Source organism: Zingiber officinale, unplaced genomic scaffold (genome assembly GCF_018446385.1).
Source record: "Zingiber officinale cultivar Zhangliang unplaced genomic scaffold, Zo_v1.1 ctg59, whole genome shotgun sequence".
Classification (NCBI taxonomy): Eukaryota; Viridiplantae; Streptophyta; class Magnoliopsida; order Zingiberales; family Zingiberaceae; genus Zingiber; species Zingiber officinale.
Genome location: NW_024589958.1, coordinates 761 through 69,873, shown reverse-complemented (window position 1 = coordinate 69,873; position 69,113 = coordinate 761). Strand labels below are relative to the sequence as shown.

The 69,113-nt window shown below is 38.2% G+C and overlaps 10 protein-coding genes across 11 annotated transcripts in view; 4 read left to right on the top strand and 6 right to left on the bottom strand.

The window, feature by feature from the left end:
* The first annotated feature begins 5,580 nt into the window (after positions 1 to 5,580).
* LOC122037510 (vacuole membrane protein KMS1-like) lies at positions 5,581 to 11,713 on the top strand. Its single transcript, XM_042597018.1, has 8 exons — positions 5,581 to 5,854; positions 7,208 to 7,419; positions 7,695 to 7,773; positions 8,164 to 8,469; positions 9,784 to 9,938; positions 10,147 to 10,263; positions 11,159 to 11,344; positions 11,450 to 11,713. The coding sequence occupies exons 1-8, from the start codon at positions 5,794 to 5,796 to the stop codon at positions 11,621 to 11,623; spliced, it is 1,290 nt and encodes a 429-aa protein (XP_042452952.1). The 5' UTR covers positions 5,581 to 5,793; the 3' UTR covers positions 11,624 to 11,713.
* Positions 11,714 to 11,909: 196 nt separating this feature from the next.
* On the bottom strand, positions 11,910 to 13,770 carry LOC122037509 (alpha-amylase isozyme 3C-like). The gene is made up of 4 exons (XM_042597017.1): positions 13,469 to 13,770; positions 13,271 to 13,403; positions 12,397 to 13,202; positions 11,910 to 12,317 (listed from the first exon to the last, which is right to left on the bottom strand). Exons 1-4 carry the CDS (start codon positions 13,559 to 13,561, stop codon positions 12,054 to 12,056), a joined length of 1,296 nt encoding a protein of 431 aa, XP_042452951.1. The 5' UTR covers positions 13,562 to 13,770; the 3' UTR covers positions 11,910 to 12,053.
* Positions 13,771 to 14,824: 1,054 nt separating this feature from the next.
* Positions 14,825 to 16,214, top strand: LOC122037515 (EPIDERMAL PATTERNING FACTOR-like protein 4). Its single transcript, XM_042597024.1, has 3 exons — positions 14,825 to 15,223; positions 15,440 to 15,474; positions 15,588 to 16,214. Exons 1-3 carry the CDS (start codon positions 14,872 to 14,874, stop codon positions 15,777 to 15,779), a joined length of 579 nt encoding a protein of 192 aa, XP_042452958.1. The 5' UTR covers positions 14,825 to 14,871; the 3' UTR covers positions 15,780 to 16,214.
* An 11,976-nt stretch (positions 16,215 to 28,190) lies between these two features.
* On the bottom strand, positions 28,191 to 37,896 carry LOC122037511. Its single transcript, XM_042597019.1, has 5 exons — positions 37,870 to 37,896; positions 29,655 to 29,963; positions 28,929 to 29,007; positions 28,606 to 28,610; positions 28,191 to 28,495 (listed from the first exon to the last, which is right to left on the bottom strand). Exons 1-5 carry the CDS (start codon positions 37,894 to 37,896, stop codon positions 28,424 to 28,426), a joined length of 492 nt encoding a protein of 163 aa, XP_042452953.1. The 3' UTR covers positions 28,191 to 28,423.
* LOC122037514 (CBL-interacting protein kinase 18-like) lies at positions 36,844 to 39,893 on the top strand. Of its 2 annotated transcripts, XM_042597023.1 has the most exons (3): positions 36,844 to 36,998; positions 38,143 to 38,302; positions 38,387 to 39,893. In XM_042597023.1, the coding sequence occupies exon 3, from the start codon at positions 38,398 to 38,400 to the stop codon at positions 39,679 to 39,681; it is 1,284 nt and encodes a 427-aa protein (XP_042452957.1). In that variant the 5' UTR covers positions 36,844 to 36,998; positions 38,143 to 38,302; positions 38,387 to 38,397; the 3' UTR covers positions 39,682 to 39,893. The 2 variants fall into 2 exon arrangements, with proteins under 2 accessions (XP_042452957.1, XP_042452956.1); XM_042597022.1 differs by having other exon boundaries at positions 38,143 to 39,893.
* Positions 39,894 to 41,920: 2,027 nt separating this feature from the next.
* LOC122037508 lies at positions 41,921 to 47,340 on the bottom strand. Its single transcript, XM_042597015.1, has 3 exons — positions 45,485 to 47,340; positions 44,349 to 45,400; positions 41,921 to 42,179 (listed from the first exon to the last, which is right to left on the bottom strand). The coding sequence occupies exons 1-3, from the start codon at positions 46,850 to 46,852 to the stop codon at positions 41,921 to 41,923; spliced, it is 2,679 nt and encodes an 892-aa protein (XP_042452949.1). The 5' UTR covers positions 46,853 to 47,340.
* Positions 47,341 to 47,463: 123 nt separating this feature from the next.
* LOC122037513 (PAN domain-containing protein At5g03700-like) lies at positions 47,464 to 49,323 on the bottom strand. The gene is made up of 2 exons (XM_042597021.1): positions 48,675 to 49,323; positions 47,464 to 48,588 (listed from the first exon to the last, which is right to left on the bottom strand). Exons 1-2 carry the CDS (start codon positions 49,068 to 49,070, stop codon positions 47,581 to 47,583), a joined length of 1,404 nt encoding a protein of 467 aa, XP_042452955.1. The 5' UTR covers positions 49,071 to 49,323; the 3' UTR covers positions 47,464 to 47,580.
* A 239-nt stretch (positions 49,324 to 49,562) lies between these two features.
* LOC122037512 (laccase-3-like) lies at positions 49,563 to 51,817 on the bottom strand. Its single transcript, XM_042597020.1, has 5 exons — positions 51,638 to 51,817; positions 51,404 to 51,555; positions 51,073 to 51,317; positions 50,859 to 50,987; positions 49,563 to 50,761 (listed from the first exon to the last, which is right to left on the bottom strand). The coding sequence occupies exons 1-5, from the start codon at positions 51,740 to 51,742 to the stop codon at positions 49,683 to 49,685; spliced, it is 1,710 nt and encodes a 569-aa protein (XP_042452954.1). The 5' UTR covers positions 51,743 to 51,817; the 3' UTR covers positions 49,563 to 49,682.
* Positions 51,818 to 53,164: 1,347 nt separating this feature from the next.
* LOC122037517 (protein trichome birefringence-like 34) lies at positions 53,165 to 55,248 on the bottom strand. Its single transcript, XM_042597025.1, has 5 exons — positions 54,714 to 55,248; positions 54,190 to 54,361; positions 53,907 to 54,109; positions 53,660 to 53,815; positions 53,165 to 53,574 (listed from the first exon to the last, which is right to left on the bottom strand). The coding sequence occupies exons 1-5, from the start codon at positions 55,088 to 55,090 to the stop codon at positions 53,229 to 53,231; spliced, it is 1,254 nt and encodes a 417-aa protein (XP_042452959.1). The 5' UTR covers positions 55,091 to 55,248; the 3' UTR covers positions 53,165 to 53,228.
* Positions 55,249 to 67,806: 12,558 nt separating this feature from the next.
* Positions 67,807 to 69,113, top strand: part of LOC122037518 (protein DOUBLE-STRAND BREAK FORMATION-like) — a 1,960-nt gene continuing 653 nt past the window's right edge. The window contains exons 1-3 of the mRNA XM_042597026.1: positions 67,807 to 67,964; positions 68,046 to 68,253; positions 69,037 to 69,113. The exon at positions 69,037 to 69,113 is cut by the window's right edge and continues 653 nt beyond it. Coding sequence (XP_042452960.1) covers positions 67,906 to 67,964; positions 68,046 to 68,253; positions 69,037 to 69,113 — 344 coding nt within the window. The 5' untranslated portion in view covers positions 67,807 to 67,905. The remainder of the gene's footprint in view (positions 67,965 to 68,045; positions 68,254 to 69,036) is intronic.

The window sequence follows — 69,113 nt, the reverse complement described above, 5'->3', positions numbered from 1 at the left end:
CAGAGCTTCAGCAGCGATGAGAGCTCAGCAAAGCTCAAGAGCACACCAGCAGCTCAGTAGCAGAAGAGAAGAGGAAGGAGAGCGAGCACCGAAGATGCCCTCGATCCTTTATACCTGTGAAGAAGAAACAGCGAAGAAACTAGCCGTTGCGTCGCAACGGCTAGAACCCTGATCGGTCTGTGGACCGATCAGGGAAGAAGCCTTTGCTTCTGTTCCGTCCCTGATCGGTCCATGGACCGATCAGGGAACCTCCTGATCGGTCGTGGGGACCGATCAGGCCCTGTGCTGATCGGTCCCCAGACCGATCCGAGCTACACGAGCGATCAGATCGTCTCCTGATCGGTCGTGGAGACCGATCAGGCATACACCTGATCGGTCCCTGGACCGATCAGGAGCTTCTTTCTTCGCTTCTAATCGTTGCCTGATCGGTCTGTGGACCGATCAGGAACTCCACAGTATGCTACTGAGTGGAATATGATCGGTCACCAGACCGATCAGGAAACACCGAGTATCACTGGATCGGTCTGCAGACCGATCCAACTCCTAGGTTTAGATTGCCCTCTCTAACCTAGTTCGGAGAACGAGCTACCAAGCCCTCTCCGACTCCATATGCCAAGCTTTACTTACTTGGACTTCTCAACACCAGATGTCCGATCACCCTTGATCCATCTGGATTTTCCCTTGCCCGGCTTCACTCACCAGGACTTTCCACCTGGCTTCACTCACCAGGATTTCCACACTGCCTAACATCCCAGTTAGGACTTTCTCACTGCCTGGCTTCACTTACCAGGACTTTTCAACTGCCTAACATCCCAGTTAGGACTTTCCCACTGCCTGGCTTCACTCACCAGGACTTTCCAACTGCCTAACATCCCAGTTAGGACTTTCCCACTGCCTGACTTCACTCACCAGGACTTTCCAACTGCCAACATCCCAGTTAGGACTTTCCCTCGTGCCAAGCTCCCTGCTTGGACTTCTCCGTGCCAAGTCTCCATACTTGGACTTTTCCAGTGCCAAGTCTCCATACTTGGACTTTTCCAGTGCCAAGTTCCCTGCTTAGACTTTTCCGTTGCCAAGTCTCCATACTTGGACTTTTCGCGTGCCAAGCTCCCTGCTTGGACTTTTCCCGAATCAGGTCAACCAGGTCAACCTTGACCTAAGGTTGCACCTACAATCTCCCAAACACCTATTCTTGTCAAACATCAAGAATACAACTCTCTCACGAGTGTCAAACATCAACATGCAACTCAACTAGGTCAACCTTTACCTAAGGTTGCACCGACAATCTTCCCAAGTCAAACATCAAAATACAACTCGAGTCAAGTCATCTCGAGTCGGGTCAACCAGGTCAACCTTGACCTAAGGTTGCACCAACAGTTAGTCCGTAGAAGAGCGACCTCGCTCTGATACCAATTGTTGGGACCGATATGTCCGCTAGAGGGGGTGAATAGCGTCTCGTCACGTGCGTCTTGTGTCGTTTGCTTCGTCTTGATGATTTGCAACGGAATACAACTCGAAGACAAACTGTACAATGCTAACAACCAGATTTACTTGGTATCCACCTCAAGATGAGGTGACTAATCCAAGGATCCACACGACACGCCTATCTCCACTATGAAAAATCTCCTTCTTGGTCGCAGCCAGAGGCGGAGAAGCCTCGTACAAACTCACACACAACACAAACACAAATACAAGAAGAGAATACAAGAATACAAGCAAATACACCTTTCTTCTTGCTATTTGGTGTTGCCTCTTGAACCTTGGAGATGCTCTCCAAGTGCCTTCAAGAACTGGCGTGAGTGCTGGAGAAATCGCTGTGAAGATCGCACAAGCTTGCAGGAAAGAAATCACAAAGATCTACGGAGAAAACGCTCCGCCAAGGCTTTAAACAGTGCACCCAATCGATCCAATCGATTGTCACATCAGCACCGCTTCTTCCCAGCCGTCAATCGCTCGTTTCCTGCCCAACGGTCACTTCCCAATCGATCGACCGATCGATTGGGACCATCTGAATCGATCGACCGATCGATTCAGAACCATTCTGTGCTCTCGCGTAAACACGAGAGCTTCTCCTCCCCGATCGATCGATTAATAGCTCCTAATCGATCGGTCGATCGATTGGGATGACTTCTGTGCTCGCGAGTAATACTCCCAATTGATCGGTCGATCGATTGGAGTCAGCCCACACTCGCAGCACACTCCAATCGATCGACCGATCGATTGGAGCCCGGTTCAATCGATTGCTCGATCGATTGAACTGCCTGGACTTGACTCAAACTCAAGTCCAAAGCCGCCAACCCAACTCCAGGTCAACCGTGATCTGTTGGGTCTCCATGTCTAGCATTTTGCCACATCCGACCAACCTCGAACTAGCCTTCTAGCCTCCTCCATCAACCTTGCGTCCTTCGGATATCTCTTATCCTTCATGCCTTGCCTTCAAGAGTTTCCTTCGGCCTCATCCTAGTTGTTGGATTATACACCACACTCGATCAACCTCGAACTAGCCTTCTAGTCTCCTCCATCAGCCTTGCGTCCCTCGGATATCTACTCATCCTTCACGCCTTGCCTTTAGGAGCTTCCTTCAGCCTCATCCTAGTTATTGAGTTCTCCTTGCGAAGTCACACTAGGACTTACCTTGCCAAGACTACATGCTTGGACTTTCCAATTGCCTGGCTCCTTACCAGAACTTTCCTTTTGCCAAGATCACACTTGGACTTTCCAGTTGCCTGACTCCTTACCAGGACTTTCCTTTTGCCAAGATCACACTTGGACTTTCCAGTTGCCTGACTCCTTACCAGGACTTTCCTTTTGCCAAGATCACACTTGGACTTTCCAGTTGCCTGACTCCTCACCAGGACTTTCCCTTTGCCTGGCTACACTAGGACTTTCCAATTGTCTGATCTCACTTATCAGGACTTTCACCACCAAGTCTGGTCAACACTGACCTACTTGAATTTTCACTCTTGCCAACCTTCCTGTTGGACTTTCCCAGATGCCTAAACTCCAGTTAGGACTTTCCCATTGCCTAAACTCCAGTTAGGACTTACCCGGTCAAGTCTCCGGTCAATATTGACCCACTTGACTTGTCTTTTCATCAACCTGGTCAATCTCTTAACCATTCCCACAATCAGACGATTGCTCCAATAATTTCCATACATTGTCAAACATCAAAACTCAATTCCCGACTTAAGCTTGACTCAACTCAAACTTAGTCAAACTGGTCAAACTTGATCTGAAAAAATTACCCCAACACCAAAGACTTCACATTAATTATTTATAATATAATAACACAATTAAATTATATATTTACATATTTACTTATTGACTTATTGTTACGGACCGATTTTACTCCACTTGTATTAAAGATTTTCCCTTTTTTTTTAAGGTTCGGTTTAAAAATCTTTGATACAAGTGGAGTGGGCCTTGTCTCTAAACAAATTGATTTAATTCATTATATAAATAAATATTTGCAGTTACATAAAAATTAATTTAATTCATTATATAAATCATATATAATCGATGCTACAAATTGAACCATATTACAACAAAAATCAGATCAAATTGTAATAAAATGATTTAGTTTTAATCAAAGATTTTTAAAATCGAAACTGAAAAAATTGAATCCTAGTAGAGTAAAATCGGACCAAATCGGTCGATACCCACCCTTACATAATACTAATCTTTCTATCTTCCATCATTTAGCAATAATACATTTTTGTAAATTGTATTTTGTACACAACCAATCGACGCTCTATTTTTATTTGTTACCCGAAATTTTGTAGTTTGTTCCAAAACTCCTCTTGAAAGTGCAACATACATCATGTCTAAACACACATTGCGAAGAAATATGCCAACATTTGGTATTGTTTGACCTTATGATTTATTTATTGTTAGAGCGAAACTCAACCTTATGAGAAATTATTTACGTGCCAATTCAAATGGTAGCTCCGAATTTTCTTCACTTGTCAAAGGTATCGGTGAAGAAAATAGCAAGTATACTAGTAAGGACATGTAATGATCTTTGCATTTATGGAGTTTCTACCAAGACTATGATATATTAACCATGTGCCATTACACAAAACAAGTTCATGTGCAACATTTCTCAATAGCATAATAGCATAATAGGACAACCTAATTTCAAAGTAATTATACGTGGTGGCAAACCGCTTTAGTAAGAGAATTTAATAATTATTCTTGGAAAAAGTTGTTGTCATCTTCAATACTATCTCAAGATATATACATTTCTTCTCTTCCCGGGTAAAATTTGAGATAAGGATATCATTAATTATGTCAACATCAATATTTTTGGGGTGATAATTGCTCTTCCAACCATATAGTTTGCATCATTCACATTTTTCATCATATTTGAGAAAACAAAGTTAGTCAACTGTTTCATTGATTGCTCTTCTTCCCACAATATAATAATCATTTTTGGTAATCTTATAAAAGTAGGTAATCTTATAAAATCACTTTTTACAATATCTTGTAAACCACCCCCACACACAACAAAAATTGTGAAAACTCAATGTCTCTAAAGATGTATTATATTTACACGATTTTAGAATGTCAACCTTGAAATACTTACGACAATTTGTTCTCTTACAAATCCTCTTTTTACAACCAATAGTGTTTGACGAAAATCTCACCAAAAAACAGCCTTCTCGCCAAATGCCAAGATGTTTCTCATAATATCTTGAAATGTTTTGTTAACAGATTCAAATGAATGCCGATTTGCCATTGGAGCCTCATCCCATACTATAGTTGAGGCATGACTAATTAACTCTGTAAGGTCACTTTGTTTTTCAATTTTACAAAGAACATCTGCTATTGGCCTAAGTGGTATTTTAAGTCGTGAATCGTTGTCCGTTCACTGGGTAATATTGTTGCAGCTATCCCTGAAGTTGCTACCGCAATTATAATTTTATCTTGCTTTCTTAAATGAGCTGTAATTGAACGATATGAAAAGATTTTCCCAGTTCCTCTTGGATCGTCAATGAAAATAAGTTTTGATTCATTAAGCACCACAGTGATAATGCCAAATGCCATCTTCAGTTGAGGATTCAATAATTGAATGGATCTCAATCTTCATCTAAAATTTGAATGAAAAGCTCATCCTTAATTATCCTAGGAATGGCAAATCAAAATCATTGAGCTTAATTTTTTTTATACCGATGTAATAATCTCCATAGCTTAAGCAATAATCTAATTATGATGAAATTTTTTTTTTAACAAAGATAATATTTTAACACCTCTTGATAAGTAGAAATAAGTAATGGAGAATATGGTTGGACTCCTTGTGATCTTAGAAATTAACATGATCTAGATGAGTCCAATCGAATATGTATAGGTCTATTAATAAATTTTAATTAAAATTTGTTATTAATATAGAAATCTTAGATGGTAATCATTTTAAATCATATGAATTTTTGAGGGGGAAAAGAAATCTATGTCCTTCATTGTATTTCATGTTTTTGAATAGGTTAAAATGTTATTGAAATTGTCTATTTCATGTTTTGGAATTTTCTTATAGCGTAACGTGTTATTATTTTATTTTTTTAACCTCCGTAAAACGGAAGCAACTTCTTTTTCGTTGCTTCTTCCTTGCCCTCGAGTCAATTGCTGCTGGTGCGCGATTAATGCGCCAGGCATTTGCTCCTTGCTTTGCCTTTGAGATCTCTCTCTCTCTGATCCATGCGGCTCTAGATTCCCGTCCACGGGCAAGGCTTGGTCTCCCCCGCATCGTCTTTCTTTTCGTCCTCGCGATCCAGATTTGTTCCTTAGGGTTTGGGAGAGATGGACTCCGGGGAGGTTGTGGCCCCTGGCTTCACCGAGGCTTTGCACCCGTCGATCAAAGGTGAGATTTTTTTTCTTGTTCTTTTGTTAGTTTTGTCGTGAGGCTGATAAATTTGTTCGCTTTGGCTTCGCTTTGTTCGGGGAACGTTGGTTAGTTTGTTTTTAGTTTTCATTTGACTTTGCTTCGTTCGATGAGCGTTCGGTAAATTTTGGGATTCCAGTTTCGTTTGTTTGGCTTGATTTATCAAAATTAGGCGTGTAGGGATTTCATACTGATGGACGCGGAAGCATCATTCTGTTAGATCTTACATGGTAAACATTATGCATTGAACCCGGCATTATGAAGTCCAGGGAGCTGACGTGAGAGTCGAAAAGACGGATAGGGATGATGCATTATTCTAGTATCCGTTTTCACAAATCTTTCACCGAACTTTACTTCTTTTTTTTTTCTGGTCAAGTATCACTTTTTTTTTTCTTGTGTGACTGTTTTGATATCCAAATCATATTTACTATAAGCTAACTTGGATATTTCATAAGAAAATACATCAGATGCTTTGCAAATTAAAAGAAGACAATCATTTTTGAAAACTCTCATGAAAAATTAAGGAAGAACAAGTTATTTTCATGCATTTGTGGCATTGATTGATTTTGAAATTATGGAAGAAGATTTTTTGTATTCGTGAGATTGATCAATTTTGGGACTAAGGAAGATGATTCTTAGATTTTAGCATTTTGACAAATTTGAATTGACTTCTATGATATAGCACTGGCTATAAACGCATCTAGCTTGAGTACTGCTATAACGCTACATTCTTACTTCTTCATTTTTTGTATTAAGTCCAAGTGCTGGGACCAGTTTTTGCTCGGTTTAGAATGATTCTATGACCGTGCCTAGACACATATGGACATATTGTGGATATACATATTTATTTTTAAGGTTGAGACAAATAGCTTAACTTAAAACCACCATAATGGATTTGCGGCTCCATCTTTACCTTTGGAGTTTGGTATTGAAGGTATGCACATTGCACACTAGAACACAAAGTTTAGTTTGTTGTTGCCTATTTTCACCTGTTTTTATTTTCATTATCTTTTTAATAAAATGATTTGTACTTTATGAAATTAAATCTCAAATTATTTCAGCAGCTAACATGTACAACTTTTTGTGGTGTGTATGTGGATGTTATGCTTTGAGATTCTACAGTAAGCAACTACCAAATCAAATGACTGAAATATTACCTTTTTCCTGTTTTAATGTCTGCTTTGAGATTCTACAGTAATCAACCACCAAATCAAATGACTGAAATATTACCTTTTTCCTGTTTTAATGACTAATTATTTGTTCCCAAAAGTATATTAGTGTTTTATTAGATTTTGGTTTCCTATCTGTTTCAAACATAATTTCCTTTTGCAGAACTCAAGAAGAAACATCAGAGGGATTTGCAGAACTTGACTTTGGCCGCTCAACCTTTCAAGACTTTTTATTTGTTTGTGTTTGCTACTCTACAATATCTTAGGCAATCACTTATATATATTTTAAGAAAGGGCGGTTGGATCATGGCTTTAACTGTTCTTTTTGCTGCTCTGGGTTTCTTTCTTGTGAATGATTATGGCTCCAATGAGAAGGTATCTTGCTATCATATTGATTTTTCACTCACTCGTAAGTCACAATGAAAGGTGAAAAGCAATTGCAAATTTCCTGTAATGTGGGAAACAAGCAAACTAAGTGTCTAAGTTCATCGTAGTTGAAGTAGATAGTAACTCTTGCGTGTTATAATCATTAAACCACTTGTCGTGTTGTTTCTTCTATTTTAACTAGCTAGTATTTCTAATTTGTTTTTTTTAGAATTAGATCTTTTACTATGTTTGTTGCTTAACTCAGTTCACGTCCTTGATTGCAGCATATTGTGGAATTGCTTCATTATTCGAACTATGTTCTGTGGTGGGTGGCACTAGGTGTGGCATCATCGATCGGGCTTGGTAGGTAGATATTGAGTTTGAGGCTCCTCTAAACTCAGTTTCAAGCCTGTTCAGTAACTTGGTCTGAAAAAAATCTGCAAAGAACTTTCTTATAAGAAACATAATAATCATATCAGTTCACTATAGTTTCTTTTGACTTTCTTTCCATATAGATTATGTTGAGGAAAGCTTTATTTGTGTAATTTGCCGCTGCTAGGCTCCTTAGGATTTAGGAATTCCAATACGCCAAATTTACTTCAACCTCCACCTCATGCAAATACTTTTTAGTTCTTTTTGTTTTGTTAGTGTAGATCTTATTTGAACTAATTTAAATTTCTTATTTGATTCATTAGTTCTTGTTTGAATGATGCATCCATTTCATAGATTTTGAACAACATTGTGTTTTGCTAGGATCTGGTTTGCACACATTTGTGCTGTATTTGGGTCCCCATATTGCTTTTTTCACTATCAAGGCCATGAAGTGCGGCCGAGTGGATCTCAAAACTGCCTCATATGATACCATACAGTTAAAAAGAAGACCTTCATGGCTTGAAAAAAGGTGTTCTGAGTTTGGGCCACCAGTGTATCATGCCTTACCTGGCAGTTTAGTTAGGATTCCTATCTGCAGTATTCTTCCTCAAGTTCAGCTGGAGGCGATTCTTTGGGGTTTGGGTACTGCCCTTGGTGAGCTTCCACCTTATTTCATCTCAAGAGCAGGTAAGTTTTTCCGATTCTTTGCCATAAATCACAATCCAGGTTCCTGTGACAGTTTGACTTAACTCTTCCTTGGTCTCTATTGAAATTTTTATCCATTTTGTCTACTTTCACCCACACACATGTTTTTCTTTGTATTGTCCTTGAAGGTCTTTTATCTAACTATTAGGCTATTTTTTGGATTATGCTCTAATGAATCTGGTAGTATTAATGGAGGAATCTTCATTAGTTTATTCATGAATGCCTTATTCTAAATAATTTTCTTTTTTCACCAACAATATTTCCCTATAATTGATGTCATTCTACCTCTTGAAACACATTGGTCTTGTTTCCATTGTTATTGCAATTGTGATATGCTTTATGCTTGCTGCGAATGCAATTTCCAGCATGTTAGCTTTGGTCATTTTTTGGGAAAAAAGGATCTAGTTTGGAAGTTGTCACTTCTCAGCATAGTTATCAGAATCATATGATTTACAATTCAAATCATGCAATTCAATTTGTACTCAAAATGGTTCGAACTGTATGGGTGAATAATTTGTGTCTGATTTGACATGATTCAAGCCAATTCAGTACTAATCAATTGATTCCTGAATATGAACTTAGCCATTAATTAGTTCTAATCAAACAAACCAAAAAGTATGCATGATCTTCAATTTGCATGCACATTTTATACAAATTATCAAATACACACCTAACCTAAATTATATTTTCAAACTATCAAAACATCATGGCTAGACCTAGCTTCAATGGAGGAATCAGTGTCCTGACTCTTTTAATGGATTATATATATATATATATATATATATATATATATATATAGTAGTTTATAAGATAAATAGAATTTTTAAAATGTTTTGGAAGGATAATCTAATGATATATAATCATACTAGATGTCAAATATAATATTCTTACAAACTTTATTAAGGGATTTTTCTTCTTGTTTATTTTCTTAACATGAGCCATATGATTCATTATTCACAAATCCGCCAAAAGAATTTCACAATTGAACATCAAGGAGTCAGTAATCTTAATTATGCCTACTATGTGATACTGTGATACGATAATTTCTTGGGATAATTTTCAAGGAACTAATCTGTGCCTGCTTTTTTGCCTAATCACAGCATTACTTTTCTGAGTTTTCTCTTTCAAATTAATCATTCAAAAACATTTGTCATCACAATTTATCCTTTTCCTGTATTCCAGGAGCTGGTATTGCAGTCGTGCATTGAATTTGTTTCATTAATTGCACACCAATTATCTTCCTTTTCAATCATAGATTAATTAGTTTGATTTTCTTTGACAAAATATGCAATGCAGCAAGCTTGTCTGGAAACAAAATGGAGTTGGAGGAATTGGATGCAGTGTCAACAAAAGAAGACAGCTTGATATCTGCTTTTTTAAAGAAAATTAAACGTTGGTTCTTTACTCACTCCCAGCATCTTAACTTCCTAACAATTTTGATACTTGCTTCAGTAAGTTGTCTATATATTTTTTTTTTCAGACTTTGACTGCATTAGTTTCTAATTGCTGCTTGTTCATGTCTTAGTCTTTGCCATGGAAAGGTCATTTTGGTGGAAGCACTTTTTTATTCTAGCATTCTTATGTCATGTTTTTATGTTTACATAAAAGATTATTATTTGAAATTTGACCTATTAGTTTGTCGTTAATGGTGCAATTTAGGTTCCAAACCCACTTTTTGATCTTGCTGGTATTATGTGTGGGCAATTTGGGATCCCATTTTGGAAATTCTTCCTAGCAACCTTGATCGGAAAGGCATTGATAAAGACTCATATTCAGGTAACTAATTTAACTTCCCTCCATCTTTTAAGATTCTTTAATCTTCTATGTGGTAATATTGAATCTTCAAATTAATTAAATAGGGATGTTGGTTGATGCTGCATTCTTTATTTTCCATATATTAATCTGCACAATGGCTATGAAAAGATAGAGAATTATATTCTTATACAACAATTTGCACAATTTATTTTTAGAAGATTGAAGGAGGATTTCTTTAGCTTTGTAGGAATGGAAGACGCCTAATGGAAACTATCCTACTTACTTTTAATGCAATCCACATTTGTTAAGAATTCTAAAGTTCTTTGTAATGGTTGCATCTGTGGCATTTGAGGAATAGTGATGTCTACTGCATTGGTCCTTGCAATATATGGGAAGAGGGAAGGAACTTTGGATGGGTAAGGGCCCACTGTGGAATGGAGACAAAAATAGGGGTGATAAAGTGAATGATAGAGCAAGGTGAGAGCAGTGAATGTGGAAGAACAATGAATGAATAGTTGTGTTTTAGGATCCACATCATTGTATGTGATTCTCAAAATATGGGGAATATAACCTTTGGTAAGCGTTAAAATGTTAATTTTCAATGAAACAGGGATGATGTACATTAGTACTGAATTTTTGCAATGGAAAAAAAAAGAAAAGAAAAATCAACAGGCAGTCTGTTGTGTGGAAAGATAGATTATCCAATTGGTCATTAACTGCAGAAAGCATACAAACTATGAATGTCTGTGTTTACAAGGGGCATAAGATGAAAAACAATATCTTCTTCTCGTCTAGTTATACATTAGTTATTCTCTTTAAGTAGTCACAGTTTATTGCTAGTTTTATTGGTGGAGTTTGGATTTCATTTATTGTTTTCCTTGATCCTTGTTTACTAAACTTTGATATTCTTTTACAGACAGTTTTCATTATTTCTCTGTGTAATAATCAACTCTTGGAATGGTTGGAGAAGGAGTTAATATGGGCGCTTGGTCTTATCCCTGGTCTATCTTCTGTGCTGCCAAACATTATTGCTAAATTACGAACGGTACAGAGCAAGTATTTATCCTCCCCGGTTCCAGAATCGCCCCAACCAGACGGAATGGTAGGTCAAAAAAAAGGAAGAGAGAATTTATGCTTCTCGTGGTTAAGGCAAGCATGGAACTTCTTTCAGTGCAGCATTTTGATCCCAATGTTTTTGGTTCTTCAGGCGCAGCAGCAGTGGAACCTATCGTTCACGATGATATGGAATACGGTGATATTGCTCGTGCTCGCTAACTTCTTTGTGAAAATAGTGACCGCTACGGCAAAACGATACCTAAAGGAGCAGCAAGAATTGGAATTGGCTAATCAAGAAAAGATGTTAAATTCACTTGAGCAGTAGATTCAACTAATATCTGCTACCGGAAGCTACATTCGATTCATTCAGCAGGCACCCTCGGCTACAATCCGTTAAAGCACAACTCTCCCATGGCAAAATCAATGGCAGGTTCTATTTGTTCACCTGCTCCGAAGGGAATCAACTTATGCATTTAATTTCAAACATGAGAAAATCTAGCAGTTAAAGTAAATCCTCATGTTTAACAATCATTTGTCGTTCAAGCAATAGATTGAACAAAGGATGTTTTCTGGAAGTCAAAGGTTACTGACTCCACTTGTAAACCGTCTCTTTCTGGTTTAAAAATGCTTCAAAGGTACCTTAATTGTAGTTTCTCTACATTTTAAACATTCAGTTTTATTTTATTAATGATATTTTATTGACTAAGATATATATTTTAATAATAATAATAATAAATTTTTAAAAATATTTGGGTTTATGAGATCATTTTATTCTTGGCCCACACACAGTAGCCCTTCCCAGACGCAACCAATTGAAAGTTAGGAGGAATCAGATTCCCAAGATCAAATCGCGGACCAAGCTTTGTGATCACCTTTCCGTCGATCATGGCGACGTAGCGATCTGCATCCGCCGCCAGAATGGTAAGTGTGCTTGCAGGGTGAATCCCGTTTTGCATCCTTATCGCAGCCAGATCAGTTATCTGCTCCTTCAGTCCCCAGTCGAACAGATGATCGTAGAACTACAGAATAGCAATTTTGTAATTGATACAAAGATGATCGGAGAAATTTTGTATCTGCAAATATGAATGGATCGCTTACGATGGAAGGGATGCCTGGGTGGGTGAGGATGTAGGCGTAGCCCTGCATGACCTTGTCGGAAGGGAACGGCCACAGCTTCTGGGTGGAACCCGTATCGTGGTTGTCGATGAAGGTCACCGACTTCTCCGGCCACCATCCCATCATCCCCGGCGGCTTCCCCTGCGGATCCTTCATCCTCCACAGCTCACCCTGCACCGCCGCTTGCAGCACCCCTTTGGTGGTGAAGTCGAACGCCGTGGCGCTGCCGCCCACCTGCTTCACCCAGTTCGCCACTTCCTGCCGACTGCCATCTTGATCGTAATCCGGCTTCCCGTCGCTGCCGTATGCCAACGAGCTCCAGAACTCTGCCACCGCGAGGTCCGGCTGCGTCCTCTGCAGGTATCCTCTAGCCACGCTGGACGAGTAGCCCTTGGCGAAGTCGAGCCGCCACCCGTCGAATCCGAGGTCGGTCTTCAGCCAGTTCAACCAGTCCGTTAGCTCCTGCTGGACTTGGGCGTTGAGGTGGTCGATATCGGGTGCGGCGCCGAAGTCGGCGCCGGTGTCGGCGTTCCCGGTGCCGTCGGAGTACTGGGTGTCGTCGCGGCAGATCATGTGGGGACCCCAGTCGAGCCGGGCGTCGTCGGTGCCGCCTTCGAAGATGCACCACACTCCTCGGCCGTCCTGCTTCTCCGCGCACCGGTGGTTGATCACGATGTCCGCCAAACACTTGACGCCTCTAGCGTGGAATGCGCTGATCAGCGACTTGAGTTCGTTCTGGTTACCGTATTTGGAAGAATTAAGGTCGTATAGCCTCCCCGGCATGTAACCTGCTCAAGCACAACATGGAAGGAATGACTGAATGAACGAACGAGTTCTTTCGTGATGGAAAGACCACCTTGCGGACCGACGGAGTGCGAAGGGGGAGGAAGCCACACATGAGTAACTCCGGCACCGGCGATGTCGGTGATTCTGTCCTTCAAGAAGTTGTACCAACCGCCTTGCTGCTTCCACGACTCCCAGTTGAACCCCTGCAACAAGTTCTTTAGCATACCGGAAACAACACGACTGATTAAAACAGATCCTCCAATATCACCTGGAAGAGGATCTGAGCTCGAGCTGAGTGAGGCCCGAGAGCAAGCTGCGATAAGAGTAGGAATGCAAAGACAACAAGATCATGGATCCTCATCTCTCCCCCTTGCAAAATGGACACAATCAGAGAGGTGAGCAAAGAGGAGCAAGGGACCGATGGACAGGAGCTGCAATGAGATAAAAACTGAGCGTCGCAGTTGGTTTATATAGATCGAGTCGGTCGGACACGAGTGCACGCGTATGGGGGTTGTTTGTTTGAAGGAGATGGGGCATGCAATCCAAGCTCGATTCGTTTGTAACTGAAACATGGGCCATGCTCTCTCATTTACCTTTCCCTGTTTTTGGTCAAAATTGATCAGCTTTTTGTATAAATGCGACTAACAAAGCTAACCATCGATTCAGCAAGCCACAAATATATTGCAAAAAGAAGAACAAATCACAATTATATGTTGTCACACATAATACAGAGGTATAGGAGTAACATAGAAAAGCAGTGCAAAATATCACTTCTCAGGGAGATTTACATATAAGTATTTGAAAGAAGGAAAAAACTTGTTGAAGTTCATAGACGTAGACAGCTAAGAAGAGAAATTAAGAACTACTAGTTGCTGTTGTTTTTCTTATTTTTATTTCCTTGTTTACATTTTCTCTAATATTGACATTTAGTAAAGGGTGATTAGAGTGACAGGATCCAAGTAGGAAACCTACATCAGCCTCCATTCTCTAGTCTTTCGATCAATATCTTAGTATAGTTGTCCGTGGGGTACATTTTCAACAGTAATGCCAATGGAAGGTTAGCATGTAAATTTTTTGCAAAGATAAATTAATGTAATAATAATGTCAAGAACAACTTGACTTCATTAACCATATAAGAAATTATCAAAATCAATTTGACTTCATGTGACTCTTCATCAACTAAGTAAAATTAAATTATCCCACTAAATTTAATGAAATTCTTTATGACAAGAGTCATTAGTATATAAAAGAATAAAAATCTAATTGTCTTATATTTAATTAAATGATGTAATGTAATTATAGAAGAACGTAAAAATATGAATCTAAGGACCTTGTATGATAAATAGGGGCCTTGTATGACAATAAAAGTATGTAGTAAATCCTCATATGTTATTAATAAGTTTCTCCTATTCTTCTTTCCTCGTCCTAGTTTCACCAAAATTCCAACATGATGGACATATCGAAGGGATCCAATGATGATGCATCTAAGCTCAAGGAGCTTTGATCTATTCACTCATTCTCTTCTTTAATAGTCTTTCGGCCATGTTTAGCATCCAAATTGAGATGGATAAATTTTAACACACTTTTAAAATGTATATCAAGTTTGAAATAAGTTTAGTTAGATATGAAAATGTTAGATTTACTCATTAACAATGGTAAGTTCCTGCCCCTATGCATTTGCACGCGTCAGATTCGGCATTAAATTACTCTGCTGATCGCTGGGCTTGTGCCAGTGCCAGTGATCTGCTACTGCTGCCGCTACTGCTACAGTGTCGGCGAGGGCTGCTGCTGCTGCTGCTACTAAAGAGGAGAAAACCTTTGGAGATTCCAAATCTCCTTGATCACCAGCTTTCGATTTGCGTACCCAATTCAGGGAGTCGGCACGCTCCGTCCATGGATTCCAGGAAAGGCAAAGGGAGACGGAAACAGAGATCACCAATAACGACGACGACGACGACACTCCTCTGCTGCTCTCTCATCGCCTTTTTCTCCCTTTCGTCTCTGTTCGCCACTGCTCGCTCAGGTACATTTACGGCACACTCTCCTAATTTGGTGCTTCATTTTTGCTCAAGCATGCTTCTTTCTTCTCTTCTTCCCGCGTACGTCGTGTTTGTGCTTTTTCCCAAGCGATCTGGTTCCTTTCCCTAAAAATATTCGAGTAAATTTAATGATGCAACGTCTATATCTACATCCATACTTGTTAAGTTTATTTACATCAATTTGTTACTCTCTGTCACAGATCTTGGAAATCCAACAAGGATTCCTCGAGTCCAGGTCCTGTTTCGAATCCCAATCTCTACTTCTGTAGCAAGGAGGACCCCTCGCAGAAGTAAGAGCGTCTTTGCCTAAATGTCCTGTCTATGCTAACCTGCGCTGGCCGGGTGCAGGGACGACGGCGGGGGCTGGGCGGCGGCAGCGGGAGGCCGGGATCGTACCCTCCGCTGTGCGCGGCCAAGTGCGGAGCGTGCTCGCCGTGCAACCCGGTGCACGAGGCGGTGCGGCCGGGCCAGCCGGCGGTCGAGGAGTACTACCCGGAGGCGTGGCGGTGCAAATGCGCTAATAAGCTCTATATGCCCTGACCGGCCGGCCGGCCGCCACCACCATTCAACTCTTCCAAAATATTCCCGACACTAAGCGGCGCAATCCATATGGTTGAGGGAGATGACGCCAAATTAGCCTTCTTCGGTGGAACCATGCATGTCTGGAGCAGGGGAGACTCAGCTCATGCTTTCAGACAACAAGCATCATCTTCCAACAAGCAAATAACTATCCAAAACATCAATTTCAGTCGCAGTGTACACATAGATCGATCTACAGTTTTTTAAATTTCCCTTTTCTTTTCTTTTCTTTTTGAAGCATCAAATGTTTTCTGCTAAGTTTGGTCGTACCATCAAACTGTTTTGCATGTGTGAAGGGTAAAGGCTGTTTTGCCTTTTGAATTATTGTATCTTTGAGTGGCTCCTACTTGATGGAGAAGGAGAAGAAAGGCAGAGGGACGAAGGAACTTTGTGCTATTCGCTCCCCTAAAATTAACATGATCATGAGCCGTGTATAAATAAATCAACCGACGTGATCTTAGGTAGTTATGCATTGTAATTTTGTGTATAAGACTTTTGAAATTTAAAATGAATACAAATATATAAAACTATATTATATTTGTACATGGATCGATATAGATGATTAATGATGGGATAAAATCATGATATATTATATTATGATTTTATTTTATATTATAATCTTTAAAATATTTTAAATTAAATTCAGAGATTCTATCAGAAAATATTACAACGTGTTGTTAATTTTACCAAGACTAACAACACAGTTTTTTACAAATTAATAATTATTAACCGATTTCATCCCATAACGAACGGATTGATGGATCTAGAAATGACTAATTGATCATTCCAAATAAAGTAATATGTGTGCGGCTCAATCTCTTTATTACACTCATGTAGTCAAACATTACCGTGATACATGGTATTGAACCCATTTTTTTTTAAAAAAGTTTGTTCCCGCCTTGAGAAATGATGTCGGAGACTCATTATAAATTGTAAGATGAAAATGCTCACTATCCAACATTACAAATGAGTTCATGGGACTCTTCAATGTCGGACAAAATTAAATTTTTTATTTTAAAAATGCCCTTGGTCCATCAACTGCTGATCTCATCCCAAAAGTCGTTGATAGACCTAGAGATGCCCAAATCATTCCAAGCAAACTTCTTTGTGCTTGGCTCAGTTTTCTTATTACACTCATGTCGTCAAACATCCAAAATGGTCTCAGCTTATTAATTTGATCTTGTCTTATGAAGACCCGGATCTAGTCATGGTCTCAGCTTAGACATCCAAAATAACTTTAAGATGAACCAGCGCCTATAGTCTCACTTGGACTCGTTCTCATTGGATCACTCTCCTCTAGTAATTTACTTTTACTTACTAATCACATACATCCTTGATGTCAGTTCCCTTGACCCATCAGGATTTTCTACTAATCTCAACTAATTTGGACTTCTGTTAGTTGTCAACCCAATTGGACTTTTTCTTGTTAGATCTCAATCAATCTGAACTTCGTACCAACTATCAACTTAATTGGACTTCAGCCTAGTGTTTTGGTCCTCTAGATTCATCAAGTCCATATCCTGCACAGTTGGTAAACAATATAGATAAACATAACATCTAACTTTAATTCATTTGTCATTCATCAAAATCTGAGTTTGACCATTGGTATAAACTGTACCAACAATAAGGACTACTAGCGTACAATCACAACTAAGAACTTATCCACTCGATAAATGATAACCACTTGAAAAGTCCGTGTGAGGGTTCTTCAATGAACTCATCGTATAAGAATCCATCTCTATGCTTGAACGCTTCTATGCCCTTACCAATGAAACATGGTACACTACATCACATATGCTAGTCTCTAACACGAGTGATCTTTTATCATTATTTATTAGGCAACCCAATTGACTAGGAACATATTTAGAATATCCGGTGAATATTGATGTATTCCATAATCATCGTCATATATACCACCACATCTCATTATAGTATATTCAAAGACTTTATCTATGCATCTAGCATGAATATAAAAATAAAGTAAATGCTATATTGAATTGAATTATATTTAAATAAAGGATTTTTATTTATATGAGTCAATAAAATCATAGTCAACAGGGCACCTACTCTAACATGGCCAACCACCTTAACTCCTCCGTCCACATCATCCAAGTGTAAAGGGGCGTCAAGGTGATGGGGGCATTGAAGAGGGTTGACTACTGCACAAACTTATTAAGTTGCTACTCACAGTCTATCTCGATGATAAGGAAAACTACAAGAATGAGAAAGATGGTGTCAGCGATCCACGCGACCTTTTCGGTGCTACGAATGAGCTTCTTAGTCACGATGGCAACCTCGGCAACGATGACCCTACTTCGTGTGACCATTGTAGATTCTGAGATAGAGCTCGACACGTGGGAGAGCAAGCCATCAGCCCTCCCTGGAGTGAACTCTTCGATGGAGACGAAGGAAGGAGGAAGTAAGGTGTATTTTGGGGGGAAAAAATAAAGTGAATATATGTGTGAATTTTTACCTTTATCTTATTTACATATGGGTAATGCTTAATGTACAAATAATGTTACATAAGAGATTACAAATAATCTCCTCAAAATCTCACTAACTATACATTAATAAATTTCTCGTGAGATATTTTCTCTCCTCACATTTCTGTTAGGACCAAAAGAATTAAGATATTTTCACAATAATATAATATTGTTCACTTTGGGTCTAAGCCCTCATAATTTTATTTTTGGGCTCTACCTAAAAGATCTCATACTAAGGGAGATATCTTTCTCTTATAAATCCATGATCTTTCTCAGGTGTTTCAATATTAGACTATGTTTGCAACTTTACAACTTCAACAATCTCTCCCTCAAACGAAGGACCACAGGGTCCCTCTCAAGAGAAAAGTTTATCCGTTTGACGCCCGATTCTTGACCCACTAGGTCTTTCTGCCCCTCGGTCCAAACGACTTACTAGGACATCCTTGCCTAGCCACAACTAGGACTTCTTACCTCTTGGTTCAACCAACCTAGAAGGATTTCCTTGCCTAGTCATAACTAGGATTTCTTGCTTGGTGTCTTGGTCCTCTTAATCCGAATATGGAGCCCCCACTTCTTTTGTTCAAGGTCAATATTCTACTCACATGACGTTTGAGGTCAATATTCTAGTCATATGGCGGTTAGACATTTTGTCAGTCCAAGCTTTGATACCAATTATTATGACTAAAAGAATTAAGATATTTTTATAATAGTATGATATTGTTTACTTTGAGCCTAAGCCCTCATAGTTTTATTTTTGAGTTTTACCCAAAAAAACTCCATATCAATGGAGATATCTTTCTCTTATAAACTCATGATTTTTTTCATGTATTTTCAATATAATATTATGTTTACAACCTTACAACCCTAACAACATTTATGACTTAGGACCAAATAAAATTCAATCCAGTATGAATTTCATGTGTTTATCTCTGGAGTACTGCATAGTGTGTTACCAATTGTATCACAATTATTACAAGAGGTTAACTATACACTTATCACAAGTTCAAAGTAGTTATTGTGTTAGTAATTGAAAGTCTTATATTTTGACACCTATGTCAAAATATAATTGAAGGTTCAAAGTAGTTATTGTGTTGGTAGTTATTGTGTTAGTAATTGAAGGTTCAAAGTAGTTATTGTGTTAGTTATTATGTTAGTAATTGAAGGTTTTATATTGTAGTTCAAAGTCCTAGCCAACATGGCACCTACTCTAACATGGCCAACCACCTTAGCTCTTACGCCCACATCATCCAAGTGTAAAGGGGCGTCAGGGTGGTGGGGCACTGAGGAGGGTCGACTACTGCACAAATTTATTAAGTTGCTACTCACGGTTTATCTCGATGATAAGGAAAACTACGAGAATTTGAAAGATGGTGCCAGCGATCCACGCAACCTTTTCAATGCTACGAATGAGCTTCTTAGTCACGATGGCAGCCTCGACAACGGTGGCCCTACTTCGTGTGACGATTGTAGATTCTGAGATGGAGCTCGACATGTGGGAGAGCAAGCCATCAACCCTCCCCGGTAGCGAACTCTTCAATGGAGATGAAGGAAGGAGGTAATGTTTTTTTTTTGGGGGAAAAATAAAGTGAATATATGTGTGAATTTTTACCTTTATCTTATTTACATATGGATAATTCGTAATGTACAAATAATGTTACACACGCTATACTTTAATAAATTTCTCGTGAGATATTCTCTCTCCTCATTTTTTTTATTACACCAACGAATTAAGATATATTTACAATGGTATAATATTATCCACTTTAGGTCTGAGTCCTCATGATTTAATTTTTGGGCTCTATCCAAAATGTCTCATATCAAGGGAGATATCTTTCTCTTATAAACTCATGATCTTTCCTATGTATTTCAATGTAGAACTATATTTACAACCTTAAATCCCCAACAATTTCTCTCTCAAACGAAGGGTCACAAGGTCTCCTTCAAGCGGAAAGCTTATCCGTTTGATGTTCGATTCTTAACCCACTTGGTCTTCCTACCCCTCAGTCCAAACAACCTACTAGGACTTTCTTGTCTAGCTGCAATTATGACTTCTTGGCCCTTGGTCCAACTAACCTACTAGGATTTCTTATCTGATGTTTGGTCCTCTTGATCCGAACATGGGAGCCTCCACTTCCTTTGTTCGAGGTTAATATTCTATTCACATGGCTCGATTAGACCATAGCTCTTATGTACAGTCGGCGGTTAAACTTTCTACTAGTCCAGACTCTGATACCAATTGTTAGTATCAAAAGAATTAAGATATCTCCACAATTGTATGATATTGTTCACTTTGGGTCTAAGTCTTCATAGTTTTATTTTTGAATTTTACCCAAAAAACTCCATATCAATGGAGATATCTTTCTCTTATAAATTTATGATTTTTTTCATGTATTTTCAATATGGTATTATGTTTACAACCTTACAACCCTAACAACATTTATGACTTAGGACCAAATAAAATTCAATCCAGTTTAAACTTCATGTGTTTATTTTCGGAGTACTGCATAGTGTGTTACTAGTTGTATCACAATTATTACAAGAGGTTAACTACATGCTTATCACAAGTTCAAAGTAGTTATTGTGTTAGTAATTAAAGGTTTTATATTTTGAACTTTAGTTTTCTTTGGTTTATACTACTTGATGCGGTGACAATGAGGAAGTGCCAGTTGATGATCAACTCCTCGAATAAAATTCAGGACTAAAGACCGATTTCATAGACGTAGATGAGACTCCCCTATTTTCAGGAAAATTGTGTGTTCCCGAGACACACCCCATTAAAGAAGACCTACATCAAGAAATGTATCAATCATAATTTAGGTGTCGTTTAGGAGGTAACCGTATATATCAAGACCTAATGTGCTTCTACTAGTAGAACGGTAAGAAGAAGGATATTGTACACTTTGCAGTTCAATGATTGATGTGTCAACAAGTGAAGACAGAACAACAGAGTGATGCGGTCAAAGCATAGTAAGCTCATAACCCACAGGGGACTTCATAGACAAGTATATTTACTTCGGAAGATTTTTATACCTGAGCAAAGAACAAAACATAGTAAAATGGATGTGGGAAGGTGCATGATTCGACTTAGGTGATTGTTGATCGATTAACCAAGTGTATCCATTTTCTACTAACCTGTTAGATTGACTCTTTGGACACTTGGTGAGTTTCCAACAAGTCATGTGTATAGAAATTCATTTGTGTAGAATTTTATTTCAGAAAAACAGACGAGAGTGTATCATTCATAAATTGGAGGATCCATTATGAACAGGCGCAAGGAACTTAGGAGGCAGCTAGAAGATTATTTACACCTAGTGGAGTTTACCCACAATAGTTAGCTAGACATTAATGTTGGTGTAGCAAAAGCACGATGGGCTCATAACCCATAGAGTAGTGATTATCTACCTTAGAATATATCATCAGTTATAAGAGAATCCTATTCCTTAATAGTTAAAACCTCACATGATATTAGAATGAACTAGTATAAGAGTGTCTTGTTTAGTTGTTACCCTTATATGAGAATTAGTAATACATGTTGAGTAGTAAATTTGGGGATCAAATTTTTATTAATGGGGAAAAATATAAACTACCAAAAAATATATAGATTAAAATGATTAAAATTGGACATAATTGAATTTATTTAGGAAAAATAAATTTAATTTGGTGAGAAATTAAGAAGAAAACAGTTTTATATGAATTTATAAAATTTTTAATTTTTTTTCCATAATTTTAAAATGAATGTTTAGATATTTCATGAGGATAAATGGATTAGATTTTTCTAAAATCTATTTTGAATATTCATTTAAGTTGGGAGTTAATTAAATATAAAACTTGAGTTTTGATTCCCTCTGTCATTTCTTTTCTCTCGCACATGCGCTCTTCGCCGTCGCCTCGCACCGATGAAGCATGTGAACAACCACGTCTTCGTGTAGCTGCTGCGCGTGTCACTTTACGGTTGTTGATGCTACTTATCGTTGTTGCCTTGCCACCACTCAGGCCGACTGAACACCTCCCTCCTCTTCTTGGCCGTGTAATGTCGTCGTTGCAAAACTGACGACCGCTAGGAGAGCCACCACTCTTCTCACAAAAGCCACCAGTGAACCACTGCAATCGCTGTCGTCATACCACCGTTGTTGGAGTCACGGCCAATCACCAGCTTGGTCTCGACTCCGTGCCACCGCCCACCGTTGTTGGAGTCGCCGCTGGAAAGGAAGAGGTTACTAGTTTAGGTATCGATAAGTTTTGTTGATTAGCTAATTGTCGGTAACTAATTGGTCAAATTAATTAATATGATTAGTTCTATTATTAGAGTTTAATAATTAACAGGTTAATTGATGTATGAATTATATTAATTGGTTGATTAAATTGATAACTTACCATTGACTAATTGATAAACTAACCTGATTAAGTGAGTGAATCATTGGTTAATTAGTAAGTTGATTAAGCAATCGTTGATGATATAAACATTTGGCTAATAAACTCATGGTTTGATTAACAGATAGAATAGTTGATAAATTGATTGATAAATTTGATTAATTAAGATGAATATATTAACTAAATGATTAAGTGGTCTAATTAAGGTATTAATCAGTTTAATGGTTAATAATTAATTGAGGATTAATCTAATTAAGTAATAATGTAGGTAATTAATTTGGATATTAATAAGTTGATTTAGAAATTGATAATTAATTATTTAGTTGATAGCTCAAATAGTTTATTGATTTAATTAATTGATTTAAATATGAGCTAATTAATTATATTAGTTAACTTGTTAACTGACCAATCAATTTAGTTAATTAATTGATAGAGCAATTAATTATTTGACTTAATTGATTAATGATTAATTAACTTAGCGTGGATAATTGATTAGATATCAATTAAGAGTTAACCAAGTTAGTTTAATTAACTTGACAGTTAACTAAATTATTAATAACATTACTCTAGTACTTAGACTGGATTAGGACGGGATTTGTATCCTATATTTGTAGGTTTTGAGCTTGAGGTAGACCTTTGACTTGAAGGCGGTTAGGACGATTTACAATTAGGTGGGTAGTTCCTGCTTTGACCTCCATAGTTTTCTTGATCTTAGTCCATGATTCAGTTATCTATATTTCATATGTAATAGTTACTTACGTTACCTTGACTCTGTTGGATCGAGACACACGTGAGAGGAGGGGTGAATCATTTGGTTTTTAAAATTCTGACTTTTTCGATTTTGGAAAACAAAGTGTGCGGTGGAAAACTAAGTAAGAAAGCGAAGTAGAAAAATAAGCAAAAGAACACGCGTTAAATTTTACTTGGTTTTGAGCCTTCGGCGATTCCTACTCTAAGACTCAGCTCCCGCAGACCTATCGATGGGTAATCCACTAAATGCCTCTTCTGGAACCGCCGGAATAGATGATCGAATACTAGAGATAAGGACAGTATAACAGCATAAACTTCCCTTTTGGAGCAATAGTAAAAATTACAACACTTAATAAAATTGTTACCAATTGTTTTGAGAGCGCTCATGTGTTGTTGTCGATCTGCTGGAGATGATCGAATGACTCGGAAAGACAGCTTGGTGGCAAATAGACTTCTATAAAGCAGCAGCAGGAAGTCGTAGCAGTCGGAACATCCCGACTTACCGGAATCACACATCTGATCTTCAACCAATTAGGAATCGAATATCTTGACTGGAGTTAGTCAATCTTGTACACTTGGTAACAAGGTTAAATTACAACACGTCTAACTATAACGTATTTATTATTCATCTAAACTCAGATTTAATCATTAGTGTAAATTACATCAACAAACTCTACTCTATGTATTCCTTGAGTTACCTTTTCTGTTTGCACTTTTAGTCTATTTTGATATCCATACAGTTTCATTATTATCCATGCTATTTATGGTCATTTATGCTTGTACTTTTTTTGCAAGCGATACTATGTCGTAGTGTAGCTATAAAATATTAAACCAGATTACCATCTTGATATTTATTCATGCCAGTGTATTAGTTCCTCTCATTCATAGTGTAGGATATAGAGTATCCTACTAGACCTGTGGTTGTTATTGAGGAACATTGCATCTCATTCGTGGTTGAGAAAGTCATCAATGATCATGATACATACGACTGCCCATGAGACATTCGTGGTAGCAAGTTTACATGCAGTCCGTAGGTAGATAGTTACTACCTGTTTACCCACGAGACCATTCGTGATAGAGCGTTTCTCCCTCAGATAAGGACTCTGACATTTCATACTATCTATGAGACCATTTGTGATAGAACGTTTCTCCCGTAGTCCATAGCTAGATAGTTAGATGTCTTGGTCATTTATACTTCTTGTGGTAGGGCGTCTGCTCCCAGGTATGATGACTTATTTTTGTTATTTGTATTTGTGCATGCCTATGATGTGTAGTATTTGTCGGGGGATCTTGCGGTCGGCTAGAAGGGGAGTTGAATAGTCGTTCCCCCAATTTGATAGCTTTCTACATATTTGTTAGTGCGAAAGCAAAAATACAATAATACAAACACAAATACAAAAGCTAATGATAAGAAAAGAAATCAAACCAAGTTATACGATCATTAACGTGGTTCAGAGATTAGGTCTCATACTCCATGGCTGTCCATAAGGTGAACGATCTCTATCTGTCGATGGATTAGCCCCTGGCAAACTCCGGCTATCTCAAGTTGCTCCATGTGGGTGGAGAAACGTCACCACAAAACTCACCAAGACCTCTTGGATTACACAAGCACTTAAGAACTGGTAGACTACTAATTAGACTTTAACCAAGTCCAATTCCATCACCTTGGCTAGTCATCCTAAGCTCCTTCATATTGAGTTTGGAAGAAAATAGCCCTGTTGTTTTATCGTTACCAGTCGGTTGGTCCTTGCACCAGTCGACTGTTGCCAACCTAACAACTCTCTCAACGACTCTCTACCAGTCGACTGGTCCATGGACCAGTCGACTGATCCCAGCCATTTCGGACACAAAATCTCTCTGTGATCACCACCAGTCGACTGATCCCAGTACCAATCGATTAGTACAACCCTATACCTAGGGTTCCCCATCTCAAGTACATTTCTCTTAGCACTCGGACCTCACAACTCACTTGACTCTTCTTCGCAGTTTTGACCTCTTCCTTCAAGCTTACTTTCTTTGGCTCTCGTCCCTCTGATGTATCTAAGCCCACGGCTCGTCCCAATGTCATCCTTCGCGTATGCCTCGAAGTCGCTTCCCTCGGCTCTTGCCTTCAAGCCTTCTTCCTTTGGCTCTCGTCCCTCGGATGCATTCAAGCTCACGACTTGTCTCAATGTCATCCTTCGCGTATGCCTCAAAGTGCGCTTCCCTCGGCTCTTGTCCTTGCTACCTTGTCCACGATCCCTCGGATGCTCCATCCTTCACCGGACCTAAAGTCATCAAGCTGAGTCATATGTGTATCCTGTAAACCTACGCATCACATACACATGCCAAATAATGAGGGTAATCCTAATTTAACTCTTTGCCCAAACATCAAAACACATGGTCACACGGACCATTGGGATTGCTCCAACAGTATTCATGTTGATCATTACTCATTGTATTTATTATACATGGCTGAAAAGGTTAATATAGGGTTAGATTATTATTATGTTTTGTTAGTAGACGATTATACTATTGCTCTTACTTTTGTAGTAAGTATTATTACTTGAGACTGTATCCTTTGATCTTCTTATATATATAGTATCATGTATTATCTTTTTATATCCACTGAGTTGTTGTACTCACTACCATTGATTTTCCTTTGAATCTTGGTTGTCGGTCTCGCTCGAGTTTGGATTATTTTTCGCTGTTTGACATTTATAGTTTTATTTCTATATTGGTTTTGAGCTTTGTTAAAATAATATGACTTATATTCTATAGTATGATCTAATGTACATGCATATATACACGCATTGACATTATATCTAGTTGATTTTATATAGAGCTGTCAGACGGGCCAACTCATGGCGGGATGAGTTGGCCCGTGATGGACCAATCATTAGGCGGGGCGGGGCGGGCTGACCTGTCAACTTGGCGGGTTGGTAAATTTCTAACCCAACTCAATCCAAGGCGGGTTGGGGGTTTGGCGGGCCAACCCGTGGGTCCATCAATTTTTAAAAAAAAATTAAAAAAATATTTCATATCTTTAACGTTTTACTTCGGAAAGATTTTATCAATCAAATGTATTCATAAACATGTATTTTAAATATAAATGGACACAAATAAGTACTTATGTGGGATGAAAAGTATTATTTTTATTTTAAAATTATAACAAAGAACGATAATAAATTGACATAAAACTTAGTTTACATGTGTTTCTCAACCCGCGGGCAAACCCAAGCCCGTCGCGGGCAGATCCGCGCGGGTCGCTGGCCGATCCGCGTGGGTCGCGGGCCGATCCGCGCGGGTCGCGGGCCTAGGCGGGTCACCCCACGGCGGACTTGAGTTGATAAAATTTCAACTCAACCTGTTTAAATTGTTTAACGAACCGAGCCAACCCGACGGGCTCAACCCAAATTGACAGCTCTAATTTTATATTGCATTGGTGTTGTATTGGCTTAAAATGGTTTGATATCGATTATTTCTTATATTGTCACTAGGGGGTACCACCCAATTTGGCGAACAAGTATATCTTCGGAGCGTGATAATTTTATTAGTATCAGAACATGGTTCGAGTTTGAATGCTGAGTTTTATGTTGTTGGGATTTTTATCTTATTTTGATTTATGTTTTTTCAAGTTTGGGAAAGGCAAGCCGAAGGTCATATCTGAGCTATAGGAAAGTAAGGTATATCTCTAATTATTATCTTACCTTTTGTGTTCAGTATTTATTGTGGGTTGTGGGTTATTGTTTAACAAGTTGAATATCATAGAAACACTACAAAAATATTGGCATTTAGGGATGAATTTTGCAACAAATTTTTAAAAAAAATTCGTTGGAAATTGAATTTGCGACGAAAATTGCAACGAAAAAAATTCGTTGGAAATGAGCCGTTGCAAATTTTTGGGACGAAAAATTAAAAATCCGTTGGAAATTTTGCAACGAAAACCATATTTGTTGCAAAATTTATTGGAAATATTGCAACGAAAATCATATTCGTTGCAAAATTCGTTGGAAATCTTGCAACGAAAATAAATATTCGTTGGAACAGTTAATAGAAAAAAACCGCAACGAATTCCAAATTTGTCGCAAATTAACAACGAAAATATGGATTCGTTGCAAATAGATTTGCGACGAATGATTATTTGTTGCAAAAGTTAAAAAATCCAATTTCTGTAACGAAAATACATATTCGTTGGAAATTTCCAACGAATCCTTGTTTTCGTTGGAAATTACCAACGAATTTGAGATTCGTTGGAAATTTCCAACGAATCCTATTTTCGTTGGAAATTTCCAACGAATCCTATTTTCGTTGGAAATTTCCAACGAATTTGAAATTCATTGGAAATTTGCAACGAATCCTGTTTTCGTTGAAAATTTCCAACGAATCCTATTTTCGTTGGAAATTTCCAACGAATTTGAGATTCATTGGAAATTTGCAACGAATCCTGTTTTCGTTGGAAATTTCCAACGAATTTGAAATTCATTGGAAATTTGCAACGAATCCTGTTTTCGTTGAAAATTTCCAACGAATCCTATTTTCGTTGGAAATTTCCAACGAATTTGAGATTCATTGGAAATTTGCAACGAATCCTGTTTTCGTTGGAAATGTCCAACGAATCCTTGGTGCCGTTGGAAATTTCCAACAAACCCGTTTTCATTACAAAATTCTGTCCCAAAAGTAAAAAAAATTCATACCCATCTAATTTTAATATTTATTCCTATTACAATTTTTTTTCAAACAGATTCAATATATATTGAATACACAACTAAATACAATAACACAAATATAAACCAAATATTAATTAATATATTTGTGTAAATACAAACATCAATAATCTAAACCCAAACATATACATCGTCAAAACATGTTTCATATAGAACCTAAACTAAAAACATAAAACTAACAATACAACAAACATCATCATCCAACCATACAAATAATAACAATATACAACAACTAACCCTCTAAATCAAACACTACAACAAAGTTACAACAAACATGTGTATCCAAATTCCAATCTCATACAAAAACATGAAAAAAAGTAGAAGATAATCTTATGGAGATCCTTCTCAATCCAATTCCTTCTTCTACCTACATCCAAAAATAAATAAAAAAAAAAGAAAATCTTATAAACCAACATATAAATAAATAGATAACGACTTACATATTTTTACGTCAATACCACCATCATTTTCACCTACCAACCCTGTTTGAAACAAAAATAACAATACTAATTAAGATACAAAATATGGAGAAAGCTTTACAGGTCACGCTTATCAAGTCACGGAGAAAGCTTTATTTCAAACAACCATTAATTGATACTATACCCTTCCTTAGGGAAGGGAAAGGGATATAAAAAGATAGATATTTGATGATTGCAGAGTTGTAAAATTCACAACTGTGATGAATACACACCCGGAGCTAAGGACAGAAAATGTTGCTCAGGAATAAAAGAAAAAAATCAAGTTTTGCTCGTGTTGAAGCAGAAAAATGAGCAGGAAAAACAAGAAGAATAGAAACATACGGTCTTGATCCTCGAAATCAAGGCTGAAATCTTTTGTCCGGCGGCGACAGCAAGCAAATCTCTTCATGAGAACCAATCCCTGCTTTGGCGGAAAATGGGCAAAATATATTATGAACTGGATTCTAAAACAAGTGATAGGTTCGAATTAAGCAGGCACCATTAATTAATATCACTTCCCCCAGAGAAAAGTAATGATCGCAAAAACAATTGAAGAGGGCTCCACCTTGAATCTGATGCAATTTAATGTCTTGCCTGTGTTATTCTCAGGTTCCTATCTCAGAAAGCTGCTACTTTAAGCCTAAAACTAATAGTTGCCCCAATCGTTTAAAAAGATAATAAAAAGCAACAGTTCAGGAATTTCAAAACTCGAATCGGATTTGAGTACTTTTCAAAAGGAGCAGATGGAGACAACATCACGTTGAAAAGATTAAAGTAAAAAAATTTTGAAAAGCTGAAAAAAAAAGAGAGGAAAGGATTCCAAAATACTGAGCCCAAAAAGTAAATCAGAGAACCAGAGAACCGAATCACTTCAAATCATACATCGAAAAGTAGTCCAGCCAAGAGAAGTTCTACATTTACCCAGAGAAATAGATTGCGCTGAGGAATAGCTGCAACTATTCTATGATTAAAGCCAGATCTGCACCGCCGGAGCAAATACAACAACAAAATGAGTTCGGAAACCCCACGAGCGAAGATTGTTAAAGAAAATCCGAGCAGAAAACTAACCTCTGCTTCTGCCAATCGGCAATGCACCCATGGAGTGGAAGAAGAAGAGGAGGGAGCGGCCAGGCGCGGCGGCCCGCGGCAGCGAGCGGCCAGGAGCAGCGGCCCGCGGTCGTGAGCGGCAGGCACGGCCGCGAGCGGCAACCTGAGGTACGCCTGGGCTAGGTTTACAGGAAGGGACTGGGATCGTCGGATAAAAGTGGCAAGAGAGCTTACCGTCCGGAGATCGGCAGAAAAATCGCCACAGCCGCCTTTGTTGGAAAAATTAGGGCGTGAAAAAACTAGGGCAAGAGGTGAAGGGAATATATCGGACTGAGTAGGAATTATAAGGGTTATTTCCAACGAATAATTAAATTAGTTGGAAATATATTTCCAACGAATTTTCCGATTAGTTGGAAATTTCCAACGAATTTGAGATTCGTTGGAAACTTTATAATTTCTTAAAATCATGATTGACCAATCTAGAGACCTTAGAATTGGGTAAAATCAGTTTCTATGTGCTCCTCTATTTATCCTGATTTTATATATGTCCTCAAATATTTTTTTTATCCAATATATTTTTTTATTAATTTTTCCAACACCAATATGTCTGAAAAATTAAATTCATGTTTAAAAATTCACAAAGCAAAATATATTGGCTCTAAAATTATTTTTAATTCAAGGATATAATCACGAGAACATCACAAACACATACAAACTAATTTCGCCTCGTTCTGAGCTCTCAACCATTATTTTTTGAATCCAACAAGTTCAACTACATTAATTTGATTTAAAATTCAAACACTTTAAACTCAAATTCAAATTCATCCAATTGACCTAAATGTAAAAAAAAAAGATCTTATGTTAAAATAATATTTAAGCTCATTTATAGAATCAGGAGACCAAGAGGAGTACATAGAAACTTGTTTCATCCGATTCCGAGGTCTCTAGGTCCATCAACCGAGTTTTTAAAAAATTGTATACTTTGCAACGAATCACGAATTCGTTGGAAATTTCCAACGAATTCTCTGATTCGTTGGGAATTTCCAACAAATTTGAGATTCGTTGGAAACTTAACAATTTCCTAAAACTACGGTTGACTAACCTAGAGAGCTCGGAATTGGGTGAAACCAGTTTCTATGCGCTCCTTTATTTATCATGATTTTATATATGTCCTCAAATATTTTTTTTACCCAATATATTTTTTTCATTAATTTTTTAAACACCAATATGTCTGAAAAATTAAATTCAGGTTTAAAAATTCATAAATCAAAATATATTGGCTCTAAAATTATTTTTAATTCATATATATAATAACGAGAACCTTACGAACACATACAAACTAATTTTGCCTCATTCTAAGCTCTCAATCATTATTTTGTAAATTTGACAAGTTCAACTACATCAATTTGGTTTAAATTAAAACTCTAACACTTTAAACTCAAATTCAAATTCATCCAATTGACCTATATGTAAAAAAATCAGCTTATGTCAAAAAAAAATATTTGAGCTCATTTATAGAATCAGGAGACCAAGAGGAGCACACAGGAACTTGTTTCATCCGATTCCGAGGTCTCTAGGTATATCAACCGAGTTTTTAAGAAATTGTAAAGTTTCCAACGAATCCGGAATTCGTTGGAAATTTCTAACGAATTTCCAGATTCGTTGGAAACCTTTCCAACGAATTCACAGATTCGTTGGAAATTTCCAACGAATTCCGGATTCGTTGGAAAGTTTACAATTCCTTAAAATCTCGGTTGATGGACTTAGAGAGCTCGGAATTGGATGAAACCAATTCCTATGTGCTCCTCTTAGTCTCCTAATTTTATATATGAGCTGAAATATTTTTTTAACTCAAAAATATGTCCACAAATTATTTTTTCCGCATTGATATTTGAAAAATCACTGAGAAAAATATATTGGATAAAAAATTTATTTAATGATATATATAAAATCAGGGGATTAAAAGGAGCACATAGAAACTAGTTTCATCCAATTCCGAGCTATCTACATCCATCAACCAAGTTTTTAAGGAATTGTAAACTTTCCAACGAATTCGAAATTCGTTGGAAAACTTTCCAACGAATTCCCAGATTCGTTGGAAATTTCCAATGAATTCAGAATTCGTTGGAAAGTCTACAATTCTTTAAAAATCTGGTTGATAGACCTAAAGAGCTCGGAATTGGATGAAACCAGTTCCTATGTGCTCATCTTGGTCTCTTAATTTTATAAATAAGTTCAAATATTTTTTTTAACTCAAAAATATGTCCACAAATTATTTTTTCCATATTGATATTTGAAAAATCACTGAGAAAAATTTATTGGATAAAAAATTTATTTAATGATATATATAAAATTAGGGGATCAAGAGGAGCACATAGAAACTAGTTTCATCCAATTCCGAGCTCTCTACGTCCATCAACCAAGTGTTTAAGAAATTGTAAACTTTCCAACAAATTCTGAATTCGTTGGAAAACTTTCTAACGAATTTACAGATTCGTTGGAAATTTCCAACGAATTTTGAATTCGTTGGAAAGTCTACAATTCTTTAAAAATCCGGTTGATAGACCTAAAGAGCTCGGAATTGGATGAAACCAGTTCCTATGTGCTCCTCTTGGTCTCTTAATTTTATAAATGAGCTCAAATATTTTTTAAACTCAAAAATATGTCCACAAATTATTTTTTTCCGCATTGATATTTGAAAAATCACTGAGAAAAATTTATTGGATAAAAAATTTATTTAATGATATATATAAAATCAGGGGATCAAGAGGAGCACATAGAAACTAGTTTCATCCAATTCCGAGCTCTCTACGTCCATCAACCAAGTTTTTAAGGAATTGAAAACTTTCCAACGAATCTGGAATTCGTTGGAAAGTCTACGATTCTTTAAAAATCCGGTTGATAGACCTAAAGAGCTCGGAATTGGATGAAACCAGTTCCTATATGCTCCTCTTGATCTCCTGATTTTATATATGTCCTTAAATAATTTTTTTACCAAATATTTTTTTTTCAATGATTTTTCAAACACCAATGTGTATGAAAATTTTAATTTAGGTTTAAAAATTCAAAAATCCAAATATGTTGGCTCTAAAATTATTTTTAATTCATGGATATAATCATGAGAACTTTACGAATGCATACAAACTGATTTCGTCTCGTACTGAGCACTCGAACATTATCTTGTAACTCTAACACGGTCAACTTGTCCGATTTGATTTTAAAACTCCACCATTTTCAACTAAAATTAACATTCATCTACTTGACCTAGACGTGAAAAAATTATCCTACGTCAAAAAAAATATTTGAGTTCATTTATAAAATCAGGAGACTAAGAGGAGCACATAAGAACTAGTTTCATCCAATTCCGATCTCTCTAGGTCCATCAACTAGGATTTTAAGGAATTGTAGAATTTCCAACGAATCCAGATTCGTTGGAAAGTTTACAATTCCTTAAAATCTCGGTTGATGGACTTAAAGAGCTCGGAATTGGATGAAACTAGTTCCTATGTGCTCCTCTTGGTCTCCTAATTTTATAAATGAGCTGAAATATTTTTTTTAACTCAAAAATATGTCCACAAATTATTTTTTCCCGCATTGATATTTGAAAAATCACTGAGAAAAATATATTGAATAAAAAAATTATTTAATGATATATATAAAATCAGGGGATCAAGAGGAGCACATAGAAACTAATTTCATCCAATTCCGAGCTCTCTACGTCCATCAACCAAGTTTTTAAGGAATTGTAAACTTTCCAACGAATTCTGAATTCGTTGGAAAGTCTACAATTCTTTAAAAATCCGGTTGATAGACCTAAAGAGCTCGGAATTGGATGAAACTAGTTCCTATATGCTCCTCTTGGTCTCTTAATTTTATAAATGAGCTCAAATATTTTTTAACTCAAAAATATGTCCACAAATTATTTTTTTCCGCATTGATATTTGAAAAATCACTGAGAAAAATTTATTGGATAAAAAATTTATTTAATGATATATATAAAATCAGGGGATCAAGAGGAGCACATAGAAACTAGTTTCATCCAATTCCGAGCTCTCTACGTCCATCAACCAAGTTTTTAAGGAATTGTAAACTTTCCAACGAATCTAGAATTCGTTGGAAAACTTTCCAACGAATTCCCAGATTCGTTGGAAATTTCCAACGAATTCAGAATTCGTTGGAAAGTCTGCGATTCTTTAAAAATCCGGTTGATAGACCTAAGGAGCTCGGAATTGGATGAAACCAGTTCCTATATGCTCCTCTTGATCTCCTGATTTTATATATGTCCTTAAATAATTTTTTTACCAAATATTTTTTTTTCAATGATTTTTCAAACACCAATGTGTCTGAAAATTTTAATTTAGGTTTAAAAATTCAAAAATCCAAATATGTTGGCTCTAAAATTATTTTTAATTCATGGATATAATCATGAGAACTTTACGAATGCATACAAACTGATTTCGTCTCGTACTGAGCACTCGAATATTATCTTTTAACTCTAACACGGTCAACTTGTCCGATTTGATTTTAAAACTCCACCATTTTCAACTAAAATTAACATTCATCTACTTGACCTAGACGTGAAAAAATTATCCTACGTCAAAAAAAATATTTGAGTTCATTTATAAAATCAGGAGACTAAGAGTAGCACATAAGAACTGGTTTCATCCAATTCCGAGCACTCTAGGTCCATCAATCGGGATTTTAAGGAATTGTAGACTTTCCAACGAATCCAGAATTCGTTGGAAATTTCCAATGAATCTAGAATTCATTGGAAATTTCCAACGAATTTCCAGATTCGTTGGAAACCTTTCCAACGAATTCACAGATTCGTTGGAAATTTCCAACGAATTCCGGATTCGTTGGAAAGTTTACAATTCCTTAAAATCTCAGTTGATGGACTTAGAGAGCTCGGAATTGGATGAAACCAGTTCCTATGTGCTCCTCTTGGTCTCCTAATTTTATAAATGAGCTGAAATATTTTTTTAACTCAAAAATATGTCCACAAATTATTTTTTTCCGCATTGATATTTGAAAAATCACTGAAAAAAATATATTGGATAAAAAATTTATTTATTAATATATATAAAATCAGGGGATCAAGAGGAGCACATAGAAACTAGTTTCATTCAATTCCGAGCTCTATACGTCCATCAACCAAGTTTTTTAGGAATTGTAAACTTTCCAACGAATCTGGAATTCGTTGGAAAACTTTCCAACGAATTTCCAGATTCGTTGGAAATTTCCAACGAATTCTGAATTCGTTGGAAAACTTTCCAACGAATTCAGAATTCGTTGGAAAACTTGCAACAAATTTGCGACGAAAATTTTATTTGTTGCAAAATTTGCAACAAATTTTTTTTTTGTCGCAAACTTGCAACAAAATTTAGCGACAAAATATATTTTGTTGCTAATTTGCGATGAAAACTTTTTGTTGCTAAAATCGTTGTTAATTTGCAACAATTTAATTTCTTGTTGCAAATTTTGTTGGAAATTTTGGGACGAAAATTAAATTCGTTGCAAACCTTCGTCCCTAAAAGGCTGTTTTTTTGTAGTGAAATTAAAATATGATTGACTAGACCCTCTCCCATTTAGTTAGATTGTGTAACTGTGTTTCCAACACCTGTCTATTAGGTACTAAGTTGAATGCCTTCTTTGATGGCATGTGCATTCAAAAACATTAAAACAATTTGTGGATCAATATGAGCGAGCTCTAAGGAGTAAAGTTGAGAAAGAGTTTCAAGTCGATTTTAAGTCTTTCTCCTAGATGGTCCCTTGCATTACTCGATTCGATATGGAGAGGCAATTTCAAAGTGCTTATACAATTGTAAAATTTAAAGAATTTGAACAAGAATTGACAGGAAAGATGTATTGCGACGTTGAATCCACTGAGAAGGGGTCTTTTGGTACGAGAAATATGATCACAGAAGATTATATTTTGAGATGAGATGCTCTGTCTCGAAAATGATGTGTCCTTGTGTCCCTTTACTAATCGGACGGCTATCATATTTTCATGATGTACATTACATTTTGGAAATATGATTTAATTCGTTTGATCGGTTAAGGGATATGGGGACACACTATTTTCGAGACAGAGGATCTCATCTCTTATATTTTACGGTGCGTGAGAGAGTAAAAGAAAAAAAAGTTTGAAATTATGTTTGATAGAGATAAATGCACTTGTTCTTGTAGTTGTCACCTATTTGAGTTTATGGGAATAATTTGTAGGCATGCTATTACACTTTTGATCCATAATGAGTTGTCAGTGGTTCCCAATAAGAGATCATAATATACTCATCAATAAAAAAATTTGGAAAATTAAAATTTACTATTTTCAAATAACTCAACTTATAAGTCAAGAACAAAAACGTTGAAAATAATCTTAAATTAAAATAAATAAAAATAAGAATTTTTTTTCCTAAAATAATAAAAATGAAAGAATAAATAATGATAATTTTTATCTAAAATTATTTTTAAGTAAATCAAACAATTATATATATAGAAATCATTTTTAAAAAAATTGAAATAATTTTGTAATTTAATCATCGCATGACTATGCGTACACTTACATGCAATTGCACTATGTGTACACATAGCATGATCCTTTCCATATTATGAGGAAAAAAAATTGAAACAAAATAGGCTTATGACAAAGGCGATTAGTATCCTTTTGTTATATAAAATTGATATTTTTAATCACAAATAGAATAATTTTAATTAAAATTAACTATATATAGAAGTTTAAAATTATTATATGGTTGTTTTTTAGTCATTTAATTATTTTTAGATTTTAATATTTTCCTATAATTCTTCTATATTTTAGATTTAAAATTTAAATAAAAAATAGTCATGTAGTAATTATTTGTGCTAGGTGTCAATTTTGGTCTATGTATAGTTACGTCTCATTTTTAGATTTAAAATTTTAAAAAATGTACATTTAATTTTTAATAATTACTCTAAATTTTTAATTTTTAATTTTAACTGAAATGGCTACAAGAGTATATTAAACTATTTGAGCAACCAGTTTAAATTTTAAAATAAAATAAAATAATTATTTTATATAAAAAAAACTTTTAAACTCTTTAAAAAATTAATGCTAATTGATTTTTATCATTTTATTATGGTCTAAACCCATATGGCGGTTTCAGATCCAGAACCTTCCAAAAGGGTCAACCGTATTGATTTGAGGCTCATAACGTAACGGAGATTGTTTTTCTTCTTTCAATTTAAACATTTTTTCTATTTTTTTTTTCGTTCGATATAAACCGCAATCTTCTCTTTCTCCGGAAAAAGGAGGGCATGGATGGGATTGATTCTATGTGATCGGCAAGATCGTCGACGCGTGACGCTGTTTTAGTCGATCCAAAGGTAGCAGCAGATCTCAATCGCTTCTTCCGAGATTTTCTTCTCCCCTATCAATTCGATCTTCTCATTTTGGCTGTGGTTTCAGATGAGTAGATAGAGTTGTGTGTGTGTGTGTGTTTTTTTTTTTTTAAACATATATTGTGGGATTTGTGATGCAATTTTTTTTCCTTTTTTTTGTCTTTAAATTTGTTTTTTCTTTGTTTTTGACAGATCTAGTTTTCTCTTTACTTTCCTTTTTTTTTTCTGCGTCGTCCTTCAGAGTTTTTGCCTTTTAGGTTTCTAGATCTTGGTTGTGCACCTGCTTCATTTTTTTTCTCCTCTTTTTCTTCTTTCTGCCAATTCGATGAACACTGAGTGGAGATTTTCTATAACTTAGGTTATTGTTACATGAAATTCGCCTTCGTTTACTTTCTTCGGTTTAATCTCTTGAAAATTTTCTGTTCCGTGCCCCAGCTTCTTAGCCGTTAATTATTTTTCTTTGAACTAACAGTCAATAATGCTCTCATTTCTTAGAACAAATCAGACAAGGATAATATGGAGTGAGAAAAAACAAAGTCAGGGAATGAAAGAAGCTGCTAATCCGAATTGTTAAACATATGTTCGATAAAATTACCTTTAATGGGCATCTTTAAAAACAAAAGGACTGTAATAGATCGTATTTCAGGGACATGAATTAAATGCAAGAATTATTAGAAAAATTATCCCTTTTTCCCATTGTGGATATATGGTAACCATTGTTTTCTCTGTTGCGAGAATAAAGTTTATCTCCAATTTTTTGAATTTCTTCCATTTGGTTTCAGGTTCTACTTCTGAATAAAGAATATAATTTATCTCCATTTTTTAGAATTTCTTGCCATTTGTTTCTAGGTTTTACTTCTGAATCAGTGCATCTATCTTCCATGTACAATGGGAGTTTAGAGCATTAGTCATAACAACAACTAACAATCAGTATATAGTCACAAGCACTCTTTATACATTATTTCACACTGGTATCCCCTTAACTAAAAGTTATTGCTGATTAGATTTATCAGGTGTTAGCTAAGAGAGTGTGCCTAAGAAATTAGTACATTAGGAATTTTCAATATTTTAGTTTGCACGATAATTCCACCTTAATGATGATCTTTTCCTTCCTTTTATCGTTTTGTAGAAAATAAAGGAGCAAACCTGTCAATGCTGAAAATATGCTTCAATAACACTTTGACTGATTGTGGTTGCTATTCTCCCTGATTCTGGATGTAGCTTGGGAGTATGTCATTTAGTGGTATGCATTTGGGAAAGTTTAGAAGATGGACTACTCGAAACACAGGGTTAAAGCAGCTCTATGACATTAGCTATCTTCCTATACTACAGCAGTAAACACTTTTGGTATTGATTTGTCATGGAACATGCAGGGAAAATAGTGATGCAAAGGTTTGAATTAGGGAGATTGCTTGGGCAGGGAAATTTTGCAAAGGTTTATTATGCCAGGAATCTTAAAACTGGCCAGGGCGTTGCTATTAAGGTATTTGACAAAGAGAAATTAATGAGAGTGGGTCTTATCGAACGGACCAAGCGTGAGATATCAGTGATGAGATTAGTGCGGCACCCAAATGTTGTGCACCTGTTTGAGGTCATGGCTAGCAATAGAAAGGTTTATTTTGTCATGGAGCATGTAAAAGGCGGTGAGTTATTTGATAAGATTGCCAAAGGTAAACTAGATGAGGATGTTGCACGAAAATACTTTCAGCAACTTATCATTGCTGTTGATTACTGCCATAGCCGAGGTATTTATCACCGGGATCTGAAGCCTGAAAACCTACTATTAGATGAGAATGGAAACTTAAAAGTATCAGATTTTGGTCTGAGTGCAGTTGCTGATTCTAAGAGACAAGATGGCTTGCTGCACACAATTTGTGGGACACCAGCCTATGTTGCTCCTGAGGTAATCAATAGGTTTGGATACGATGGTGCAAAATCTGATACTTGGTCCTGTGGAGTAATTCTATTTGTGATTTTGGCTGGCTATCTCCCCTTTCATGATTCTAATCTTATGGAAATGTACAGAAAGATTAGAAAAGGCGAATTCAGGTTCCCTAGTTGGTTTTCTCTCGAGGTCAGAAGATTGATTTCAAAAATGTTAGATCCAGATCCAATGACCAGAATTTCAATTGCCAAAGTCATAGAAAGTAGATGGTTCCGGAAATCATTTGACGACAAGAAACTGAAAGGCGTAGCAGGAAAAGAAGACTCTGTTATGGATGTTTCAGCAGCCTTGAGCTCCAGCAGCAACAGCTCCGAGGCAAAGCAAGACTCGAGCGAAATCAAGAACCTGAATGCATTTGACATCATTGCTCTTTCACCAGGATTTGACATTTCAGCTTTGTTTCAAGAGGGAAACCATAAGAAAGAATTTTGGTTCACATCCAAGTCTCCGGCTCTAACTATAATATCGAAGTTGAAGGATTTAGCTAAGCATTTGAGATTAACAATAACAAAGAAAGAGGATGGAATATTAAAAATGGAGCAGCTATATGAAGGCAAGAAGGGTATTTTATCCATTGACGCTGAGATATTTGAGATGGCGCCTGCACTTCATTTGGTGGAACTAAAGAAGACAAATGGTGACACTGTAGAGTATCTGAAGTTGCTGAAGGATGACATAAGGCCAGCTCTTCGGGACATTGTGTGGGCATGCCAAGGTAGTTAATTTTCTCACACAATTGGTTTCTATTTCTTTAATTTGGCCCAGCTTCCTAAAAGCAAAGGGAAAACATGCCTTGTGGTATTGTTCTATTCAGCACCAAGAAGAAACATTTGAACGTTAGCTGAGCCTCAGTATACATGTAATTGTGTATATAAACTTTGTAGTTAAAATTGCTTCCAGATGGTTTAAATCAGAGCAACAAACAATTTGATCTTCGTTTGTTGATGTTAACCTGTGATATTGCAGTTTTTTTGTTTTTTTGTTTTTTGAAATGGTTCAGTCCCATAAAAAATATAAAAAAATGTTTCTGATATTGTTAAAATACTCTTCCTTCAGCATTAAATTAAAAAGAATCATATTTTTGTAACATAAAAAAAATAACTGGTTCAAAAATCACTACACATGTAACACTATTATATTAAAATGATTTTTTTATCAATTTAATTAAAATTATTCAAATTTAATTAAAATGATTATAACCAAAACTATTTCAATATTATTATAGCAATTTATTTCACGTGGTACAGTAATATTAAAATAAAAATATTTTTGAGATGAAAAATATAATAATTAGATACTCCTATAATAATATTGGAATAATAAATATCGTATGCATTCCTTTATATCTGTTTTATTTTTAAAATACCATGCTGCCCGGTGCAATAGTAGAGCGGTTGATTTATCCTAATAGTTATAGAAAATTTTTATAAAGTCAAATTGATTAGGTAAAGATTAATCGGTGTAAATTAAATATTTAATGTCAATTAAAAAAAATATAATATCCCTTTAGTGATAATAAAAATAAAGGTGTTTTTAAAATTTTTATCTATTATTCTGATCAAATATTGTGACCAATCAATGAATGAATTGACATGTGTACTCTTCGAATAACATTGGCGAAGAAGATGAGAAGGTATGAAAAGCACTTCAACATAGGGTTAGAATGTCATTGAGAAGGAATCTTGACAAATTACTCGACGCTCAAGTTAGAATTTGCTTGAAGTATGAAACTAAAAGAGGAAAAAAAAAAGAAAATGGAGAGAGCTTGATGGAGCCGAAGAGGATGTGAGAGAGTTCCTTTGAGCTTACCTTCTCTAGAGTTCATATAGCTGTCAGAAGAGCATCTCTACATCAAACATTATATTCTTCTTCATCATCCTCTATGAGTCAATGAGACGACCAGATCTAATAATCATTAATTACCACTCCATTTATCTATGAGTCATCCGGTACCATATGTAATAGAATATTCACAATTGTTATTTGCATCTCCTAGGAGAAACATTCTCATAATTGAGGTGGTTATGCTACTTCCTTATCCCCATGTGAACGCTTTTTCAATGGATTAGTGTAGGGTGTAAGCATGATCCGAGGATGAGGAAATGAGATCGATGTTGAGTGCTTTGAGGATAGACGAAGTCGACGACTTAGGCCAAGATAGGGAGAATGTCGAGATCTGATATTGAGTCCTTGACAGAGTCGATAGCTGTGATCAAGTTCAAGATGGTGTCGGCGTCTAAGGCCGAGTTTAGGATGGTGTCGGCGTCTGAGGCCGAGTTCAAGATGGTGTCAATGGCTGAGGCTGAGATCGAGACGATATTAGCGACTGAGACCAAGCCAAGTACGATGCCGAGATCTAATACTGAGGCATTGAGGATATCGATGACTAAGACAGTAGGATGACGTCAGGATCTGAGGGCGAGACATGAGAAAATTTGACGATTGAGATTGAGTTTGAGACAGGGATGATTCCAAGATATAGACTGAGACATAGATGATGTCGATGACTGAGACCGAGATAGGTACATGGATGATATTAGCAACTAAAATCAAGACAGATATTAACATGGATGATATTAGCAACTAAAATCGAGACAGACAATATCGACATGGATGATATTAGCAACTAAAATCGAGACAGACAATATCGACAATTGAGACTTAGAGGATGTCGACAATTGAGGTACACGATATCGATATTTGAGCCCAAGGCATGAGGGATGTCAACTAAAGTTGAAACATGAGCGATATTGACAAAGGCACGAAGAAAATGTGAGATCTGAAACTGACACAGATAGCATCGACAATAGAGGCCGAGGCGTAATAACAGACTTATTCATGATCAAACTCAAATCTTGTGTTAAGCGGCTTTGGTAAAACTTTTCTTTAAATTATTATAAATAATTCAAAAACTTTTTTTTAATTTTTTTATCCTCTTAAAGCAAAGTTAATGTTATTTACTTCAAATTAATTCTGCATCCACCCTTGTTAAGCAAACACCAGATTGTTGATAATACAGCTTTAACAAGACAAGTATTGTCAACTCACCGCTAAACATTTGGGTTTCTGACGAGCCAATGAAATCTCTCTGTCTGTTTGTACTGGTCAAGTCAGAGAAAAGTGGGTACAATTTAGATCTCCTAGCACAAGAACTTGGAATCAAATACACCATTAGCCAGGGAATCAAATTGTGATACCAATTTGATCTAAAGATTTTTGAACTGCCAGAAACATCAGAAAGAACTAGATGACAATGTTTGCAGAGAAAGTAGCTGACTGATGATTACAATTATAAATATATAGAGAAGAATACATACAAAGAGCATACGATAAACAGATTAATCAACATTACAAGAATTGCCCATGGGACGTTAAACCACAAGGTAATAAGAGTTCCATAGATCAGACTATCTTTGCATGTAGAATAAAGAAAGAAAATAATCAAATCTATGGAAAAATACAATGACAGAACAAAAAGCTTTTTGATCCAATTTCTGATAATTTAGGCTATGAACTATCTCTATGCAACAAACTAGACTGAGCTCAGTGACTGATGAATACGGTGATAAAACTTTCAACAGAAAATCCATTTAGTAAAACTCATGGTTGAGAAGTCTAACTTGGTCTGCATGTACTTTGCAAACTTTAAACTTTTGCAAAGAGAATAATAGCTTGTGCATCATCAATAGGATGCAGAAAAGTTGCAACATTGAGAAATAGAAAATGGATGGTCAAATACAATGGGATAGCCATCTAGCAAATAAGGTATTTGATTGTTGAGGGGTTGCAATGAGTATTTTGGGCAGAGGGCAGTGAAGATGCCCAACAAATATAAGCCTTACACACTATTATATCTAAAAAATGGTATATTAAAACACAAGGATATTCATAGTCAAAGAAAACAATTGAATATTCATTCCAATCCCTTTTAAAAATAAAGGAACAAAATTACTTCGCTATGTTATCTGCGTCTTGCGGCATTAACGGTATTACCGACAGCTAAACTAGTTCATTATGCACACAAACCATGAGTCACTAGGCTTTACCACTCGATTACATTTGACTCAGATTTCATTTAAAGGAAGAAGTCTTAAGGTCATGGTTGATCAAGATAGTCTCTATCCATAATCTCTCTTTCAACAATGGGTGAGAGAGATGGGTGAAGTATCAAGTCTAGTGAGTGGCAATCCTCAAGCTCATGGTAAATCTTGAGCTATAGCTAGGCTAAGCAATTCAAGATGCGATCTACGCAAGAGAAAAATTATCTCCATGTGCAAATTCAATAGGATTTGAGTTGAGATTAGTGAGAACTCAACAAGATTGATTGAGTTTCCAAAAAACAGTTGACTTGGCCCCATTTCAACCAATTCAAATTGATTCCATACATTTTCTAGTTAAATGCAACTCATTTCCAGCAATATCTTCAATTCCCTTGTTTCTTGAATTTCTAAAATCATTCTTCCTGAGATGTTCAATTTCTTAGGAAAGGTCAGAATGGCATTCAATGTCATTTATCCAACTCAAACAAACTATATCAACTGATTTTGCTAACCATGGATATAGGGGAGTCACCAAGAATTTGTAGGAACCACTACCAAATAGATGAGGAATTAACACTTCCAACCCTGTTATGAGCCTTTTATCATTCACATATAAAGGATCTAATTGCCCCATGCAAGAGCAGGAAAAATTGGTATGACAAAAAACCTAGCTAAGAGTTGAACAATGTTAGAAAAAGTTACTGGCGAATCATGAGCTTGAGAGAGAGAGAGAGAGAGAGAGAGAGCTAAGTGTTGATCGATGCCAGACAAAGCATGTTAGATGAGCAAACAAGATAAAGAGAGATGGCCTGTAGATCCGATCACCACTTATTGATTAGGAAAGAGAACCAACTGTAAGAACATGGAAAAGAAACCATTTGTGCAATGTTTTAAATTAAGGGAACAATTCACCCTAATATTTAAGAATAATGAACGATGGAACATTGTTCCAGATTACTGATATAACAAAAAAAAAAAAAATTACAACCAAGAATTGTCTATTCAAATTACATGTGGAATCATAAAAAAGATGGACCACCCTTCTTTTATTGTGATAACTAGACTTTAATTAATTTTGAAGATGCAATGTCTAAAACTTGCACAAAAGATCACTGGAACTTGAATTGTAGTGATAAAATAGATGACGAGATCACTGGTGGAATCATACTCGTTTTTGATGGAATGTAACTCATTTGCAGTTATTCCTCAGTCAGTAAGTACACTCAGAAGCACAATATCAAAACGTTCAGAGGGATTCAATGCAGTGAAGATGAACAATATAAATATATAATTCCAATACAGAAACATAGACTCTGCAAGGAACCATTGTTATGCATATGGAGGACTCACCTCAGCCAACTAATAGGAGATACAATAGAGCAATCATGTTTTGACTTGTTTGGACTAATTATCATTGCATCATTTTGCTGCATATTATCTATGAGACTCAGAGGAAGTAAATGGTTTTCTTCATCAGAAGCTAATGATTGTAAAGGCCGTATCTGCATCCAAGGATCACTACCATTCATAGCAGCACTATTTGCACCATGTGTGACTCCATTCTGCTGAATACCACCAAGAACATGCTGTGGAGATTTGGCACTCAAAAGTGCAGGGCTCCCCTTCATGCTTTGTGATATCAAAGAGTTGTTTGAGAAAATATTTAATATATCTTCTTGTTCTGGATTCTGATGTCCTATAGTTGAAAGCCATCTGGAAGGCCCTCCTAATAACCCTATGTTCTGATCCAATGGAGGTTCCCACATCTGCCATATACCTTGTGACTCATCAACATTTGTCATATGTAAATCCTGAGACTTGTTACATGAAACTTGGCCAAAACTAGTCTGTTTTTCTTCTGAATTTTGCAATCTGGAAATAGGACACTCAATTGGAGAAGGCTTGGATATGATTCCAGAAGCAGAAGGACTCTTTAACACTTGAGATTCCACCACCTTATCATTACAAAGAAAATCAGAACTTGTATCTAATGGAAAATTGTCAAGCTCCTCAGAAACTGGACCAAGCAAGGATATAATGTCCGGCACATAGCATGGATCTTCAAAATTTTCTGCTTCTTCTGATGTGAAACTTGATGTTGAATCCTTAATGGAAGTAAATAAGGATTCTACTGACAAGCTTTTGGGAGAAGTACTACTAAATAAGAAACTGGATGAGGTCATAGAAGTTAAAGGAAATGGTTGTGCAAAGTTAGTTTGACTGTCACAGAAATTGTCCGATCGCAACTTCTGGTTATTTAGGTCTGTAATCTGAGCTTCTACTTCACTGTTATTATTGCGACTTGTTGAAGTCGTTGCAGGGTTTGTGGGAGCTGGATTAGTGAATAGTTGATGCCATGGTTTCTTCAGAGTAGCTTGGCGTGGTTGCACAGATGAATTCATCTAGGAAATGCAAAGACTTCAACAATCAAAACAAACAGTTATCAGAAACAAGAATACTAAAGAGCTTGATTCATGACAACTTACAGGCTGATGAAGGTTGCCTTTGAGAAAACTACTATCTCCACTTGACATAGTATTAACACTTACATCTCCAGCCACTTGAGACTTTCTGACATTTTTGAAAGTGTGATTCATGAAAACTGTAACTGGTTTAATTGGTTTCTTTACCACGCTAGTTGGATTCTGGGTATTTCTCCCAAAAAATATGGAGCCATCAAAACCTCTTGATGAAAAGTTGCCAGTTATATGACTAGAGTATCTTGTTTTACCTGTTACCATTTTATTTCCATGTGAAGTATCCAAGGCATGTGCCTTTGACATCACTGCTGGATTTCTCATTGCATCATGTCTCTCATTCCTATTCTTATTGTAAAACCCATACTTTCTCTCATTCATGTTGCTCACCCTTTTCTCTAAATCCTCAACATCAGAATTGCTCTTGCTAGATCCCCTATCCTTGTCGTTTCTTCTATCTTTTCTTCTTTTCTTTCCGTGCTTATTACTGTCTCTTTCCTCGTCAACAATGGAGCCCTTTGAAGTTTCTCCCTCAGCTTTCAATTTCTCATCTCTCATCTTTCTTCTTTCTTCTATCAGCTTTGCAACTTCCTCTCTTTGCTTTCTTTCTTCCTCTTCCAGCATCTCTTTTTCCATCTTTGTCTGACGTTTCTCTTCAGCTTTCCTCCTGGTTTTCTCCCATCTTCTCTCATGCAGGTTCCCTCCATCATCCTCACTCTTATATAACGCCCCTTTGTGGTCAGTGTCAGAACCATCATCTGACGAACTGTTTCTGAATACTACTCTACAGAGCCATCTCATACTGACAAATAAATAGAAAATCAGATTGAAAGGGAAGAAAATGAGAAATGATGAGAATTTCGCAACAGTAGAACAACTCCAATTGGTGTTTCTCTGGGCTTGCCGATCCTGACTCCATATCCATCCACAACTCCTCATAAGTTCACTGAACGAAGAGCTCCTAACAGAACATGGGAGATCCAAGATGGGCCTTTTAGAAAATTGGCCACAGTAAGAGCACTTGAAGCGGCCTCCAGTAGGATTCTGATCCCTGTATGGGGTGTGACAGTTCCGGCAGCGGCGGATGGCAGTCTTCAAAAGCGTCTGCATGTCAATTGCAAGTGCCCGCTGGCGCTCGCGTTCGCGAGCTGCCATGCAAGCCTGCAAATAATTCAATAGCGGCACCAAAGCCTTGTACCAGACGAGTGTCAGGACGAGGACGGTCAGACAAGCGATCCTAGGCGAGGTGACCTCAAAGCGCAGCCGCGGAGGGAGGAGCGGCGACATGCCCCAAAACAGAAGAACTGGGAACAGCAGCCAAGGCAACAAGGTGGCAATCTTCCGCGACCACCTCGGAACTACACAAAGTATACACATTATTCAAGAACCAGCGCCCTAGCCAGACGCGACTATCTGAATTTCCAAACGAAACCGAACAAATTGCGAGCTTGGGAAACCGAATCTTCTGCTACACCATTTCTCGATTCTTCCTCAACCACCGTTCAATCTCGGCGCGTTCGACCTCCAGAAAAAGAAGAAAAAAATACGCAGAGTCGAAGAATCCCCAAATCCCAATACCGCAAGCAAGGCCCTAGAATCACCCAATGTCCGAAGGAGCCACAATCGAATCGGAACCTCGATGCAGCAAGCGACCGAGAGGGAGAGAGAGAGCTTCCTTGATCAGCGCAGTCAGGAATAAATAAAGCGAGGATGCCGAACAAAAATGGAGACGAAGGAGCGACGCATGATGCCGCCGAGGTGGCTCACCGAGAAAACCCTAATTCTGTCTGGTCCGCGCCCATGGCTCAGAGAGAGAAGGAGAGAGAAGAGTATAGACACGATCTAGTTGTCAAATGAACGCTTCAATTTTTCCCCATGCTCTTGTTTCCCTATTCATTATCGTTCGCAGGGAAAAAGTACTAAATATGTCTCTCCTTTGTCAAATACTCTTCTCGGCAAGGGAATAAAAAATATATTTTTATGGTCGATCTCAAATTAATTTTAACCATTTTTAATCCATTAACAAGTCTCTTTTCCTCCAAAATGCTTTTAAAATTTGAGATTTTCAGAAAGAAAAAAAAAATTGAAATATATTTTGAGATTCCTCAATGATTAGTTCTTGATTCAATTGATCTTTTACGAACTTTGATGAAATAGTATAAAAGTCCTGCGACGATCACACAAAGCGCAACCCCGTCGACGATCCCACCACCGACAAGGACCTTCATCGTCAGACCGGAAGAAGCGTCACGACGCCCACTCGCTTTCTTGGCGATTTTTATCCAATAGCTAGATTCATCGGCCGCCCCCATCTCTACCTCTCGTGCGCCGCCGACGAGAACGTAGTGGTTGCACGAGTCTCCCGTACCGACCATGCCATCGCCATTGCCATCGCCATTGCCATTGCCATTCAGGTACAAAGCGGCGGCACAAGAACAATCTTCCAAGCAGGAAAGCAAACACTCCTCCTTGCTAACGTTGACCGTCGGCGATGGGCTTCTCAGCACAGTCACGATCCCTTCCAGCTCCACCATCTCCAAGTCAGCGGTCGCCGACTCGCAGAAGTCGGCCTGGTATTCCAGTCCGGAAATTTGCAGAAACGAGCAGCTTTCAGTGGGAGAACAGACGCCGTAAGGTCCGCATGGAAGCGGGAGGTCACAGAACCGGAGAGCTCTGTACGACGCCTCGAACTCGCCTCGCGAGGCAGAGTAGTAGTAGAGGCCGACGTTGCCTTTGCTTCCGAAGGACAAGAATCTAACAGCCTCAGAATTCATCGCCAGGATTTGAGCAATTTTCTTGGATCTTTCGTCGAACACCTTGAGCCCGTTGGATGCCTGCTTGACGAACGCGATTCTTCTGCGCGGCCGAGGCTTCAGCTCCCAGTAGGAGTAGGTGTGGCCTTTCCAATGCAGGTAGGCGGCGACCTTGTCCTGCTCCACCTCGAAGGAGTAGGACGCGGAGGAATTGACCGGGTAGGACGTGAGCTTGCCCGAGGAATTGAGTTGCTGTCTCCAGAGCAGCGTGTGCGTCGGGTGGTCGAAGCTTTGCCATCTGGTTCGGTTCGTCGCGTCGGCGAGGATGAGATTGCCCGTTCTCTTTTGAAGGCGGACACTCTGTTTCAAGTAAACGCGTGGCGAATATTTGTACACGTCCAATTCAATACGAACGATTATACCGATCGAATAAGATGTCGAGTTACCTGCACGCCTACGCCCGGAGTTCCCGAACGCCATCCGACGCGGCCGGTGCTGTCCTTGATCTGCAGGTCGCCGTCGACGGTGAGATAGAGGATGCAGCTTCCGGCCGGAGCGAATCTCGCAGAATGGTCTGATGACCACACCTTCAAGCCTCCGAGGAGAACGACCATGGAGCAGGAGTAGCGGCCTTGGACGGCCTCGACGCTGAGCGCCGCCCGTAAGCCCGGCGGGGCATTCCCGGCGGAGAGCACGTAGGCTCTCCCTATGAAGCCTGGCTGGAACGGGGAAGGAAAGCCGACGGTGACACGGCTGCCAGTGGGGAAGCTCGAGGCAGAGCTTGCATAGTGGAGGAAGAGGCGGAGACTGAGGAGGAGGAAGAAGGGAAAGGCACGTCCCATTTACGGATCACTACTCATCTCATATAGCAATGGATTAAGAAATAAGAAATTGGCAGCTAGGCAAAGAAAGGAAACACAATAAATGTTGAGCCGGAAATGGTATTGGGAAGAGTGGATTTGTTGGTGAGAATTTTGAGGAAGGTAATTACGCAGTTGCTTGCATAGTTGGGATTTGGGAAGGCAAATTTGCTTCGCCAGTGGGAAGGACTCCACCGACGATGAGCAGAGAAAGTGGGAGGGAACAACAACGCGAGCGTGCGAGGGACAATGATTACGCGCGCTAATGTATCTATGGAGAGTGAGTTGGAATTGCGATCCTCTCCATTTACAGGGGCGACGACAGGATTGCCGGCTGGCTTTGGCTCTTTTGGGCCTTCAATTTATGGGACTAATGACTACTTGCTAAACGTGGCAGACTTGCCAAATTCGGCGACAAGGTCTCAGTCAACCAACAAGGCTCATGCGGTCAAAACATCGGTTGGAAGAGCTGAGTGAATAATTTGAAGCAAATTTTATTTACCATTAACAAAATCATAGATGTTTTTATCGAATCGAATGATGTAAACTCTTAAAATTTCTGTAGCGATTATGTAAAATGATGAATGAAGTTGGTCAGCAAGCCGGCAGATCAAGGGGCGGGGATTCAAGGGACTGCAGCTCCGCCTCTCCATTTTCCACCAGGAAGGCCATGGCTAGTCCCCAAGTGATGTGCACGTCCAAGTGGCAGTGCATGAGCCAGATGCCGGGGTTGTTCGCCACGAAGCGGATCACGGCCCAGCCGTTCACCGGCACACCCACGGTGTTGCGCATCGGCGGGTCCACCAAGTTGAACTTGGCGTTGTCCTTCGCCGGGTTGAAGTTCCCGAACCCCTCCGCTAGAATGTAGAAGTCGTAGCCGTGGATGTGGATCGGGTGATTCTCGCCGGTGACGATGTTGGTGCCCTGCAGGACCAGCTGCACTACCGAGCCGTACTTCAGCTTGTACACCTTCGTCCCCTCCACCGGCTGCGACAGGCCACTGCTCACGTTCTCCGCCGTGTAGTCGAAGGCCACGGGTGGCACCGCCGGGAAGTCGGTGGTGAAGACGCCGGGCAGCCGATGGTAGTGGGCCTGAAGTAGGGAGGTGACCCCTGGGAAAACGAACGAGACATTGTTCATGCTGGCGGCGAAGCGGCTGTTGTTGGGCCCGTCGCAAGTCTTTCCTTTGGGGCAGTCAAAGAGGCCGAGACCAACGGTGAAGAAAAGGTTCTCATCGACGGGGCCTGGGACCTCGACGGAGGAGGGGCTCTTAATCCCGGCGTTGAAGGCTGAGACGGCGGCGGTATCGTTGTAGGCCGGGAGTGCGGGGAAGATGGGCGGTGGGGGTGGAGCCGGTTGGGCGCAACCGCAGTCGTATTCGAGGATGGCGGTGGTGGTGGTGTTGTCAAAGGCTACGTTCTTGGCGCTGGCGTAGGCGCGCGCCGCGATGTAGTAGCGGGAGAGAGGTTGGTCCATGGTGACGAGCACGTCGGTGGTTTGACCCGGAGCGAGCATGAGCACGGAGGTGGTGAAGGGCTTGGTGTACGAGGCGTCGGTGGCCACCACCGTCATCTTGTGGTTAGCGATGGCGACGAAGAGCTCGTTGTTGAGCGCAGCGTTAATGAAACGGAGGAGATTCGTCTCGCCGGCCTTCACCGGAATCACAGTGGTCTCTGCAATCAATCGATCAGCATTCAGCAGGTAATTAATTAATTAATCACGAATGTCAAGAATACTTCGGGTGATTGGAGCTAACTAATGGAGGGGGACCTTTGTGGGAGCAGTTATAGAGATCACCGGGCTGGCCGTTGATGGTGAAGGCATCGGAGATGTTGGGAGAGCCACCGGTGCGCGTTGCTTCTCTGACGACGTCAATGGGATTCCTGTCCCACCACTCCCCTGTTTTCGTCACAAATTAAAACCTTCAGCTGCAAAGCCATGGAGTGTATACTTGTTACTCGTCAATGGACAAAAGGTAGCGTACCGAGTATGAGAGGGATCTCTCTCTTAGGCATGGCGAATGGGTAGGAAGTGTTTTCCTTGGGACGGATGATGAGAGCTCCATAGACAGTGGCCCTGAGCCAGGAGCTGTGCGCATGCCACCACAGAGTCCCTTCCTGTCCCTGGATCGTGAACCTGTACCTGTAGCTGCCGCCTGGCTTGATGGGGCACTGCGTCACAAACTCCGGCCCGTCCGCCCACGCCGTCCTCAGCTGCCTCACTCCATGCCTTAATCACCGCATAAGCCACCGTCAATTATCTATGCAAGTAATTTGATTACCAATCAATGGCCATCTAAGTAATGTATAGAGTACCAGTGAAGTGTGACATTGTATCTCGCTTGATTGACGACATTGATAATGATCGTGTCGCCGTTCTTGACCTCTATGGTCGGCCCCGGAAACTGCCCGTTGACGGTGATGATATTATGAGCCGCGCACAGCCTCTTCACCGGCGTCTCTTGCACCTGCATATACACGCAGTCGTCATTCATGGCTTTGATTCACTCGAGTAGTAGATCAGTAAACTAAGAAAGATCGAGTGCTCACCACGAAGTCGTGGTGCTGCACTTCTGCGTCGATTCCATAAAAGAGAAGTGAATTGAGAGCTAAAAGGAAGGTAAGAAGAAGATTAATTTTGGGGAAACACTCCATACAAGCAGTGGTAGTGCTTGGAAGTTTGAGATATCAGGGAGGCAGTGACCGATGTAGAATGGAAAGAAGAACGTTTACGTCGTCTTATATAGCGGTTAGCTAGTGAACATGAGCTATGGTTGGCAGATTAGGTTTGGATTTTGTGCATGCTTTTTCGAGTTATTTTTACATCGTTCATATATACATATATGTTCTATGATCAAACTGTTCGTTGAACCGTGAGGCAGTTGGTGGCTTGGTGCACCCACTTCGCTAGGGTCTTTGTTAGACATAGTAATTTCAGCTTCCTTCACAAGTTTGCAAGTAAACTCTTTTAGACAACGCATCATAATGATGTTTTTAACCTTTTCTTTTCTCTAAAAATAATAAATAAATCATATTTTCATGCATTTTAGCAATTCTTTTCGCATGCACCAACAGATTGCTTTTGAAATTTGTAATTACTAATCAATTAACTGGTCTCAGGTTTGGTTAGGGTTGGTGGACAAGATGCAACTTTTGGCCGAGTTGATCTTGTCGATCTGACCTTAAATTTCAATTTCTCATCGATCTGACTTTTGGCTCACAAAGTCTACAGTGAGGATTCTTTTCCTTACCCTCTCTTTGTTGCAAAAGGTGGAACCGTCATTTTAGTGATCTTCTGGGTTCGACCCCACAGATATCCAGAGGAGATAAATCACAGTTAAGCTGGGCAGGAAGGGTGACTGGAAGTCGAGTGGAATTTAAAGCGCAGCAGACCGAGGTTTTACGTCCGTGTGCAACTGACGACCTTCAACCCCTGAACCTCCGTTGCAAGCGTCAAGCATCCTTACAACTGATCCAGCCCGTGGGGGCCCCTAAACCCTTACCCTCTCTTGCTTCTAGAGAAAGATAACCACCATGTCCTTTTGAAGAATTTGATATAGCTAGAGTTCGTCTTGCTCATGTAACTTGCGTTTGAAGAATTTAATTAGTTTAAAATTTCCACGAACTGTTAAAGGTTTATCTTAAAAGATAGAGTTTGACATATAGTAACTAATTAGGTGCATGGATGAACTAGCTATTACCGACCATAAAGTTGCTGATGCCACTTACATACTGAAATGCAGATTAGTCCATTGATATCGATCAATGGATTCAATCGGAAGGAAATGTGATTACACTATCTATTAAGCTGGTGAACGACAACCATCATATCTTGAAACGAGGTAGTAGAGTAGTAGTAGTAGAGCCCCCAGGGCGTAGGCCGCTAAGGTAACGGATCTACCTTGAAACGAGGTAGTAGACTAGTAGTTCAGTCAAAAGGAGATGACACCACTGCTGACCTACCCTGTTTCATCATCAACATTTTAATGGATGTATGCACTCGTTTCAGTTCTAACCAGCACTGGATGGTGAGAATTTTAATAAGACTGAAGGGAATTCTCAATTTACTAAACAAACTATTCTAAGAAACTCTGTTGTTGCTTCAATTGAGCAGGAAAAATAGGTAGAAATTACATCCTGTTTACAAAACAATGTAACTATAAAGGAGCTCATTCCATGCATCAGGAACTCCTGGAAGACACCAATGTGTGCAGTCCGAATAGCTAGTAGGGTTGGCAAGTTGTTCTTGCGTTAGATTAACCCAATATCTCCTGTAAACGGAGGGATGCCCGTCTTTTCGATACTCTGACAGCTGAGTTATGTTAAGCAACTGCACGCTTAGGCCTTTTCGCCTCATTTTCATGATGGTGTTCTCAACCATGTGCAACATCTTGTGATCTGATCCTCTACTTGCATACCCTTCTCTGTGAATTGGTTCTGTTTCATTGTAGCAATTTTGATTGCTTGCTGCACCCCACTCATCTCCCCTGCGAAAATCACCTTTCATTCTGAGTTTCTGTATCAATCAACTAGCTAGACAATGCAGTAACGAATCTGAATGGCAATACTGACCAAACATGTGTTGGTGACAAGCTGACAAAGAAAAGCTTGGCATTGGGGTTCTGATTCAATTCGAGCCAACCGGACCATTCCTTGAGTGCTAACTCAAAGCCCTCTACCATCTCCAACTCCTCTACCTTCTTGATCTCATCCTCAAACGATCCATGCCTTGCCAAAGAAATATGAAACTCAAATCAGTTAAATTAGGCCAACAAAAGAAAGTAATAGAGCACACAAATGTTTTCTTTCTGTAACTTACAAGACCTTCATCTTCATCCCAGGCTGTTTCCACCATAAATAAGAGTTGAACACGAGTATATCCGCATCTGCCCATTGTCGAGCATGCGTCTCGATCGAATTCGCCCGCATGATGCGGTTTGTCTTTCTGTGGTTCACTGGATCATCACAGTTAGATTCTAGCAACAAAGGAGACCAGTAGAAGTCAATCGATGCATTGAAATCCTGCAAATTATGCTCCAAGACAAACATAAGTTTCAGAAGCTCAAACATAAGTTTACAGTGCAGACATGGAACGTTTTTACCTTTGCTCTAAAGGACATCAGTGAGCCATTATAGATCATAGATTTGCTCTCACTGCTTATAAAAGACTCCACCATGCACACCATTGATACCCATTGATTCCGGTTGAGGGAATCACCCACATACACAATTCTTTTTCCTATTAATCTTGTCAGAAATTTGCCAGCATCAAACCTGTTTGCCAACGTTAGTAGTTTCATTGATTGAATTTGGGATAATTGACAAGATAAAAAATAAATTAAAATCCATAATTACAAATAATTATGAAACTTTCCACCAAATCAGACTATAGACTATACCATTACAATTACAAAGCTGTAGCATCAAAGTTATTTGGCAGGCAGATTGTTGTCCAATGATTAAGAAATATGATATATACTTTGGTTTCTTATACTTTTCCAGAAAAGTTAACTTTAGAGTGACTGATCTCCAATAATGTATTTAATCATGCTCTAAATTCCTAAAAGAAATAATTAATAATCTCTTAGAACTGCAACAGATGAGAAATTTCTTTGAAGTATCATACCTGGGGATGTCGCATCCATTTGGCTGCCACCTCCATTGCTGATGCTTGAGATTCCTCCGGCCATACTTCTCGCAAGCTACCTCATCATGCATGTACTCGCACTGTAATCCCGAATACAATGGGCGCCTCTCGTCATCGAAAACCCACCTCCCGGAGAACAAGTCACAGCCCTCCGACTCTGTGCTAGATTCATCGCTCACAGTACTGCTTCTCATCATTGCCTCTTGCTCTTGGTGCTCGACTGTGCTAATTGGGAGGATGCGATTCACTTTATCGTAGGAAAGCGAGATGGCAATCACCAAAACTAAGATCAAGGAGAACAAGAAGGGAACGAGAAGAGCAGCAGCATTGTTACTCTTCTTAGCCATGTCATTCATGCAATGCAAGCATGCCCAACACTAGCGCAGTGGTGCTTTATTTCTGCGCATATTTCTGGTGGGATGCCAATTGTGATGGTTGGGAAATGGTGTTGCTTGCTCTGTAGAGTGAAGGAATTGTGCTAAACCATGTTCGCGAATTACTGTGAATAACTGAATTGTTGAGGGAAACATTAATTGATGGTGTTTGGTGGAGGCATGAATTATTGTAGTGTTGATCGTTTGGTGTCTATAAGGATGTGATGGTGAAGGATCACTAACGCGGAAAGCTAAATAAGAACAGACTGCTTGCAGAAGCTTTTTGGGATTGCTTGAAAGGAAAGAAACTGCCGTACCCATGTGGCTGATCTAAAGATCCGGTCAACTTATATCCCAGATGGCACTATTAGAGAAACGGTTTATCTAGACCTAGAGTAGAGTTACCCAGGAAGTTGCGGATTAGGGAGGATGTCAGGCACTTCGGTTACGGAAAACCAGCAAGGATAACGTCACCGGTAACAATGAGGTGTGACGGTTAAAGGGCAAAAAGGTGCTCTTGTAACTCCAGATCAACACTTCATTTTCATTATAATATAATAATATTTATTATCTCTAAAATTTACTATTATATAATAAATATCTTTTATCCATATTCTTTTAATATTAACATTCATAATAATGATTGAATTTTACAGCTATTCAAACATCCTAAAATTATATCATATTAAATAAATATATTTTATTTTAAATATATTTTAAAATATTTAAATTATTATTATTTTTAAATAAAAAATTTACTTTAAAAACTAATTTTACTATTTTTACAAAATAATATTAATTTTTTTAAAATATATTTATTAAATAAAATCGATATATATGAGAAATACCATAACATAAGAAGTATTTAAACAATGCATAAACATGTTTTGCCTAAATACTTCTTATATTGTATTTTTCTTTGAAGAGAAGCTGAAGCAGCCAAACTAGAAAAAGATTTAGCATAAGATGTGGGCGTGCCGTATGACAATTAAGCAGTTAAAATTATAAAGTTGGGAAAATAAAATTTATTTAAAATTATCATGTAATTATGAAATTGAAATGCAACAATAACTTCGAATAAACCACATTATGATGAAATTAAAAATAACATATGAAATGCTAATTCACAAATTGTTGTTGTATTGTCTTATGATATGCTCAACTAAATCGGCGCGAAGTTGATGATGAACTTGAGTGTCATGTATTTCAGAATTTGTCCGAACATAATCCTAAAATCCTCGATTTGAGCCATAGATAGGTTGTGCGGGTTTATCACCTTCATCATTATACCAATTTATCACATGACTTCCCTCATCCTCAACAATCATGTTATGCAAAATAATACATGTTAACATGATTTGTTTTAACTTTTTCTTATACCAATAACGAGCTAGACCTCTGCCAATCGACCATCGAGATTGGAGCGCCTCAAATGCCCATTCGACATCTTTTCTTGCATACTCCTGTCTTTCCTTAAACAACTTCCTCTTAGGATCCTCCGGGCAAGGAAAGACCATAACGAAAGTAGCCCACTCGGGATATATTCCATCTGTTAGATAATAACCTTCGTATATACAGTGTCATTCATCGTGAAATTAATATTCGGTGCATTTCCTTGCAAGACGTTGCTGGATATGAGAGATTCATATAACACGTTAATATCGTTACGTGAACCGGCGACCCCAAAGAATGCATGTCATATCCACAAGTCATGAGACGCGACCGTTTCAAGTACGATTGTTGGTGACCCATGTCCCCTTGTAAATTGACTTTTCCAAGTAACTGGACAATTTTTTTCATTTTCAATGCATACAATCAAAGCTACCCAGTATGTTAGGGAAGTCGTGTCTCTCATCATGCATTTGAAGAAGAATTTGAACATCATCAGCATTTGGCATTCTCAAGTACCTATCACCAAATATTTCAACCACATATTTGCAGAACTTGAAAAAAATACCTGATGGTAGTTGATTCACTCATACGTAGGTACTCGTCAAGATGGTCGGCAAGGACTTCGTAAGCCAGTTGACGAATCATAGCGGTGGGCATTTTGTTGGACCCCGTGGTTGTTTTGATGTAATCAACCAAATTAGTTAGGTCCTGTTTGTTTTTGATCCTTGTGTCTAAGTGTGCAGGAGCTTAGGAGCTCAGGAAGTTGAGCGGAAGATGCAGCTAGCGAAAAGGACGGCACGAGAAGGGAGTCGATGGGCTTGGTGCGTCCGAAGGACGAGAAAGCTGCGGAAGAGTACACTGGTGGGCAAGAAGAACGTGCACGACGTTCGAGGGACGTAAAGCCGGGACGGAAGACTGTTCGAGGAGAAGGCCAGAAATTGAGTTCAGGTGAGCCCTATTTTGGTTGACCGAAATCACCCAAATGCATGAAGTTTCGGAAGTCAAAGCAAGGAGGAAGCAAGCTTGAAATAAAGCTTAAGGCGCCTCAAGCCAGTATTGGAGGCGCCTCCACCTTGGAGGCGCCTCAATCAAACATTGGAGGCACCTCCACATTGGAGGCGCCTTCAATCTTGTTTGAGGCGCCTCCGATAGGTCAAAGATGATCATTTAAGCGCGGATAAAGTTTAATTCGTTTGACTTGGTTAAAGGCGCTTTGGACCTTGTTGGAGGCGCCTTGGACCATCGAGATAGGATTACCTGGAGCTATTTAAAGGCCCCTAGAGCTAAGAAATATTCATTTATTCAAGCATTCAATTCCTAGCAACTTGTAAGCTCTTTTAGTATGTAAAAAAGGCTTCTCCGCCTACAGTGAAGGAGACATTCTAGTGGAGCTATTCAACCGCCTTGGATTAACAACCGTCTTGGTTGTAACTAAGTTAATTCATTGTCTCTTATTTTAATTCTGCCTGTTACTTTAATTGTTGTTATTTAGTTTTGAGTTGAAAGTTCTTGAGGAGTGTATACTTTAATTTTTCAGGCAATTCACCCCTCTCTTGCCGACCCCGCTGCACAAACAAGTGGTATCAGAGCCCGACAGCCTCAGAAGGACTAACCGCCAACTGAAGCACAAAGATCAGGACGATGGCCGACGTGAACATTCATCCCCCGAAGTTCGACAGAGACTTCGCTACTTGGAAGCGAAAAATGGAGGTATTTTTTAAAAATGAATTTGATATACTTTTAATAATGAAATATGGATATGCAACGCCAAAAGACAAAGAAGAATTCAACTGGACAAATAAGGAACAAGCAGATTTCGTCGCCAACGGAAAGGCTGAGTTCCACCTGCTCAGCGTTCTGCCGCCTCAGGAGGTAAGTCGGATCGGAAGCTACGACTCCGCGAAAGACCTCTGGGAAAAATTCCTAGAGCTTCATGAAGGTACCTCCGAAGCGAAGCTTGCAAGACGCGACATCCTCCGGACTCAACTTACGAACCTCCGAATGAATAATGGCAAGAAGGTAACGCAACTCCAAGCAAGGATTAAGGAGCTAATAACTCAACTAAGTAACCTTGGAGAAGAAGTAACGAACCGGAACTCGATCCGGTACGTGCTCAACGCCTTCCCCAGAACTCCAGAATGAGCGTCCTTAGTAGATGCATACTACATCTCTAAGGACTTCGAGGTGAGTACTTTAGAAAATTTATTTTCTACTTTTGAACTTCACGAATCTCGAGCTGCAGAGCCCAATGGAGTACAGAAGACTAGTCAGAACATTACCTTAAATGCAAGAATAAACGGTTCTGACTCCGAAGCCTCGATCGATGAATCCGAAGCGACTCTATTGGTAAGACGTTTCAATAAATTTTTTAATACTAATAAATTTAGATCGCAGACAAAGAACTTCAGCGAAATAAAAGGACGGTTCGTTGCTACAACTGCAACGAAGAAGGACACATCAAAGATGACTGCCCAAAATTGAAGAAAAAGGAAAAAGTAAAGGAAAAGCAACAATCATCCTCCAAACAGAAGAACCTGAAGGCCACATGGTCAGACTCATCCTCCGAATAAGACGTCAAAGAATTCTCGGGGTTAGCGCTAATGGCTAACCATTAGCTGGAAGAAGAGTCAAACTCAGAAATGAGCATAGATGAAGGGGGAGGAACATCAGAAGAAGAAAGCTGCGATGAAAGGGGAGCTACGAATATATAGGTAAGTGAGGTACGTAATCTAACTCCCAAGCAGTCCTTTAAGTTTATTAAATCTCTTTCTAAAGATTTACTTAAATTAGAAAATGAGAACGCTGATTTAAGTAAATTGCTAGATAAGTTAAAATCAGAAAATGTTCATTTGAAAATGCAAATTGAAAAGTTGAAATTTGCTGAATGTTCAAATGTTTTCCAAAAATCTAAATTAAGAATTTTTGGTAAATTAAACTGGTATATTAGAAAGCATCAAGATCAACTTAGGAAAATTCCTAAAACTTGTGTACCCCCTAGATTTTTTATTAATCCTGTAGGAAGGAACCTCTATTGGGTTCCAAAATCTGTGCTAAATTTAAATTTTTATTGAATTAAGACTATCAGAAAAGAGATTAAATGTTTAAAAAAATTTTATGAAGCTTTGTCTAAGGAAGTGGTTGTTGCTCCAATAATCAAGAAGGCCTAGTGCCTCGTCACGACCTGGAAGCTGAAATATTGAAATATAAATGTTTAATTAACTTTCTGGTAAAAACATTAGAATTAGAATTAAATAATGTTTTGAAAAGTTTTTATTAAACATTTTCTTGAAAATTCTTCAAAAAAATAATTTTTACATAGAAAAATATTTCTTGCATTAATTTTTTTTTTGGAAATTTTTTCACACTTTTTACATAAACTTCTTCTAAAATTAGATTTTTTTTTTACAACATTTAGTTTACTTAAATTTTCTTTATACCCCATTTTTGCTGTGATCAAAGGGGGAGAGATATGCCCAAGTTGAAAATTTTATTATAAGTGGGAGAGAAAATGTACATATTCAGGGGGAGTTTGTTTTCAAAAAATTATATGGGTTCAAATTCTGTTTAAATATTTAAACAATTATATTAAATCCATCACTTAATTTTATGTTGCAAATTCTATTATTGCAATTCTTGTGCTTAAAATATTAGTTTAGTAATTTTCTTAAATTACTATTTGTTTGATTTTACCCTAACTTGAACTTGGGTTGATGCACATCAAAAAGGGAGAGGTTGTTGAACCCCGTGGTTGTTTTGATGTGATCAACCAAGTTAGTTAGGTCCTGTTTATTTTTTATCCCTGTGTGTAAGTGTGCAGGAGCTTAGGAGCGCAGGAAGTCGAGCGGAAGATACAGCTAGCGAGAAAGATGGCACGGGAAGGGAGCCGACGAGTTCGGTGCGTCCGAAGGACGAGAAAGCTGCGGAAGAGTACACCGGTGGACGAGAAGAACGTGCGTAACGTTCGAGGGACGTAAAGCCGGGACGGAAGACTGCTCAAGGAGAAGGCAGAAAATTGGGTTCGGGTGAGCCCTATTTTAGTTGGTTGAAATCACCCAAACGCATGAAGGTTCGGAAGTCAAAGCAAGGAGAAAGTAAGCTTGAAATAAAGCTTAAGGCGCCTCCACCTTGGAGGTGCCTCAATCAAACATTGGAGGCGCCTCCACATTAGAGGCAATCTTGTTTGAGGCGTCTCCGACAGGTCAAAGATGACCGTTTGAGCGCGGATAAAGTTTTATCCGTTTGACTTGGTTAGAGGCGCCTTGGACCTTGTTGGAGGCGCCTTGGACCTTCGAGATAGGATTTTCAGGAGCTATTTAAAGGCCCCTGGAGCTAGGAAATATTCATTCATTCAAGCATTTAATTCCTAGCAACTTGTAAGCTCTTTTAGTGTGTAAAAAAGGCTTCTCCGCCTACGGTGAAGGAGACATTCTAGTGGAGCTATTCAACCGCCTTGAATTAACAACTGTCTTGGTTGTAATTAAGTTAATTCCTTATCTCTTATTTTAATTCTGTCTTTTACTTTAATTGTTGTTGTTTAGTTTTGAGTTGAAAGTTCTTGAGGAGGGTATACTTTAATTTTTCAGGCAATTCACCCCCCCTTTTGTCGGTCCCGTTGCACCAACACATTTTTGTAGTAGTGACAACCCTTTTCTTCACACAGCATCGCCCCTATGTTGAAAAATGCTGAATGATTCTCTAATCCATTCACTATGCGGAGGAATAACTCTTTTTTCATTCGAAATTGTCTTCAAATTATTTCATCATGATACTCAGGGTTTATAGAGAAATAATCATTGACAAGCCTCTCATGCCCGACTTCACGATTTCTTTGGATGAACCTTGTTCTTCTTCGTGTGTCCCTCCTCTGATATGCTTCCATAAATTGTTGGTGTTGTTAAAGAACCAATAACATTAGTTATTCATCTGGATCATAAGCTTGCTCATCGATTTCAACATGGACTTTGTGTTTGCTTGTCGAGCTAGAATTTGAGCTAGAGTTACATGTAGAATGAGACATTTTTGAAGGAAACACGTTTTAGTATATATGTTTGCGAAATGGTATTTGTCCGAAAGTCGGAGAGACGGAGGCTGGGGACGTGATGCTCTGTCGACCTCCTGTGGACTTCGCTCCCACCTGCAACGCAATCAGCGTTAGTGTCGAATCAGGGAAGGGGTCCCGGCGATGACCCTCCGACGCTTAAGTCAGCTTCCGGTGAAGCAATAAGAAACAGGAACTGTAGCTCAAAAGTAGAAATCGTGAAAGAAGCATACCTCCGCTGATACCTGGACCCCCTTTTACATAAGGCTCCTGTAGCGTGTGTGCACGAGTGGACACACTATCCCAAGCTTTCCCTGAAGGGGCATATCAATAAAGTGTCTCTGACAATGTACTTTAATAGATCGAGCATATTTCTGAAATGACAGTGGAAGCTTCCGCCGTACGATCTTCTATCTGACCATGCCGTCCGTCGACGACACTAACTCTCAAAAAGATATTGAAGGATGTCTAATTTGGCTTAGAAGGATCCTTCGTGAAGTTCCAGGAATTTTTTCCAGAGATCTTTTGCATATTTGTAGACTTTGATTCTATTGATCTCTTATGACGGCAACGTGCTTAACAGATGGAATTCTATTTTTCCGTTAGTCACAAATTCCGCTTGTTCCTTCTTCGTCTAGATTTTCTCTTTCTTTAGCTCACTGTTACTATCGGTAGGTACTGTAAAACCATTTTTCAAAATTAGAAATATATCAAAATCGATTTTGAAATATATATACCTCCATATTCTTCTTCCAGTGGGCAAAGTCTCCCTCGAACTTAGGTGAGTGGATGCTTTTCCGGCCATCATCTTTTGTGTTTCGGTCAGTGGTTAGTCCTTATGAAGTGATTGGGTTCTGATACCAATTGTTAGTCCCTTGCGACCGACAAAAGAGGGTGAATTGCCCTGTACAATAAAATAACAAATATCTTTCTTAAACTATCGAGCTTTAAAACACTTACACACTTAAAGAAAAAGATAACATAATTAAAAGAATATGAGACAAACAATTTACTTAGTTGACAATTAGAAGATTGCTACTCCAAGAAAAATAAGCTCACTATGAGGATCTCCTTTTCGAACAAAATGTTAGAGGCTGAGAAGCCTCGTAAGCGGAAATAAAGTTTGGAAGTGAAAAATAGAAAGAGATTCGAAGTACAAAGTATGTTGTATAAAATGGAAAAGACCAGAGCTCTATTTATAATCCACTAGTCGAAACTGGCCATTTGCTATTGTGGTACGGTCCGGGCACTCGGACCGGGTGCCTCCAATATGCCAAATCTCATCTTCTCGCAAACGGCTACGCAACGGATAAGAGATAAAATTTTATCCTGCTTCGGGCGCCCGAACCATTGCTGACGCTGATCCACAGTATCGAGTCATCAAGGTACCCCAAGGGCACCAAAGTGGTCCGAGTGCCCGGAGCAGCTCCAAGCGCCCGAACTCCGAGTGCCTGAAATAGCTCTGAGGGCTCGAATAAGAGTTAACTCTGAGTTGAGTTTTTGTCCGGCCTTCTGCTCCGGCTCCGTTCGCTTGGGTGATTTTGGCCGTTCGAATTTAGGCTACTCGAACCTATCTTTTAGCTTTCTTAAGCAATCTTCCGCTCCAACTTCTCATCCCTTGGAAACACCACGTGCTTCCTTCTCATCCACCATCATACTCTTCCATAGCACCTTGTCCCTCAGACAATGTCGACTCTTTTTCGTGTCGTCCTTCTCGCCAACTGCGTCTCTCGCTCGGCTTATTGTACTTCTAAGTTTCTATATACTTAGACACAAGGATTAAATATAACAGGACCTAATTTGACTTAGTTGATCACATCAAAATTATCATGGGGTACTTACAGCTAGTAGTTCTTTAGATACATCAACCTCTACTAGTGTCCTTGCAAAGTTAACACGCCCTCTCATTTTGGTGAAGAAATCTGTGCACAAAGGAATGTGTAAAAAAGGGATCCCACTTGCGATGCAACCTTGCTTACCCCGAGATAGACCTTGCTTGCCCCGAGATAGACCAAAAGTCAATGAATAGTCCATAGATTTGGAGGGCAGGTCCACTTTTTCATGGTCCCCTTCGCAATTACGATTAGATCACGGCTGAAATCTGGATGTCTGTCCCGACCCAAACTGTAACCTATGTGGGAATATGAATCCAAGGAAAGATCGTAGTCAATTGCGACCGGATTCCAACTACGATCTGACCACAATTGTGAAGGGGACCAAGAGGAGAACATGGAAAAACAAACCAGTGAATCCATGTTGGTGCAGGGAGCACCAAATGATCAAACCTGTGTTTTGATAATGGCAAAGTGGGTTCAAAGTTAAGTTGTCTTGTTGTCGAACAAGTTGAACTAAGTATGCAGGAAAGTCCTAAGTGATGTTAGGCAAAGGAAAGTCATCGTTGCGGTTAGGCAGGTGGAAAATCCTAGCTGCAGTTAGGCAACGAAGTCCTAGTCAGGGGGACAGGGCGAAGTCTCAATGGGTCGAGGACTTTGAGTGAAATCCTATAGTCAAGGACTCTATGTGAAAATCTTAGGGGTCACGGACACCAAGTGGAAGACTGGATGGGTCATTGATTGGATGTTTAGAATGAAGACCTGAAGTCTCGAATGCTGAGCAAAAGTTTAAACGGTCTGGAGGACCGATCTGGTAAAAGGTAAATTCTCCTAAGAGGAATAGGTGAAGACGCATTCCCCAAAGAGAGAACAGTAGATGTCGGTCAGACCTAGAGTTTTAGCGAAACTCAAAGTCAGGACTGGACAATTTTAAAGCTATCAAATCGTGTCATTCCTTACATATTATTTGCTTGGACTAATCTTGTTTCGCACGAAATTGAAGTTGGCAAAACATGATGGTCCGGGCGCATGAACTTATCTCTTCGTCGAGCTAGAGCGTGAGGATTGGATGGGCCTACGTCACGGTTTGGGCGTCCGGAAGTGGATAACTTTTGTCGATCGACTTTTAACAAGAGCACGCCATGTCAACACAGTCCAGGTGCCTGGAACAGGCTATAAAAGCATCCTTCAACCAATGGCTTGACAACAACATTCCGAACAACTTCCACTTCTTCGAGCTACTCAGAAAACACCGAGCTGGAGCACGAGGATTGGACGGGCCTATGTCATAGTCTGAGTGTCCGGAAGCGGATAACTTTTACCGATCGACTTTTAACGAGAGCACGCCACGTCATCACAGTCCAAGTGCCTGGAACGAGCTATAAAAGCATCCTTCAACCAGTGGTTTGACAACAACATTCTGAACAACTTCCGCTTCTTTGGGCTACTCAGAAAACGCCTCTTCAACATCCAAAAGCTGCTCCAATGAAAATTGCACTAAAGATTTGATTCTCCAAGTTGTTGGTATTGTTTGCGTTTCAAATTGTATGTACTTTAGTTGTAATTATTCTTGTAATCATCGGATTGATTAATATTTGTCGATCAAAAGCACTCTCACATACAGGCCTTGTAATAGGAGTAGTCATAGTCTCCGAACCAAGTAACTCTTGGTATGTTAGCATTGTCTCATTCTTTCTTTTTGTCTTTCTTCTGTTGCCATTTTACTCGATTAATTTTTAAAACGAACATAAAAATCACAAGCATTATTCACCTCCTATAACACACATCGGTCGTATAAACCGCACTCATAGTTTTACATCCATAGGAACATCTGAGTCTGCACATTATCATTCTTTTCCTGTCACTTCATTTTCATTTTTTTGTTACTCCTCTACTATTCAGGGATTGACGTGAAAATTGGAGAGATTACGCAAGACCCTTTAAATTCTATTAATCCTTCTTAGTGAATCCAATTTCTCAAGAAGTCGACTCCTACATAAGTCCGACCTTGCCAGAAATTGATCCGCCATAAGCCGTCCTTGAGAGAAGTTGACTTTTGCAAAAGGGAGTCAGATCTTTTGGATCATAATGTATGATTCAAAGAATGAATCATTTCATTTATAAGTGAGATTTTATGAGTCCCACTTGTTATACAGATAGAGTCCATGAGATTCAATCTATAACTCCCTTGGTCCAAGAACAGATCAAAAATTGTGATCCAGATAATCTCGACTGTTTCAAAAGCCAATCTTGCCAAAAGTTGATACGTTGTAAGCCGACCTCGTAAGAAGCTGACTCCTCCAGAAGCTGATTCGTCAAAAAACTGACTCATCAGATGATGACCCATTAGAAGTCGAGCACCCAAAGTCAGAGTCAGCCCTGGTTGATTAAGATAGGCCAGCGCCAAGGTTCACTCAAATCGTTTTAAGATGAGACCCCTAAGTAAAAATTATTATTTGTGCATTTAATATTTTTTAAAAATTAAGAGTGTGTTTGATTTGCATACTTTTTATTTCATTTTATGAAAAACGTGTGTTTTCTAGAAAATAGAAAATTATTTTTAATTATTCTCTATTTTTTCAAAAAATACTATCTATTTTTCAGAAAATAAATATAAAAAATACAAACTACACATTATTTTTTAAAAACGTGCATTTTTCAGAAACACTCTAAAATTTTCCTCGCCGGTTGTTTTCATTTGGATATTTGGATTTAAGATGGCGTGTTCATTTTTTTTATATAAAAAATAACATATTAACTAAAAAATTTATTTTTATATAAAATTTAGTTTTTTAGTTTTTTGTGATGTCATCATCTATTATTTTCTTGAGTAATATTAATATTTGGTGCATTTACTTTGTGATGCTTAAAAAGTTCTTTATCTTTTGTTTTTTTTAAAGTATTCTCTGTTTGTGAAAATTTAATTAGTTTTCATTTAAAATTTTAATTGATTTATTTTTTGAATTTTAATTTTAAACATTAGGAATCGATCTGTACATTTTTCTGAGATTAAATAAATTATTTTATTTTTCTTGTTTTCATACTGTTTGTATATATAGAATCATATTTTTTAGATACATATTTATATTCAAATAATAATAATAATAATAATAAAATATAAATCCTTACTATTATCAAAATAAAATTGTTTAAAATTTAATGAACAATAAAATTTGATTTATGTTGTATAGTTTCAATGGATAGATATCCTTAAATCTTCACCCTCCAAAGATAGAAATCTTCTCTCTCAAGATAAGAAGAATAGGGCAAAATCATACAGTGGAAATCAAGAACATATGAACTTGACATTCGTTGGATAAGGTAATTGGTCCTATAAATGAGTGTAATCTAATTACAAAATATGGTGGAAAAAAATAAATGTGTAATTAAATTGTAATCATTAAAAATATAGGTAAAAGGTGTAAATGGGGCAGCAATCGAAGCAGCATTCCATGTATGCAATCTGCATGCAACGTGAATGGATTGACAATTAAATATTTTATAAAAATAATAAATAAATATTTGTAATCATAATGGCCCCAATGGAAAATGTAATTATGTAAATAAGGAAGCACTATGGTATGTCTTTTTACCGAACATATGTGGATCATCTTATAATCTTATAATAAAATAAGAATCAGAAATTTTTTTTTATTAATTTTTCACCCCTTATTTTTCAAGAACTAAAAAAAGATCCTTTTTAATTTTAAATTTGTTCATTTGGAATTTGGAATATTAACTCTTCTATTTTCTACTTATTTTTTAAAAAATATTTGTTTTCTTTATTCATGTCCGCGTGATGCAATTGCAACGTTAATAGTTTAAAATAATAAACAAAGATTTATAATTATAATGACCTAATTTTATTAGGGCTCTAGGCAATTGCAATATTAATGGCTTAAAATAATGAACAAAGAGACCTTAATTTTATTGGACCCTAGTTATAGACCTTAAGCCGGGCATGACCTCACCTACGGTGGAACCTTTTTTTTTCATATAATTTTTTAAGATGCTAAAAATTAGATTAAAAAGATGAGGCCCACTTGTTATTGTTTTTTTTACACTGGACCTAGCCGGCCCTGCCCTAAGTCGCCCCGCGAAAGCGGTTTCAGCGTAAGGTTAATCAAAATCCACTACATTAACTGCAGTATCTGTTGACGTTTTGTGGTAAATCCGTCCCTTGACCGGATAAGTAGGATAGTTTTGTGATTGCTTTGAGAAGCTTTTTAAGATAACAAAAGTATGCCCTCATTTTAAGAGAATCTCTAAAATAATATTTTGTAAAGAGCTTTTGTTTTTCATTATGAGCTTCGCATGTCGATAAAATAAACAATGATATTTTTTATTGTACGTTAGACAATTTTCTTCGAACTTTTGTCCAGTTATTTATTTATTTATTTTTGCATAGAAGAAGACAACGAGCTTAGCCACTGTGTTTAACAAGCGAAGGTATGTGCGCGTTTCCTTCGTCGCCCTATAAAACAGAGCCAGCAAATTGACGCCGCTATTCTTCTCCGTCGCCGCGGCGAGTTCAAATGTCTCGGTCGATCTCCGAGGCCGTCGCCCTTTTTCGCTCTCATCTCCAGCAACGCAGGTACGAGATCGCGCACCATCTCTATCTCCGTCTCTGTGTCTCTCCTTCCCTGCCGCCTTTTGATCTTGATCCATCCGCTAGATTTGACGGCACAACGCTCCGTATTTTGGAGTCGATTCTGGTTGCGCGCGATGTTGAATCTCTTCTCGTGAGCAGAGCGGCTCTGCGGGGCCTTCTGCTATCCGAAGCCTCGTCGGTGATGGGAGGAGCCTCGGGCATGACCGTGGAGAAGAAGCTCAGGATCGTTCAGTTCTTCGTTGGAGCTTTTGCTCTCATCGGCGATGGTGAAGTGAGCCTTCCTATTATTATTTTTTTTATTTGTTTGATCAAGCATTGAGAAAAACATAGATACCTCTCGGTTATTCGTTTTTGCCCTTTTTCATTATCATTGCTTGTCTATTTGTAGAATTACATTGAGAGCGAGTAAAATAACTTACTCCAATTTACGTAACCTAGTGTTAACTAAAAATCCAATCATGATTAAATGATTAGGATTTATTTATAATTAATTGGTTGATTCCTTGTGAGCCAAGTCTATGTGGTTGATTGATTAATCTTTCTTTTAGCTAAGTCCATTTGGTTGATTGATTCATCCTTCTCAAGCCTAGTCCACATGGAGAATATATCCATAACAGCTTAAGTGAGAGGTTTTGTTTCTCTTTCTTGTGATTGCGGATGTCTCATTGCAATATATTAGGGCACATGTGGTAGAAAAAATTGTGATGGGATATTTATATCATCAAATTATGCAATCAATATAAGCAGTTTATGAAGCTTCAACTGTGAATGCCATAAAGGAATTGGAGAATTGTTACACAACAAGCAGCTATTAGCTATGCCCATGTTAGGAGGAGGCTATATAAGTTACACAGGGTAGATGATAGAAATCCAATGGAACAAATTCAACACATATTTTTATTATTATTTTGTCGTCTGATTTATTTAATTATTCATGTCTGATTGAAGAATTTGAACTGAACATTAATGATTCTTATTCTTATTTGGGATTTATCTGCCAAGGTTAGCCATATTTATGTAGCTTGTAACATGTATTAGCAATGTTCTTTTGTAGAGTTGCTTAGCACTAAAATATGAAGCCTTGATCTTGCGAGAATCAAATTGTGTTAAAGTTCAAGGTCTAGAAGTTTC

Coding starts and splice junctions, on each gene's coding strand:
- LOC122037509 (XM_042597017.1), bottom strand. CDS start 13,561: ATGAGGATCCATGATCTTGTTGTCTTTGCATTCCTACTCTTATCGCAG. Junction 13,404..13,468: donor GAGCTCAGATCCTCTTCCAG/GTGATATTGGAG, acceptor AACTTGTTGCAG/GGGTTCAACTGGGAGTCGTG. Junction 13,203..13,270: donor GCACTCCGTCGGTCCGCAAG/GTGGTCTTTCCA, acceptor GTGCTTGAGCAG/GTTACATGCCGGGGAGGCTA.
- LOC122037515 (XM_042597024.1), top strand. CDS start 14,872: ATGCATTTGCACGCGTCAGATTCGGCATTAAATTACTCTGCTGATCGC. Junction 15,224..15,439: donor GTTCGCCACTGCTCGCTCAG/GTACATTTACGG, acceptor TCTCTGTCACAG/ATCTTGGAAATCCAACAAGG. Junction 15,475..15,587: donor CAAGGATTCCTCGAGTCCAG/GTCCTGTTTCGA, acceptor GGCCGGGTGCAG/GGACGACGGCGGGGGCTGGG.
- LOC122037517 (XM_042597025.1), bottom strand. CDS start 55,090: ATGAATGACATGGCTAAGAAGAGTAACAATGCTGCTGCTCTTCTCGTT. Junction 54,362..54,713: donor AATGGATGCGACATCCCCAG/GTATGATACTTC, acceptor GTTGGCAAACAG/GTTTGATGCTGGCAAATTTC. Junction 53,816..53,906: donor GGGATGAAGATGAAGGTCTT/GTAAGTTACAGA, acceptor TTCTTTGGCAAG/GCATGGATCGTTTGAGGATG.
- LOC122037508 (XM_042597015.1), bottom strand. CDS start 46,852: ATGTGTATACTTTGTGTAGTTCCGAGGTGGTCGCGGAAGATTGCCACC. Junction 45,401..45,484: donor AAGGCAACCTTCATCAGCCT/GTAAGTTGTCAT, acceptor TGCATTTCCTAG/ATGAATTCATCTGTGCAACC. Junction 42,180..44,348: donor TCTCCTATTAGTTGGCTGAG/GTGAGTCCTCCA, acceptor TGTTTCTGGCAG/TTCAAAAATCTTTAGATCAA.
- LOC122037510 (XM_042597018.1), top strand. CDS start 5,794: ATGGACTCCGGGGAGGTTGTGGCCCCTGGCTTCACCGAGGCTTTGCAC. Junction 7,420..7,694: donor ATTATGGCTCCAATGAGAAG/GTATCTTGCTAT, acceptor CCTTGATTGCAG/CATATTGTGGAATTGCTTCA. Junction 7,774..8,163: donor GGCATCATCGATCGGGCTTG/GTAGGTAGATAT, acceptor GTGTTTTGCTAG/GATCTGGTTTGCACACATTT.
- LOC122037513 (XM_042597021.1), bottom strand. CDS start 49,070: ATGGGACGTGCCTTTCCCTTCTTCCTCCTCCTCAGTCTCCGCCTCTTC. Junction 48,589..48,674: donor CTCCGGGCGTAGGCGTGCAG/GTAACTCGACAT, acceptor TACTTGAAACAG/AGTGTCCGCCTTCAAAAGAG.
- LOC122037512 (XM_042597020.1), bottom strand. CDS start 51,742: ATGGAGTGTTTCCCCAAAATTAATCTTCTTCTTACCTTCCTTTTAGCT. Junction 51,556..51,637: donor TGCAGCACCACGACTTCGTG/GTGAGCACTCGA, acceptor GTGTATATGCAG/GTGCAAGAGACGCCGGTGAA. Junction 51,318..51,403: donor TACAATGTCACACTTCACTG/GTACTCTATACA, acceptor GCGGTGATTAAG/GCATGGAGTGAGGCAGCTGA.
- LOC122037514 (XM_042597022.1), top strand. CDS start 38,374: ATGGAACATGCAGGGAAAATAGTGATGCAAAGGTTTGAATTAGGGAGA.
- LOC122037511 (XM_042597019.1), bottom strand. CDS start 37,896: ATGGAAGATAGATGCACTGATTCAGAA. Junction 29,964..37,869: donor ATAGATGCACTGATTCAGAA/GTAAAACCTAGA, acceptor ATTCCTACTCAG/TCCGATATATTCCCTTCACC. Junction 29,008..29,654: donor GCCGATTGGCAGAAGCAGAG/GTTAGTTTTCTG, acceptor CCGCCAAAGCAG/GGATTGGTTCTCATGAAGAG.